This window comes from Zonotrichia leucophrys, chromosome 4, assembly GCF_028769735.1.
Source record: "Zonotrichia leucophrys gambelii isolate GWCS_2022_RI chromosome 4, RI_Zleu_2.0, whole genome shotgun sequence".
NCBI classification, from domain to species: Eukaryota; Metazoa; Chordata; class Aves; order Passeriformes; family Passerellidae; genus Zonotrichia; species Zonotrichia leucophrys.
This window is the reverse complement of record NC_088173.1, coordinates 17,347,879-17,419,967: the sequence shown is the minus strand read 5'-3', so window position 1 is coordinate 17,419,967 and position 72,089 is coordinate 17,347,879. Positions and strand designations below refer to the sequence as shown.

The following is a 72,089-nucleotide window of genomic DNA, read 5'->3' as shown; positions in this document are numbered from 1 at the left end:
TAACCTGAATCTTAGAGTTGTCTTGGGAAATAAAAAAGTTGGAGTCTCACAGAAAAAATTATCTTTGTCTCATTTTTGTTCCTCTTTTATTAAATTGTGCTACTGTTAAAAAGCTTTAAAGTAAATACCTAGCTGTTAAAATTATTGCTGAACCTGAAGATGTTTTACACTGTTATTGATTTTATTATTCAAATTTGAATTTTATGGGTTTCTTATATTGCAATAAATTTGTGTTTTCTCTTGTAGCCTTTCTGTAGGGATTCATACTTATTTGTTTCAAGCACTATCTAGAAACTCTTGAGAGTAATTTAAATTGCCAATTGCTTAAGGAGTGGATCTCTCTTGTGGTATCATAAGGGAGGATATTTTTTTGAAAGGTGAGTTTATACAATGAGAATCCTTAATTTCTCAACCATGTAGATAGAAATCCTGAGGGACCTTAAAGATCATCTAGATCCAGCCCATCTGCCATGGACAGGGGCACTTTCCACTAGACCAGGATGCTCTAAGCCCCATCCAGCCTGACATTTCAGGGATGGGGCATCCACAGCTTCTCTGGGAAACTTGTGCCAGTGTCTCACCACCCTCAGAGTGAAGAATTTCTCCCTAATATCTAGTCTAAAGCTTCCCTATTTTGAATTTGAAGCCGTTCCACCTTGTCCTGTTACTACGTGCCCTGGCAGAAAGTCCCTCTCCATCTCTCCTGCAGGCCCCCTGGAGGTATTGGAATGCTCAAAGGTCTGCTCAGAGCCTCTTCTTCTCCAGGCTGACCAGCCCTAACTCTCTCAGCCTGTCTCCATAGCAGAGGTGCTCCAGTCCACTGAGCAGCCTTGTCTTCTCCACTGTACTTGCTCCATCAGGGCCATGTCCTTGTTTTGGGATCCCAGCATTCTAGGTGTGGTGTCACCATACCAGAGCAGAGGGACACAATCCCCTCACTCAGTTCTTTTGATGCAGCCCACGGTGTGCTTGGTTTTTGGGTGGCAAGTGCACATGTCTGGGTCATGTTGAGCTTCTTGCCAACCAGAGAAAGCAATGTGTGATCAGGAAAGGTCTTGGCAAGCAGTTTATCAGCACTATTCAGGCAGTCTAACCCAGCACCATGTCTGTAGAGCATTTAAGTTAATTTTCCTTCTAATTAAGTAAACCTGAAGTATATCAGTGAAGGTTTACTTTCCTGGAATTGAAACATAGAACATAATGTAAGTGACTGAGTTGCTCACTAATTGAAGCAATCAGTCAAGATAATGAGGGAGGATTTTCTAGTGAGTGGTAGTGGTGGTTGGGAGGGGGTGGGGGAGACATTCAGAAATTCCTTGAAAGTAGAAACATAATTAGTGGGTACGGACTCAGAAGGATTTGTGTTAGGTTTGGCAGTGAAGAAGTTGTGCACTCTGGACTCAGGAATGATATTTAAAAAGGTTGTTGCTTATGTTTATTGTACAAATATGTTTTATTCTCTCACAAATCAGGTTTTTCTGATATATGACAATTACTACAGAAAAACTACTGACTTAAAATGGAAGAGTAACGGCAATTCTAATTTAAATTGAATTGTTACTTAAGGGTGGAAATTTTTCTTGCTTGCTGTAGTTCTTACAAGTAAGTATGTGATCTGGATGGTGTTCAGCACTCATTAATCATGTTTGCATACCCATTTTACAGCTGGATTTTCAAATCTGGTATTAAAGTTCATTTAACATGCCTTCCAGAAAGTAAATATGTCAGTAAGTTTTGCTTGGTTTTACATACTCATTCTTCAGGTAGGTCAACTTGGTACAAATCTGTACTGCATTCAAACTTTGCTCAGAGTTGGTCAAGACTAGTTTCATTTCAGATTATGGAGCAATTCAGGAACACCTGGAGCTAAGATTTATGTCTTTACCCAAATTTTGAAAGTACTGTGTTTTTATAGCTCTTTAGAGGAAAGGCAGGAACTGCATTAACACTTGTTAGAGGAACAGTTAATGCAATGCTGACTAGAAGTTAACCCCCTCAAATATTAATGTTAAAATGTCAAAAAAAAGGGGGGGGGAGAGGTAATAAGTTTAAATATTTGTTCTTGTGAAATTACCTATTCTCCTTTAGTTAAGAAGTAGTCAAGTTTTAAAACTTTTGTGAGACATTATAGGAATGTGAAGAAGGTTTGCTTCTTTATTTGCTGCTGATCTGGTATGAAAAGCAAGGACCTCAAGTCCCCATAGAAGTTATTTCACTGGAATAAGTACGTGAATATTTTAAAGCCTAAGAGGTTATGTACACCAGTCACAGACTTTGAAACTGATGTATTTCTCAATTGAAATATCTCATTGAAAATTACCCTTTGGATAGCTTTTTCTTGTACCGGGGAGATTCAGACCCAGTATGTTAGAAATCTGGATTTCAAGCTGCAAGGATTTGAAAACATCTAGCTTTGAGTGCTTCTGTATAGCAATGCTATATAATTTAGAAAAATTGTGTCTTCATAATGTTGTACACATATTTAAATCCTTTCTCAGAGCTGATGAAAATTACACTGTCTAGCCTCAGGTCCCATAATCTACACTGTGTAATTCCCTTACTAAAGTAGAGAGTAGAAGGCCTCGAGTTATAGAAGTTCTGGCAGGTTGCAGCACTCCAGCCTGCTTTTATAAACTGTTAAATAGTGAAATGATACCATCTTTTGCTTTCTTTAGAAAATTTCAATCAGCTGGAATTGTTGTTCATCACTGACAGCACTCCATTCAGTATCATTTCACTTGACTCAGGGTGATAAATCATACTCTGCAATTTCTCTCAAGAATATAAAACCATTCCAACACTACATCTGTTAAGAATATAATGCTTGTCTTTCTATGAAGCAGAATGTAGATTTAATCACCACAGCATCATTTAGAGGTATCCATTCATGGATTTGGATATTTTGACTAAGCAAGATGTGTTACTTTCTGAATAAGAAACAGATATGTCTTGGGATAATCTCTGCTATTCAGGATCTTTTCTCTATGAAAAGAGATTTTTGAGATATACTTGTTTAAAATACCTTCAGGAACTTGAAAGCAACAAGTGTTTCCAGTGTTTCTGCAGCTGTGTGAAATGTTTTGCACCTCAAAATGAAGGTGATGAGTTATGGTTACACAAAAGGAGCAAGCAAATTCTATTAAAACAGTCAGCAAAATTTGCTTTTGTAACTTCCTTGGAAATGATAAAAATTTTCATGTTAAAAATTGCCACAAAATAAATGAAAAATTATGTATTTGAATTTTCATTTATTTTTATGACAGTACTGTGATACATTATTTTTGTCCGCCTGAATAAATATGTTCTGGGGAAAACCAAATTTTTTCAGGTATTAGAGTGACCTGACAAAAGTTGACAGATCTTATCTGAACATTCTTTTCTTGCCTAAACCCTCATGACTCATACATTATCTTGTCTCCTCAACCTGTATTCTTTCTGCCCCCCTATCCCAGTTTGTGCCCTGGACAGGTTTTACTCCTGTGCAGCCAATGTGACCCTATGGTGGTTGCAGTCTGCATGCTTTGATTTGGGTTAGACCCAATCTGTCCAAATAGGCTGAATACCTGTCAGTAGTTTGAACGCTTTAGCTCCCCCATATCCAGCAGCTGGCGAACTGTTGTTTTTGTTAAATATGATCAATTTAAATTTAATCAGAGGTATCTGTAATTTTACCAAATAATTGACAAAAAAAAAATCTAGTTTCACTTGAAAACTTTTGCATTAGCTGCATGCTAGCACTTCTGCTAGCATGCAGTTAGTGCAAAATTATTTTGATTGTATACATTATAATGTTGCAATTGTTTGTACTTTTAATTTTACACTGACTGTAGTTTGAACAAAATGGTGATCAACTTAAATAAGCATGCCTAAGAAAAAAACTGTCTCTCAAGAGCCACCAGAATTCAAAATAAATATTAAAATACAAATTCATATAATCTGGAGTTTGATAAACTTGAACATCTCTTTTTGTGCAGATCTAACCAGTGCTGAGAAGCTTTTCACTTGGTCATTATCCAAAACCACCAGCTCATTTACACATATTCCCTTGGGGATTGGTCTGATAGATGTCCTTGGAGCCCTTACCGCACTGATCAAGCAAGACTGGTGGCAGGATTACATGAGGGAAAGGCTGTGGATATTGTCTACCTGGACTTCAACAAAGCCTTTGACTGTCTTCCACAGCATTCTGCAGGGAAAAACTTGGCATCCCACAAATGCACAGTTCACTGAGTTAAAAACTGGCTGGATGGTCAGGAGGAGAGTGGTGGTGAAAGGGGCTACATCCAGTTTTCAGGCAGTCACTAGTGGTGTCCTCCCACGAGGCCTGGCCTGTTTGGTATCTCTCTGGATGAGGGGATTGGGTGACTCTGATTTCTGAGGGAATATTGATCTGCCAGGGGGCAGGCAGGTTATTCAGCAGGATCTGAACAGACTGGGTCATGGGCCAAGGCCAATTGTCTGAAGCTGAGCAAGGCCAAGTGCCAGGTTTTGCCCTTGGGTCACAATGACCCCATGCAGCACTTCAGGCTGGGACAGACTGGCTGGGAAACTGCCCAGAGGAAAAGAACCTGGAAGTGCTGGTTGATAGCATCTGAACATGAGTCAGCTCATGTTCAATGGCATCCTGGCCTGTATCAGCAATAGTGTGGCCAGCAAGACCTGGGTAGGGATTGTCCCTCTGAGCTGGGGAGGTCTGGTGAGGCTGCACCTCGCATACTGTGTCCAGTTCTGAGCCCCTCACAACACAAGGGACATTGAGGGGCTGGAGTGAGTCCAGAGAAGGGCAGTGGAGCTGGTCAAGGGTCTGCAGGACAAGCCTTGTAAGGAGTGGCTGAAGGAGTTGGTGTTGTTTAGCCTGGAGAAAAGGAAGCTTGGGGGAGACCTTACTGCTCTCTACGACTCCCTGAAAAGAGGGTAGCCAAGTAGGGGTTGGCCTCTTCTCCCAAGGAAAAAGTGACAGGCCAAGGGGAAATGACCTCAAACTGCATAAACAGAGGTTAACTTGAGGCATCAGAAGGAATTTCTTCATGGAAAAGGTTGTTAGGTGTTGGAACACTTACCAGCACCAGGGGGGTGGTGAGTGTTCAGGTAACTAGATGTGGCACTTAGTGCTCAGGTCTAGGTGACAAGGTGGTGATTGGTGAAAGGTTAAACTTGGTGATCCTGGAGGTGGTTTGCAACTTAAATGGTTCTGATCCTGTGACTTACCTTTTGTGTTATGGCTTAGGACATGCTGCAGTTTTCTCAGCGGTGGGAATAGAAATATGTGTTCTCTACTTTTAGGAATTGTCTTAACCACTTGTCCATAGAACAGTTCTTATGAGAAATGTGATTTGGTGGTTTTTCTTCCTGCTTCACAAAATTTTTCACTTCTCAGTGCATTACATGTGCAGCTATAAGGTAAGCAGTCTTGGGAAAAGCAAATGGAATGTAAACTGTCTCTCTGAGAGCTTCCTGATGACTAGACCAGAATTTCATAGATTTTTTTGTCATTGTGGCCCAGACAATTTCCTCTGGATTACTTTATAGATGTCATCACCACATGTGTTTTAAGAAAAAAATATCTTCCTTCCAATAATAAGCAAGTACTTGCTACTTAGTGTTTTCTTCTGTGATCACAAATGGAGAGAGGCATTTGGAAGTACAACACCTAAGCACAAAATATTTTTTTTTTTTGTGAGAGTTTTCTATTATTGGTTTATTTCAGGGAGCAGCTTAAAGGAAGCAAGGAATGGCTGAGGTCAGGGAGGAAATGCATGGGAACATCTTAAACTGGCTTTACTGTCTGAAGACAAGACAATAAATCATGTAACTACACTCTAATACAGATGTTTGTATTCCTTTGAGGGAGGAGCTGGTCAAGTGCTTAAGTAGTTCTGCAGCACCTCTAAACATTTTAGATGTGAAATAACTATTTATTGGACTGTGGAGTGCTTCACAGTCCCTATCAGAATTATGTACTCTCAGCAGTAAAAAAAAGAGTCATTTTTATTTAATACCTTTGCATGTAGTCCCAAAGGTAAAGCTGCATATTTTCACAACCAGAAATTAAGGTAATAAAATGTAGGTAATATAGATAAAAAAACCCCAAACAAACAAACAAACAACCTCTACAAAACCCAAGTTACATATAACCCAAGAGATAAGTACGTTGGATACAGTCTGTGGGTTACTTCTTTCTTTTTTTTTCCCCTCCAAGAACAGTTTTAAAACAAAAGCATAAATTTGTCACCCTTGGCCAAAGAGTTCGTATTCAGGGAAGACATTTTGTGGGGAATGAGCTCTTCTCCCTGCCACCATGCACTGGGATCTCAAATGCTTTTCTTACTTGGGACCTCTGTCAACGCATAAATACAGAGGAAAACAGGCAAGATTAGCAATAGAGTTGTAAATAATTGCTTAAATGAGATGGGAAAATGGGGAAAATTACTTAAGGAATATCATTTTATGATAGATAGTTGCAGGTGATATGTATATTTGCTGTTCTTCTTGAGAAGTCCTTGCCAAGAGAGATTATATGCATCAACTACTTTCCCTGATTTAATTTAAAGTGTTTTACTAATTTTGTCTCCATTCAGATGGCACAAACAATTAAAATGAAGTTGCCTTCATTTGCAAAGATCACACTTTGTTCTGCTTTTCTCTGAACTGTTTCATGTTTTCTTTATAATGTCTTATTTTTTTTCAGTTGTCTTTTGAACACATGCTCACCTGCTTTGGAGGATCCAAAGCTGCTAATAAAAACACCTCATAATATATAGCAGATGCAGAAGTGAATATAAGTGGAAACAGTTGAATAAGGGGAGCAGACCCAGAGCTGTCATCAAGCTCTTCATACTCACTAGATTTTTTTTCACCTGCTCATGCAGTGCTCGCTCAAGGCCTGTTGGCAGTGACTCTATGTTTAATCTCTCACCATTTTCCCCCCTCCACCTCACAGGCTTTTTCTGAAAGTTTGTGAGTATATTAAATTCATCTTTAAATCCTGCTAAATGTGCTAAACAATGTAAAGTGGTTGCCATTAAAAAGACAAATATATGTGCTGCCAATATTTTAACTAGGACCTCCTTCTAAAATCTGTCCTTGGAGACTTTCTGGAATCCTTCCAGCTTTAGAGAAACTGGTGTGGAAGGGTGTATGTCAGCTTGGTGAGGAGACTATTGGAGGGCTAGGACATCTTTTCACTGTTTTTCTTTATAAACAAAATGCATTTTGGGAAGAAATATGGAAACGCCATTTGACAACATTTTTTGCAGTACTTTGAGCCTGTGGCCTAGTCATTGTAGACATACAAGACCTATTGAAAATACCACAGTTCCATGTGTAAAATTGAGAGCAAAAGAAAATTTATCTGCCTTCAAAATGTTTTTGAAAGCAATTGAAGTTTGCTGTTCTCTATCCACATGTGAAAGATGTGTTTACAAAATTGTTTTCTAGGTGTGTGAAAAAGTTTTGGGCAAGATATCTTTAAACAAGATGCTGAGAGTCTTTGATTTGTATACAAAATTCAGTACTCCAGAAATTGTAATTTCATGTGCATTCCTTTTCTTCCAGGAGTATTTTCAGATTCCACACCAGGCTTTGTTTTCTTATGTTTTTTATGGATTAAAAAAAAAAAAAAGAAAGAAGAGGCTATTAAAACAAGCTTAGAATCAAGTAACTGATATGTAATAATACAGTCAGTCACATTTTTTATTGTGAACCTTATCTCCATTTGTTGGTCCTAGTAATGTGGTTGTACAGGAAACTTATGGAAGAAGGACCTTCTTGGTTGCACACCAGAATAATTTTCTTGTGTTAAACCAGAACACTTAAAAGGTTGTCAATTTGATTTCATTTAAGTTCTGCTTATGTTTCCTGTGGTACTTGGCAGTACAATGCTGGAATGTGAAATAAACTACAGGGACAAATATATTTTAGAGGGTGTGTGATCTGACTATCTCTGTTGGTAGTACAGAGAACACATCCCCAGTTCCCTACCAGAGAGTACAGAGAAAAATAGTTTTGGCCTCCTTCCCTTTCTCTCTTCTCTTTCCATTATCCCATGTGAAATGAAATGCAGTGCTCCTAACAAAAATTTATAGCTTTTTCCCCCCCCTAAATAAAACAATAGCATTTCTGCAATTGATTGGTGCATGTTCAAAGGAGTTTTGTGCTTTGTGGTGTTTAATGATTTGATCTATCTGCGTTCAATATGACTGTTTGATTTTCTTTCTAGAACTGAGCTACAGGGTCTTCTGTGTTCTGTTCCACAGACCTCTTGAAATCGCACATCTCTCTCTGTTTTGCAGTCTAGTGTCCCTCTCCTGTTCAGAGGCAGAGCAGGACAGCTGTGAAAGTCAGTTTGTCATTTTGTGTTGTACTGTGCACTTCACGTCCCCCTGCTCAGTATATGCCTTTAAATATAAAGGTTCAAATGAGTTCTGCTATAGAAAGACCTGTCTCTGTTTGTTCACAGATATTTGTACTGGGCATGCAGACAAATTATAAGTGGAACTTTATTCTCTTTGTTTGCAGCCTCTTTAGGTCTGTGTGGTTGATAGTTTTAAGTATGCATAGAAATGAGCACACACTAAAACATATGGACCCAAGTGCTGACCTCAGTTACATCACTGTAAATCTGGACAGGAACAGTTATCATTTGGTTTTATGCTGGTGCTATTAAGATAAAGAAAGGGAGTGATTTATTAGTGATGAAGGGAGTTTTTATAGCTGTCTCAGCCTTGCACAAGTTTATAGGGATGTTTAAGTACCAATACCCACAGATTTAACTCCTTCTTTTATTATGTGTAAAAAACTCTAAGACAGGTCATTCCTTGCATAGTAAGTGAATGGTATGTAAGGGTATATTAATTAAAAGTCCTGTTATTTGAGCAAATTACTTGTTGGATTTTCTTTAAAGTTTCAGAGGTCTTGTACAATCCTTAATTCAACTAGTTTATTTTTTATGCAATATTTTTGTCTGATTTGTATCACTATTGCATGAGCGAGCATATCCTTGGCTCAAAAGAGGACCATTAGCAAGACAGTGAATGTTTGTAATTTCTTTCAGGGATATGGACACATAAATGTGTTTTGACACATTTTCTGGACACCTCAAAAAATTTTAACCAACATTCAAAAGGGAGGGAGGCATAAGAAAAACTTTTTACAGGGGTATTGATTGTGGTTCAGAATTATTACTGCTGCTTGGTCTCTTCTTGTCTTTTCATTCACTGCTCTCTGTATTTTTTCAGGCTGTACTGTAAGGAAGAGAGATAAACAGATAAATAAATTTGCATATGTAGAAAGAATAAAGAATAATATATTTGAAGAATAAACACAAAAGTTTATTATATTAACACTTTATCAGTGTTAATATAATAAACTTTTTTCATGGTTATTTTAAATATTCAATGAGCACAAAATACTGTGATCTTATGTCTTTTGAATGGTGTCTAAATAAATTAACATTGTAGGATATAGTTAATTATATTATTGATTAATGTTTTGAACATTTTAAGCATTTTTTAATGTGCAAAAATGAAACTTTTTGTGAGAAAACTGCCAATAAAATAATTTTAATTTAGAAGTCACAGAAAAGGCGGGAATGCCTTCTATTAAAAGTCCTGGTACTTCAGCACTGAAGTCTGTGCTGATATTGTCTTGTTCACTAATCACTGACTCTGGATAAACTCTACAATTTCTCCTTAAAAGGGCACCACAGTCATTTAACATTTAAGACAATTGGAAGGCTCAAGATATGTTTATCAACCTCATCAGAAAAAAAGTCAACTTTTAGGAGGAATGCTTAAAAAATAAATCTTTTAAAGAAGGTTTCTGGGTTTTGCATTCTGAAAAACTGTTCAATGTCCAAGAGTATAGCACTGAAGATATTGAATGTATAATTTTTCCATTAATATAAGCAACATGTAGGAATTTTCCTGAGATACATATATGAATAAATGCAAAATCAAGACCTTAAAACAGCCCAGAAATGCTTAGCTCTCGATGTCTACAGCTTTTCAGAGCAGGCACTACTTTCACTTACCTGAAAGTGGTTTTTATCTTGACATGCATATATAAAACTTTTATGAGTTCTCAAAAATCTGTGAGAAATTATGCAAGTATACTCTGGGGGAAAGGGGCACAAAATCCCCTAAAGGTGGATGTTTAAATAATACAGAGAAATTGTGAACTAACATCAAATCCTTATTGAACAGCTCGTGGAGATGTGGTCCTTTCAAACACACTGAGTTGAGAGCTCTAAAATATTAAAGTGATTTCTGATGTTCAGCTTTAAGGCAATAAAAATAGATCTTCAAATATTTATGTATGAATACTGAGCTTATACAATAATAATGGCCATCAGGAGGATGCTGCAGATTTGCAGACCTACCATTTTCTGTGCTGGTATGTTACACATATGTTTCTTACTTACTTATATAGTGCCAAGTCCTGTGTTTGAAGTGGAAATTATTTGGTGATTTTTTAATGTACAATATTAAAGCATGCTATACATTGGTCAAGACAAAGACAGAGAGAACTGGCATGTTAAGGTGCAGAAAGTATATTTGGTCTTAGACCAAATGTACAGATATACATTCATGGGTATACATGGTTTCAAAAGATTGGATGTATCTATTAATTAATTAATTATTTTCATGCTTGTTATCATTTATTGAAATTGAATAAACAGGTGGGTTCAGAATTTCTCCAATTTCTACCTGGATTTATTGTATCTTCACTTGAAACTCACCCATAATCTACTTCCACCTCACTTTACTCTCTTGTGCCAAAAATCCCAGGCTGTTTTGGTTATTGACCTATCTTGGACAACAGTACATTCTCCAAAGTGTCTCTGAAAATATAACTTCATGCTATGCAATATTCACATATTATTAATTGAATAATATTTCTTTAAACAAGCAAACCTATTGCATAAAACCTTCCTTTGATTTTGTTATTGTTTCTCACAACTGGATCTGCTGCAGGGGGGATGATGAGGATTTCTGACTTGGTGGATTTCAGAATGTGGTGCTGCAGCTACCTTTGTAGAAGAGCCTGAGGACAGAGGAGGGAAGAAGACCAGGATGTGTACAGACTAATTCACATCCTTAGATAAGTAACTATTTAGAGTTATTTCTTATAATAAAAATATTTAAGCAGCTTTACAGTTTTAAAAAACTTTAATATAGTACTTGTCTTTGGAAGCAGAAATTTTACCTTTCCGTTTGGTTTCAAAGCACATCAACTTCTCAATTTTAACAGACATGCAAATTTAACAGGCAGGCCAACTTAATAGGCTATGCTGAAGATATCTTATATTTGGAGGATAAAACCGGCATATTTTTATAGAGTTGTGCTTGTTGCTAATACAAGCTCCAGCTCAGCTTAGCAGGTGTAAAAGAAATTAATTAATTGAAGTTCCCTATTGAACCAGCCACTGTGGATAGAGAACTACTTGGGTGTTTCTTGAGTTTAGTTTTTGGTTTTTTAAATATGTATTTGAAATAAAAAACTGCTGGATTTTTGTGATTGGGATTTTCATCTCTCTCCAGGCATGTGGTCCTCCTATATGTCATAAGGATGATTCTAACTTTAATTATACATTCAATTCTGACTGTAAAAGCCTTGACAGTCAGAAAATTTGTTGTTTTTCTCATTCTGAACTCTACCACACTGAGGTGGGCAGAAGTTTATTAAGATTTTAAGATCTCTTTATCACTGTAAATATAATAAAATACTATGTCATAGCCACTAATTGTTATGCTACATACTTGAACTCTCTCTTTACTGACATAGATCTCTTTTCTCTTTAAGTAGTAAATATTATTTCTGATCTGGGTAGGCCTATAAATGACTCTCTTATGCTTCATCATAACTAAGAAGGGTCTTATTGGTTGTTGCAGTTTTCCCTCAAGTAAAACATCTTCCATGTCTCCCACCCCACTTTGGGCAGTAATCTTCTCTGCCCCATACAGGATGGACAAAAGTTGGCTTGTTTATGTTTTGGAGGCAAACAGGACTAAAATTGTCTCTTTTGTGGCATTCAGGATCTTAGAGTTCAATAGTCTTCCCGCTGAGGACAATGGAGGAACATTCTCTTAATAAAATGCTATATAATCTGCATGAGCCCAAGAATGCCAATATATTTTTTATGGCTGCTTGGGGAATATAATGTACACCAAGACATATTCGTAGTGGCCCATGGAAATGTGGTAGAGAGGGATAAGGGAGCATATTTAGGAAGATTGCTTGAAGATTGAGAAGGTCCAGATAAAAATGTGGAAGACTGGAATACATGTTTTTTTAAATATATCAAACTCACAGCCCAAAAAAAGGGCATCAAAGCACATTTGCAAAACTTCAGACTTGATCCCAGCTGTAGTTTTGCTGCAGTTAGTGTTCATGATGAACAGTTTTGTATCCTGTGTTAAGGTATTTTGCTTTTTTTAAACTTTTATGGGTGATCCCTTCAAGATCAGCAATCTCAATATAAAAAAAATAATGCAAATAAAAATTAAGCAAGTTGTTCTTTGTAGAGAACATAGATATAACACCATTTGGAACTGATTAATGTTTATTTACCACCCCAAGTGAGAAATACATGCCTTGTGGTTCTTACAGCCTACAGTGGAATGGAAGTGGGTTTTAACCTGTAAAGGGTGATGAAGTGCTTCCTTCATGTTTGCAGGGGAGCTGTTCCCACTCTGACCATGAATTCCGCTCAGTGACAGCTCCTCCAAGGTGAGAAATGTTGTACAGGTGTTGTTGGGGGCATTATTTGAGATGCTGAGCAGGTGCTCTTTAAATTGTAGGTGAGAGGATGTGTTTGAAAGGGGGATTTTACAAATATGGTTCTGGAAAATGAAAACATTCCATTTGGTCACAGCTGCATTCACTGTACTATGACTTTTTTTCTCTCTGAGTTGCTGGTTTTATCTGAGCTGATCTTTGAAGCACTAATTTGGTGCAGAATCTATCTCATCATTTTCATGTCACATAGAAAAAAATTGTTAAAGTTAAACCGATACTTTCCTATTTAAAAAACAAAAATGTTTAGCTGTCTGATAGGTAAGAGCAGCGTACTTAAAAATTTCCTTTTGAGGGGGTGTTTTATCCAGGAGAGCTAATCAATGGAAAATGGATACTTTCCACAAGATGGCAGTGTAGGTGCATTTTTTTAACTTTCCTGAGTTAAATAGTTCTGAAAAACCCCAGAGAGGATTAGTGGTAAGTTAGCCATTTATGACTACAAAATAATTACTAAATGTTGTATTAGTGTAGTTTTTAGTCATGTGTCAGATTCTGGGGGATACAGAATTTCAGTAACTTCCACTACTGCTGGGTTTTAATATAATTTATTTAGAATACATTTAACTTTTTTCTTGCTGTTGGTTTTGTGGTTAGAAGACATGACCACTCCAAGCAATGAGAATATTATAGTTTGAAAACCTCTGATAAAGTTGAATCTTGTAAGCTGGAGAGTTAATGCTACTTTTTGGCTGAATTTCATTCACCAAACCTTTGAAAACAGACTTCTGTGTATTATTGTGTAGTCAGAATTTCTGCATAGAGACCCGTGGTCCTTTCCTTGGATACCCATTTATCTGTGTGAGAATTTTTAAAGGCCTCATAATGCATTCAGTCCTCTACTTGTTATTAACTGCTGTCTATGTAACAAGCTTAAAAGCAAGGTAGGATGCTCTTAAATTACAGAAATTGTGATTTGAAACTCTTCCTTGCATGTTACTTGGGGTTTTATCTTCTTTTTTTTTTTTTCTACATGCATGGAGTTAACTTGGTGGTATCCTTCTCTATTTAGTATAATGAAATTTTTTCGCTCCTAAGTGCTCCAGCTGGCTTTTGCACACAGTGCTTGAGCACTTGCTGTTAAGTGGTCTGATTTGTAAAATGTAAGTTATTTAATTTTCTGGAATTTAATTAAAATAAGCTCCCTCCACCTGTTTCCCCAAGTACTTGAAAAAGCTGGAAAAGAATAAAGGCCAGACCATGGTCAGTGTTCCTTGTCCAAATAGGGTATTAAGAGTGTATTGAATTTCTATTGTACAATTTCTTTTGATTTAATTTTGTAAAATTATCATTGAAGTAATAGAAGTAATAGAAAGTTTCTTGGATTTTTGTTTTTTGAGGAATGAATTGCATTCAAACCAGATTCAAACCAGATGATTGCTACACAATGCAATCTGACAGTGTAACAAACTCAATTGTGTTTTAAAATCCCATTAATTTGCTGTTAAGCTGGTTTGCTCCAAGTTGAGGTAGCAATAATGAAAACCCAGAATGTGAAGACTTAGGCTTCCTACAAGTTCTTTTGATTACAGCCATGGGAAAGTGTTAAAAATGGAGGGGTTCCTCAGTAAGAAGGAACCATCTTTCATCACCATGTAAAATGTAACAGTATTTATCTCTGCTGAATACCTTGTCGTGTTGTGGCTGTGCACAAAATCTATTCTACAGTCTTGGAGGCCTAACAAGTTTATCTTTGTCCTTTTGGCATATTTCTTATCTGGCTGGCACAATCAAATCTATGTGGGTTTCAGGGAAGTGTTGAGGCTTTTAGTGCTTTACACAGGTATGTTACTGATTAGCAATACAGCTGGTTTGTGCATTATATGTCTCCACAACTGTAGTGAGGATGAAAAGAACAACTTGACAGCATATGGAAAATAGAATAAACTTGATTAATCCCAACAACCAGTGATTTTGTGAAAAAATGTTTATTATTTAGTGGCCAGTAGGATTTGTGTTGTGTTACCTAGGTTATCATACAGTTTCAACATATTTCTTCCATTTATATCAGCTTCTGATGTTCAGGAATTTCACTAGTTGACTGACAATTATTGTACTGAAAAGTATTTGGTAATATGTTTGTCAGTGAAGTCATGGAAATTTACTGTACAGGTTAACTACTGGTGTTTGTTTAATAGATTTCAGTACCTTGTTGAGGTCTCAGTCACTGCCCTGAGGAATTTACAATTGAAGATACGCAGAGATAAGAAACCCACATTGAGTTTACTTGGTGAAAATTGTTAGCCAAAGCAAACATGACACATCAAGCATGAGAGGTAGCATATACCTTGCATTCCAGCGTTAGTGAGCCAGTGAAAAAAAATCAAATTTATAAATTAAATACAGGAAAAATTAAAACTGGATTAAGACCGGAGGAATACTGTGGAAAATGAGGTAGCTTTCATGCCCAGTGAAAGCCTTGAAAGGAGCAGATTTTTATATTCAAAAATGATATAAAAGTTGGAGACAGGATTATTTATTATTCAGAGCAAACTGTTTACATAAAGAAATGGCCAGAAAGGGTTGAGCATCAGTATTGTGTATAAAAGTCAGAATGAGAGAATTAATGTTTAATACTAGGAGATTTTTATTTGTTCCTCAGCACTTTGATGAAAGAGCTGATATGAACTTTGTGTGGGAAATTACTTTTTTTGAGTGCCTTCAGAACAGACATTTTTCCTGAAAGCAATTTGTCTCATTTAGCTTATTGGGTCAATGAGGCCCAGTCCTGGAGCTGAGTCACAAAGTGTGCCAATTTCTTGGCAAGCTCAATGCCAGCCTGCTTGATTCTCAGTTTTCTCTATTTCAGAACACACTACTTCATCACATCAGTGTCAGTACTTCACAGAGCATTCAAGTGCAAGTCCTGCATAGTTATGTGCGCTAAAATAGGCCACTGAATTTTAATCAGACTTAAAGCTGTCCTTTCATATCTCTTCCAACAGTGATAGTGATGTATTTTATCACTTACAGAGAATTACTGCACATAAATTGAATGTCTTGTCAGTAAAACCATTGTTATCTATGTAAAAAAAAAATGGTTACAGGTCCATTGTCAATGTCACCTCAATTCTTGCTCAGTTTGACTGAACAGATTTATATTGGCCTTGTGCAGTTAGGTGGAAAAGATAAATAAAACACAAGAAATGTGTTTTATTTTGAAATGTAAAGATTAGTAAGGCAGATAAATTGAGTAAATCCAGATTTACCTCATTCATCTTCAAATGTTCTCATTTGTTCAGATGACAAAAGCTTCATCAGCAAGGGGGAAAAATGTGAAGGGAAAAGCTATGTGCTCTAAGGAAAGAATCTTTTCAGTCTCAAGAGCTTGTAAAAGGAATTTTGGATTACAAAACCCAGACAAGTAACTCCAGGAGCTTTGATGACATGAACTTCAAAGGGCAAAAGCAAACTGCTTTTAAACACTGGAAAACAGAAGGAAGAGCCATCAGAATAGTTTAAAAAAAAGTAGGCACTGGAACAAAATGATAAGAAGGAAGGCTTAGAGAGCCTTTTGAAAAAAGGGACATTGTGTATGGGGTAGAGGAAAGATACATCACTCTCTACAATTACCTGAAGGAAGGTTGTAGCCAGGTGGGGGTCAGTCTCGTCTCCTGGGTAACAAGATACAGAACAAGAGGAAATGGCCTCAGGTTGTACCAGGGGAGATTTAGATTGGATGTGAAGGAAATTTCCTAGCCAAAAAGCATTGGAGCAGGCTGCCCAGGGAAATGGTTGAGTCCTCATCCCCAGAAGTACTTAAAAGAGATGTAGATGTGGTGCTTGGGGTCTTGGCTTAGTGGTGGACTTGGAAGCACTGGGTTAAGGATTGGAATAGATGCTCTTAAAGGTGTTTTCCAACCTAAATGTTTCCAGGACTATTGAGTGATCCAGAGCATAAGAGAATATGCATATGGTCCTTGCACAGAACAGGACATCAGAATTGATAAAGGTAATTTCTTGGTATAAAATAAAGTCTGCTTTTCACCGTGAGAGGGCAGAAGGATAGTTACTAGAAATTAGGCTCATCCTCTACAATAGCTGTGTTTGTGCATATTGAATGTATATAATGCAGGCAAACCATCACATCTGGTAATCATACGATGTTAAATTCAGTAGCAAATTTTTGGCTTTTCATGTACTAAGGGAGATAGGAGAAGCAGTGAAAAGTATCTGATTTTTTTTTTCCAGAATTAGGAATAAGTTATTTTCTTACTTTTTCTTATCTTTCCAGCTCCATGTCCAATAGAATAGAATTATGTTATTTTATTTAATTATTTTTCATATCCAGGTCACTTCAATTAGAATAATGCTTCCAAGGGGTTTGTGCATTGCAGTCTAAACAAGCTCAGGAGTATGTTTTAATTCAGATGGCTTCCCCAGCTTGTGGATTGATGGACCCATGTATTATTCTCTTTTCAGTTTCCTGGTGGCAAAATTTAGCATGAGGAACAGGAACTGTAAATGTCACTTGAATTATAAAAAAACCAAACCAAAACAAAGAAAAAATCCAACACAAAAAATATCAGCAAACCCAAGAAACCATCTCTGCAGGAGTGGGATGCTAGTTTAGAGCAGAGGCAGTAGACCATTTAATCATTAGAGCTGGGTAGGAATTGTGGCTGTATTATCTGTGCCATGGGTATTTGGTACCTGTTGAGAGTGCTGTACTTTGATGGGAGTCACAGCAGGAGATTGTAACCTGAAGCTAAAGAGTCCATTAAGGGATCATGCTACTGCAGTTTTTGCTTCTGTGGTTCCTGAAATCCTAAGCAAAGGGGTGTTTAACTAATAGGTCCAAGGAATAGTACCTTTTATTTTATGTGTTTCTAGTATGGTAGTTCTGGAGTTGTAAAGACTCCTGTGGAGCCCTGAGAATCCCGACTTGTTCTGGATCTTATTATAAGCACCTCTCATATATGTAGGGTAGGCTCATAGCATCATTTTTTATTACCAGGTATGCACACAGTTACAATATGTCCTTCAAAATTCTGGAGAAAGAGGAATGATGAAAATGATCTCTAAAGGTCACAGGGCATTTCCCTGTGTTTGTCTTAAAGAAAGAGAAAAAATGAGGAAGCTCCTGGCTGATGATGTCCTGCTTGCAAGTGAATGATTTCCTTCTCTGTTTCCTTAAAACTTTGTAGGGCTCTTATTTTCTAATTCAATCTCAATCATTCAACAGCAATACATTGTTGAGAGCTATCAAGTGTCATATGTGGTTGTTAATCCTTTAACAAATATCTTTCATATTTCATATTTTTTTTTCCATTTTCCTGTACATCCTGGCATCATACTGTGTTCATTAGCAATATGCCCTTTGGGATGAATCACACATGTTATGGCACTAGTAATAGGGACTGGAGTATCTCACTGCACTCCTCACAATAATATTAACAATAATAATAACAATAATAATAATAATAGTGAGTATGAGTCAGTGCAGGAGTGGCTAAGATTAACTCAGAGTTTCAGGGAGCCAAGAGATGATTCATCTTTTGAAATAAAGAGAAGCTGCTAATAAACATTAATAGACATTTTCAGTTTTGTTTGCAGCATAGCAGCACTCACTGTAGATACTGAGGAAGCAACTTGAGGAACTGAGAATGTCATACTAGCAGCAGTTTTATAATCAATGACTTATGCATGTTGATTTGTCACTGCTGTGGATATTGGCACTGTCTACTGTCAAGATACAGCAAACAACCTCACTGGTTTTGCTACTGCAGCAGATTTTTTTCACAGCCCTTACTGCTGATCTTTTGCACTTGAGATTTGGTATTTCCTCAAATTTCTGAATGCTAAGTGGATAACAACAGCTACATTAATTTATAGTATTTAAAGTGGCAAATGACTCAGATAACACGAAAGTCACTCTGATGTAGATTCACTGGACAGTAGAATGAATTTGTTCTCCACAGAGTGGATGTGTTTGCTCTTTCATCTCTGCCAAATAATTTTAATTGGGACCTCATGCTACTCTGCCTTCTGTGACAGTCACTCTGAACCCCCTGCTTGCTTGTTGTGACAGTCACTCTTGATCCCCCTTCTTCCCTGAAGCCGTCTTCACAATAAAATTCTGAACTGTACCCAACTATTGACCGTGTGCTCCCAGCTCATGGAGAGCTCGCTGCCTTCAGGTGAAAAACAGTGTGATGCTTTCTTTTCACAGCTGTCAGGCAATGTCTCTGACTTGCTGGTGTGGGCACTTGCAAGAGGGCATTTATGTTTTCTAGTCCCTGCATGTGTTTGGACTGGTTTTGTCTGGTCAAAGGAAAGACACAGGTTGGAGTCAGACTCAAGAGTATCACTTGAGAGTGATAAACTCCCATTGGTATCCAGCGTGATCGGGAGTTTTCTGCCCTCGGGAATTCTGTTCCTCCCAATGCATTGCTCAGAGTGCAAGCTAGTCTGATGTGTCACAAACTGTCATCTTTTCCTGTTATATTTAATGAATGCACAAGTCCTGGTGTTGTTGTCTGTGCAGTGCCTCAGACCTTGGTGGCCACTAATAACTTATCTTTATTTTAGAAACAGAAACAGGAGAGAAAACACAGATGATACTTTTACCGGCCATGCTTGTTTATGTCCTAGATTTTTTGAAAATTATTTATTCTTTTTTTTTAGTATCAGGCATTTAAGGTGGCCCACACCTACTGCACAAAAAAAGATATGACAGTCACTTTCCTTAACAAAAATTCACTTCTGTCATTTGGGTGCCTGTAAAATTTATCTTCAATATATTCTCTTAAGCTACGGTTTTGGCAATTTTTTTAATCAAGAGGAAAAAAGCCCTATAATTTTCATTCCAATTCCTCTTCTGCGTTATTGGTTTCTCACTGACCTTGTACCTCCATTGAGATTACCATTCACACACAAAAATGTCCAACACTTTTCTCAGTTTTCCTATTTGTCTTCTTGAGCAGAATTCTCCTGTAATCTCCTCCTGAAAATACTCAGAAATAATTTTGCAATTTGTCATCTCTTTCAGTGCTCAAATATCTCAAATTCAACATGTGCACTGTAAAATGTTCATTAGTTCTCTCAAAAAAAGAGATTGTCTTGAAATCTTGAGACAGCTGTTTGTGTTGTGTCTGTATGTGCCTGCTTTCATATGAAAAATTAAGTAAAAATTACTATAAAGTGCACTCCTGCCTTTAGAATTTGATGTTTTACTTTCTTTAAGTGAAAAATGTTGAATAGATAGTGATTTCAGAGACCACCTCTGTGCCTGCTCTTAATTTTTGTTTTCCCTTTTCAATGCTTATAGCAACCTTATTTGTAAATGGATTTGAGCTGGCTCTTGCACATTTGGCCCATATACTGTTAAAAATTTTTGTATGTTGTGATTACTTCTTTGTTGATATCTGTGAGTGTACTGGTTTTGGCTGGGATAGAGTTAATGTTCTTCACAGTAGCTTGCATAGTGCTATGCTTAGTATTTGTGACCAAAACAATGCTGATAACCCAGGACTGTTTTTGTTATTGCTGAGCAGCACTCACGCAGAGTCAAGGTCTTTCCTATTTCTGTCCTGATGAACTTGAGAGTATTGTACTGCACGTGAAGAGTTTATTGATCTGCCCTTCTTACCCATTCAAAAGTGGGTACTCCTTGGCTTCAATGAATAATCTGTTTGCATGGAAAATATTCAGACAGTATTTGAATAGCTGCCAGAAGATAACACAGTGGAATTATCTGTAAGACAGATGGAATTAAGAGCATGTAAATATTTTTTTTAAAAGAAATATAAAACAATGCTTTTGTGATCAGTGGAATGATTACTACCTTTTTGTTGTTCTGCAGGTTTTACTAAATCAATAGTTTTTTCCAGTCTAACAACTCTTCAGAAAAGAGTTGTATTGTTGTAATAACATGCAATATTAGTGAATTTCTATCCACCACAGGCACTAGGAATCCTTCTACCTTGGAAGATGAACTACTTTGAACAAGTACTTTATTTTTTATTTCTCACACTATCTAGTTATTACATGTTACTTCAGTGGCGTTCAAGCAGATTAACTTTCTTTCCTTTCACATTGGAATGCACACACGTCACACTTCTATTTTTCTCAGGTAGAACTGGCAAGTGTTATATAAATCAGATACTTCCTAAAACTTTATGTTACTCAAGGAAGCTATGCAGTTTTCCCAGGTTGAGGCATCTTTCTCCATACCTTCTTACAAAAGAACTCAACTCTACTTAATTAGCATTGACGTGATATCCACTGACGATTGTACAGCGTGTTCAGAGATCTTTGTGTTGCAATGTGGTATTTCTTTTCATTGTGAGATGACTCTGCACTACTGGCCTCCATCATAACAAATTAAAGTTTAACCCATTCATGTTCTGGAAATAACGGGGTTTGCCAGGTACCACTACTTCTGTGTAGGAGTAGAAACCTTCCTTGGTGGAAAAGTTGCATCTTGAATAATTTCATGGGAAAAACTGTAACCATTTTAGGATTTCTGGATAAATAGTTCTCAGACAATAATTAACAACATCTATATACACACAACAAAGTTCACATTGTTGAACATGGAGTGAAAAATAAGGGGAAAGGAGAACAGGTGAGAGAAATGAGAATCCATTTTTTTGTGCTGAAGGTATATCAGATTCCTAGTAAGGTAGGGAAAGGATCAGAAAATTACAAGACAATTTAATACTGAGCTCTCAGACAGATGGAGTCTATTGTGTTTTTTTTCTACTCTACATGGTAGATTAATGCCTCCCAATTAAATGTGCATTTCAGAGTAGGAACATTCCTGTGGCCTTGTGAAAGCCAGACTTGAGGTGATTCATAGAAAGACTGTCCTTTGTGGGAATCCTGAATTAATCAAAATACTTACAGAGAAAATAATGTAGATATCCAGCGCCCTGTAAGACTGAACAGTGCTGCTCAAATTCTTTTTATATGGTCTATTTTTATTCATCTAGTTCTGCATAAAATGATACTGCGGTGTGAAAGGGACGTAAACGTGATGTTCCCCCTCCTTCTGTTGTGAAATAAGTCTTCAAAGTGCTGTTAGTTTGGAAATTTTAAGTACATTGTCAGTTACTAATTATTTATTAAACAGAAGAGTTGGCAGTGTCAGTTATTTTGGAAGTTTGCATTGCTCTGCTGGTTCCCAGAGTAACTCACACTAACTGTGAGAAATTTTCCTTCACTTTTAGAGCACTTGCTGGCCTCTTTCTTTCCTATCTTTGTTTTTTTGACACTCAGCTGTGACATGGCCTGCATCTCTGTCCTGATGCTATTAGTTCAGATGCAACAATGAGGAATTATATAGTATAATCCACTGAGCTGGGATCCAGTACAACAGAATGGAGTCTGTAAAATAAAATTCAGATTTGAATATATGAAATCTTCTTGAGAGTGAAATCTATGAAGAAAGGGACATTTGGTAGGAGTTGTGGAAATCCTAACACAGTAGATTTTTGTAGAGCAAACAATCTTGTCTCGAAAGTCCTGTCTGTGTGGAGATATGCTGGATGATTTAACCCAGCAGGGTCTGTCTAGGCTTTTTATGGAATGCCATAGAAGGACTGGGTGCAAAAGATAAGGAGAAAATTTAATTTTGAAGTCCTATATTATTGTTCTAATCATCTGATATGAAAATACCCAGCAACAAGAAGAACATAAACTGGTATTAAGGCGAACGGCTAAATTAAAACTGTCTCCAAAGTTTAATCTAAATCCTTCTACTAGATTGCTTATTTCTCACTCAACACAAGAACACTTTTTCACTGTAACTTTTCCTAACATTTATTGAAAACTATGATTTTTTTACCAGAAATTTTATTCACGTGATATCAGATATTGACGAATAATATTTTTGAAGATTTTGATGGAGAAAGTTACATGAAAAAAGATGGAGAGTGGAGAAAGTTATCATGTTATTATAAAACTTATTTAAACTTATTTAATGCTTAATTTTCTTTTCAATTTTCCCAGTGGAAATACTCAGCATTCACATTGAAAAAGCTCCTTTTCCAATTTTCTTTTTCAAATCAAATTTGAGATTACTTTGAAGAAGTCATGACTTCTTACAGGTGAAAAGAGTATTAGGGCTGTGGAAAAAAAAATTGAAATTGTTTTTTTGGTTGGTTTCACATAATGCCATAAAAATTATATACATTTTTGGAAGGTCTCCATGACTTCCAAATTGTGTTGCCTAATGCTGGGAAGCAGCACCAGGTTCACTAATAAAGTAGAGAGTGTGAGGGAATCTACTTTGATATTGCTAGTACATTTCCATAGAAAGTTGTGTAATAATATCTAATAAATTCTGAATTTTTATGATGGCCAAACACATTGCATAATTTGGACATCACTGATCCATCTTGAGGGTGGTTGTAGAGTACAAACCCGGTACAATTTGTTTCTGTATGCTGCCACTGGCAATCCTGCACTTGAAGTGTGTCTTCTGCCTGGGAAAAGAACGGTCTTCTAACGTTAGGCAATGAAATTGAGTAAGAGATGGGATCTTGTGATGTGATGGAGAAATGAGATGTTCTCTTGCAAATACACTAGGAGGTCAAGAATTTTCATGTAACATCAAAGCCAAAGGACTAAAGAACAGGCTGCTGCTTTGTAGAGGTAACAAGACTATTTGTATTTTTCTACAGTTGTTTTGAAGTTAGTTATCTTGTAGACATGAACCAACTTCAGAGGGTGGGAACAGCTGTCCCTGTTGATAGGGATATCTTGTTACCGTTGCCTGCTTTCTTCTGACTGTGATAGTGACTGCTATGAGAAACAGGATATGGAAGTTTGACAATTCCTGTGTACTCTCATACATCCACTGTTTACATAAATCACAGGGAAATACTTTCACTCTGCCTTGCTTGTAGTTTTAATGGAGAAAAGATCCAAAGAGACTAAATGAAGAGCCTGTGTGCCAGAAAAGTGCTTCATTAAACATGCAGGAGAGGCTGCATGCATTTCAGATGTGTAACTTTTCTATTAATTTTTTCTTTCCTCACCCTGTAGGAGGATGGAACACAAAAACTTTGCTGTCTCAATTTCAGTGATTTCATAAGAATTTTGACCCCTGTTTTTCTGTTTAAAAAAATCCAAGCAAAGTAAAATAGCTGCTGAATATTCCCACTAATGTACTCTGTCCAACTGTAGTCAGTTTTGATGCTTATGATCTGCCTTGTTTACAGTGACTGAAATGCATAGATTTTCTGAGTTCATTGGATTTGTCTCAGTATAAATTTATTACCCTGTATTGCATTGCATTTTTTTTTTTTTTAATGTGGAAGTGTTTAAGGAAAAAGAACAAGATTAGAGTAACTACTATACAGAGTGTTCCCAAAAAGCCCAGCAAACAAAAGGAAGCCAAGATTGCGACAGATAAGGAATGTCATTACGAACATAGCCCAGGGCTATTCTGACTTGTGGCCATAAATGCAGGAAGTAATTTTCCTCCTGGATCCTTTTTAAATATAGGAACAAAACAAAAGTCTGATGACTGCAGGTACAGTGCGTGGGAGATACTGAAAGGTCACATAAATATCTAGGTAATAAGATGAAGGTGCATCTATATGAACTTGTAACTTCTAACTGCTAAATTTTTTAGGATGTTGCCACCAATCCACCAGTGTCTGTGATGAAATTACATAACTTTTTAATAGTACTTCCCTTCTTAATAGTCAAATAATGTGGTAGGATGCCCCTGTTATGCTCTGAAGAGTATGTTCACAAAATTGCTTAGAAAAGTCTTCAGTTCTGTTTCCATCATGTCAACCACAAGAACTACATGCAGAAGCTTTAGGCATTTTAATAATTAACTGGAGAACTGTCAGGATTGATTAAAAATCCCAGAAAAACAACATGTATATGAAAAAAATTAACCCTGCTGAGATAATAAATGAAAGAAAAAAGGATTCCACAACACTACCTTCTTCTTTAGTACAGATCAAATAGTGCATATGTTTCTCTCTACATGCACACTTCATATGTTTATGAGGTTTTTTCCCTATGATTAATAAGTAATTGCCAGTTTTTATTTACAGCAAAACCCACAGTACTCTCATTGCTTTCTTATGAGCATTTGTTGACATTTATGTTTGTATATTATATGCATGCTCTTTAATCTCTCCATAAATATGTTCTTTAGAAGGACCTTTTTGGTGCCAAAATTTAGTTGCAAATCTTGCTATTGTGTTTTTGACTCAACTGCATTTTTCAATTTTATTTCACAGTTCATTCTTGCAAATAAAAATTTGCATAATGTTCAGCAAAAATATATAGTTTATTGTTTGTCTGGACATCTCATTTTCCAGTAGCATATTTCCTGCAGTTCACTGATTTTCCCTGATTTAAAAAAAAATTCTGTAAACATTTTTCCCTTGCTATTTATTATGCATTTTAAATTAATTATTTCCCACATCTCTGTTAGTTGGAAATAATTAATAACTAAACCCTGAGGGCAAACCAATTGCTTTCTCTTTAGATTCTGACAAGCATCTTCCAAAACAAACATGAGTGAAATTCTGGTGACATAAACAGTTTACACATTACAGGAATTCACCTGTAAAATTCAATCAGAAAATTGAAGTTCTTAGAGTATGAAATGACACTTAAGAGCGAAATAACCTTCTGTCTATCTGGGTAGGGGGTTGATGTTGGTGGTAATCTTGTGGGTGTTTTTATTTCTCAGAGTTTTCTAAAAAGTGCTATTTTGCTTTCCTCCACTAATTAAATGCTTGCTAGGTGCAAAGAGCAGCACTGGTTTCTATAAAAAGGACAGTTAAAGTGGTTAAAGAGCTACCCAGAAGTTTTTTAAAACATTCCATAGTGCCCATATGAATTTGTCCGTACAAAATACTATCTCCTTTCAAGAAAATTGTAAAAGCTCACAGACTTCTTGAAGGTGGGGCTTCATCTTTAATGTCTTCCTGTTTCAAGTGCTCCACTGAAAATTATAGTAATTCATTTCTGCACAGTCAAGCATAGAAACTAGAGTATGCCTCATTCATGTGAGAATAGGTACTGATAGTAAAACATAACAGCAGTGCGGAATGTGATTACAAGACTGGGATTTCTCCAATGTATTTAATTTTGCTTAAATTTCTCTCTGGATCCCCAACAAAATTATGAATATTAAAAAGAAAAATTATGAAGTAATTAGCATTCCAGAAATCATACAGCAGACTCTGGGGGAAAGCATGCAAGCAAATTAAGTAATGCATATTTCATTTCATCAGGGATTAGAAATTGTGTTGATCAGTATATAAACAAAAGAAGGCAGGTAGTTTTTAACTTTAAGTGAAGAAAAATGTTTAAATTTAATCAGTTGAATTTAAAAATAAAATTAATATGGTTCATTCACTTCAGAGTTTGACTTGGCCATCCTTCTGGGTCCCTTCCAACTCAGATGATTTTGTGGTTTGATGCACATTAGAAGGATGGAAAGTTGGCTTCAGTGGCTCTAACTCTAGGCTGCTTTTCCTAGAAGAGGCTCACCTACATAACCCATATTCAGCAAAACACTCTGTTTCTGAAAAAGGGGTTCTTGGTGTTTTCTTGTTAGAGAGGGAGTTTTGGTTTTGTTTTGATATTAGTGATGTAAGCGTTTAGGGGCTGTGTCAAAACATGAGCTGAATAAGAGATGAAACCAGAAAAACATTGTGTAATATTTCTATCGTAACTTCTGGTGTTATTTGGAATGTCAGTGTTATTTATTTTGACCTCCATTTTTCACTCTGTTTTCTAGTTAGATTTTTAAGTCCTTTGCCAGTCCCAGACAGAAGCTGCTGGTACTAACTTCTGCAGGTTCCTTTTCTTCAGTAGGGGCATTTTGAGAAACAGTTTAGGGTCAATGTCAGTGGTTTGATAGACCCGAGGACAGAGCAAAAGGCTCCAACAAGTTCCTGGATGAAAGAGGCCCTTGAGTGTGATGTAGTAAAAAATAGGAGAAGGAAAGGGGCTGCCTGCTCCTGTAAACACAAACCATTTTTCATGTTCTAGTTCAGCCTTTGGCTGAGAAGAACTTGTTGGTAGAAGACAACGAGAGGACAGTCTGCCACTGCCTAAAGACCACATAGTACTTAATCAGTTTTTCCTGGTTTTCCATACACACTCTAAGAAGGTAACTTCTGCCAATCTTATAACAGGAAGTTAGGATTTATAATGAATGCAATTTTTCTGAAGCAAAGATTTTTTACTCAAACTAGGGCTGCTGATTTTGCAATGTACTGTTTCTTCTGAGAATAAATTTCACATGGAAATGTCCCAGAAAGGAATTCACAAGGCATTTTACTGGCAATGTTTCTCTCCATATTTTCTTTTTAGTTGGTTCACAGATCTTTCACATTCTTTTGTAGCATTGGCTGGTGCAAGATTTCTAGTGAGAGAGAGGGGACATGCTTATTTGTTAAAAAATGGTTTTGTAGTGTACCAGAAATTGTAATTTTTTTGGAAATTAGTGATACACGGAATCCTCTGATGCAGAACATTCAGTTGCAGAGAAATTAAAGATTTTTTTTTATAACAAACTAGTAACAGACAGCTAAAAGGCAGAGAAAAAGCCCTGAAGCTAAAGGAGAAAAAATTTTAAATGTACAATTTAATCCCTCAAAATTTTGGCAGCCATAAATCAGCAAATGTCATGTATGCTTTGGAAATGAAATATTTAGTTAATCCAATAGGCTTTTCTCCTCAGGCTAACTGTATGAAAGAAAAGCAGAACATGCAAGCCTGGTCATGTACTCAGAAACATCTTTCTGCGAGATCAGGATGTGGGTTTGCTAGTCATCCTTGTGCCTCCACCATCCACACCACTGCTGATGTCAGTGTTCCCCAGTGGTATGAACTGGCTCAGCCTTCTGAAAGTTGTCACACATGTTGTGAGGTACAAGGACTCTTGGATTACTGTGGCACTTTGCCAGCAGCTGGCTTGTTTAGAGGAACACCTCCTCGAGGAAGGCTGTAACAGGACCGAAATGGGACGAGCATCTGGCAGTCAAGGACAGGGGCAGCGTGGGTATGGGCAGGTTCTTGATTCCACTCTCTCTTCCCTTTTAACCTGTCATCCTAAATTTCAATACCACCTGTGTATTTAAGCATGTCCTCCAAAGGTGTGGCTTTTCTATAAGCTCACTTTTGTTGCTGTCTTCTTTGTTTTACACGAGAAACAGAGGGTGGTATATTTTGTTGCATTTTTTCTCATGGAGCCTATGTAGTAAAAGTGATTATCTGTGAGCAGCAAAAAGCCCCAAATGAACATGCACACATATTGCTGTATCTAATGTTTCTTTTTGAAAAAACTTAGGAATTACAGGTGCTAGATGTCACGTGTTTATTGCTACATATTGCCACAAATGATAACAGAAACATGGTAATTCAGCCTTTTTATGAAGCTTCATTCATAGTAATGCAATGTGACCTTCAAAACCTGTCTGGCTACTTCAAGAATTTACAAGAGAGTAGGCAAGGTATGGAGTGCTGTTGCATAGATATTTTTAAATATAAATAGAAATAAAGTGTCTTTCAACTCTTTACCCAATCAGTTTCTTTCCTTCTAAAATGTATTATACTTTGAAGCCTGATCTGTTTGCAATGCAGTATGATATCTGTATGAAAACTAGTGTTCATGAAAAAAATAGAAATTGTATTCGAGTATCAGTTACTAGTTAAAAAATAAAATTGCTACCCCTGCACAATAGGGTAGCCACAGCACTTAGTTGTGCAGGGTCAAAGTGAGTTTCAGTTCCAAAGAGGTCATGGATTCTTGAGAAAAAACAATATGAATTCAGGCCAATAATAATAGAAATGCTTTCTATGGTGAAACAGCACACATTACCATTGAAGTAGAAGTATTTTGGCCTGAGCTCCCTACCTGCAAAGGAAAATAATGTTAGTGATTGCATCTAATGCTCCTAGGCTGAAACCGATTAAAAAAAAAATCAGGGCTGTGCCTATCACTGACAATAAAATTAGCATATGAAGTGGTTCTGGGTTTCCCCGTAGTGCTAAAAAAATGTTAAAAGCCTTTTCAACATGATGCTAGCACAGAAATCAATATTTTCTTAGAAATCACAGGGAAATCAGAGGTATGAAAATATTTTATTAATTTAGAATTTGGTGTTTTTGTGTGAGGAATCACTCCTTAATAAAGTAATCTCATTTAATTTCTTCACGGAAAGGATTGTTTAGCACTGGAATAGGCTGCCCAGGAATGTGGTGGAGTCACCATCTCTGGAAGTGTTCCAAATACATATGGGCATGGCATCTGAGGACGTGGCTTAATGGTGAATATGGTGGTGTAGCTGGGTTGACAGTTCGACTTGGTGATCTTAATAGACTTTTCCAACCTTAATGATTTTATGAGTCTATAATTTGCCTTCCATTTTGAAAATTGTCTTCTTTTGTAAAGAAAAAAGTGCTATATCTCCATAAATCCTGCAGCAGTGATCTGCTTATCCTCTGAGGGTAAGTTCCTTCTTAACCTTTCAGTCCATTTTGTCTGCTTGCTTTCCAAGCTTGGGAATAAGGCTTTTGGATATGATTTGCAAGCAGTATAATTAGGACCATCTGGGGATGCATTTCTTTCAGAGTCCAGATCATCTGAACAATTCGTGCTGGTACATAGGCCTAGAAAGGGGTTGAGGAAAGCAGGTACAGTAAAATCCACAAACCTCCTTCTGGGAAGAACTGATGTTGATTCAGATTCAGATTATTCATTATAATATGCATTCAGATTATTCTATTCCATCCCTGTCTGTCGTGTCTAGATTTTCCTTAATGTAGCAGCATATCATGGCCTAGGAAGCCCTTTGATACTGTGGATACCTCCTCTCCACAGCCATTTCCAGGCCAATACAGGAAAAACCCCTCCTTTTCTCAGGCTAGACTCAATGTGTTATTTTAGTTGACCAAGGATAACTCAGAAAAAATGAATAACATTGTATGTGGTGCCCTCGTGCTGCTACAGCACCGAGTTTTTCTACCAGAAACAGAATTTTCCTTTCTTTCATCAGGATGTGCACATGGAAGTAGAACCTCTGCTGTTTTAGGCAGAGGCTGACCTCACAAATGGTTTCAGGTTTCTGTGTACTTTTTTCCTTCCCATTACACTACAGTTAGCAGTATTATCTATTAATTTTATCAAGGTAAAATCCTGCAGCCCATTCTTCTGTGTATAATTTCTAAATCTCTGGATCTGGTCATGAAAAGCAGAACTAGGCAGCCACACTCAGTGATTACAAGAGAAATCAAAACATGGGGAAAAAAAAAGGATAAAACTTGATTTCTCTTTAGGAAGGAAATTCCTAGCCATACACTGTCACTGTACAGTGGATATTTATGCCATTGCTTGTCACAATTTGACATGAATTATTTGTAGACAGATCAGAGTTCAGACTGGTTGTGGGGTGTGGTGGTGATCTGAAAATTAGCAGTCCCCAGAAGCAGCACAGTATAGCCCATGTAGAGGGTATTAAAAAAGCTATGTGCAGAACCACAGAACAGGCTAGGTTGGAAGGGATAAAACCATCTGGTCTGACCTTTAATTGGAAATAGAGCATAGATGAGATTATCAAATACTCTAGAACATCAGAGAGCTCTTTTTCCCAGAAGATATGCCCCTAGGAAGGCTTTCTTGCAGCTTGTATGGATTTTTGCCTGTCTCCTTATGCTCTATTCCCTTGACTGATACTGGTTTTTGTTCCCTCATTAGAATTTTGACGCTTCACCCTTCAGGCTGTGGACTAATCTACAGCCAGTGAGTGACAAATTTCTTTTCTTGTTCTTCTCTGTTTAGTCATCTGATGAATGTGTTATGCCAGAATTCAAGTGAAACTTACCCAGTACCAGTCTGATCCTAAAGTTCAGGACACAGGGGAAACTGTGTCCTCTAAGGTGATCTCAGGCTCTACAGACTCTCTTCCTTGACGAAATCCTTTACTTCACCTTCTCATCCTTGAAAATCAGACACCCTACCTCAAAATGTAAAAAGATGAAGTTTTAGGTGTGGAAAGGTCAAATATGAAAAATAGTGTAATTTCATTTCAGCCTGGCACTAACAGAATATGAAATTAAAAACAATGTTTTACTTGATAAGGAAGAACTTACTGCATGTAGAGAGGCCCCAGTCCTCAACTATCAAATGTTCTATCTGAAACCACATCATTTAGAACAGGAAACCCAGAAAAATATGTTTCCTCCAGATCATATTGACGTAATGGTGTATATAAGGTAATTAATATTCTGGATTTCAAACTGGCCTAATGGAATCCTCCAAGACAAAATGATATGAGAAAGCAAACAAAACATTTCCTCTCTTTTCCAGAGAAAGATAAATAGGAATAGCTAAGCAAGTCCTGACAAGCTTTAAAATCTGATATGAAGTTCAATTGTATAATACCACCTAAACAGGACGCCAGATTTGTTGAAAGTTGGTTGTTCCACTAAATAAACCTTATTTAGGAGCAAAAAACTAACAGTTGGTGACCAGGAACTTTTTCAATCCAGAGCTAAAATGTGGTGTATCAGACTAAGAAGTTTAAAAAGCCTAACCATTTTCTAGATGTTAGAGCGAGCAAAACAAATCACTTCTTGAAGTGTTTACTGTTTGAGCCATTTAGTTAGGAAACAACTCTCAGAGGCATAAAAACTGCATGAAAATAGCAGAACAGATCTCTGAATGGTGGAGACCGATTGTTTTGGTATTGCATCCAACTTAAGCTCAAAGAGCAAACAGATGTTCTTGAAGTTTATTGCCCTTTGCACTGTCTTTTCCCTAATTTGATTAAGTAGATGGAGAGAAAGAGAGAACGTGATTTCTCTCTCCACGGAGGGCTGGTTATCGATATGCAGCCGGCTGAAGTCAGTGGTTCTTGTGACAAACTGATTAAATTTGCTCTTCTGGTACATCTCCCAGCTTCTGCTAAAAGGTACACTGTCCTCATGGATTTTACATCTGTTCTTTTAATCAAAAGTCTGATGTAAGGCAAGAAGTTAGTGTTTTACCAGCTTCAAGTTCTTGCCTTTTCTCTGACTGCCAAATTAGAAAGGGTGGTGCAGGATGTAAAAAAATACACTGATCTCCACTGGATTTAATGAATACAGTTTTAAAACTAATTTTATACAAATTTATCACTCTATTTATTTTTTTGATATGTGAGTGGAGTTATGTATCCAGTAAGAGATATGCAAACCCCTCAAAAGCTGCCAAAGAATACAAGTTATACAAGCGGGCATGTCACAGGCTGACTTGGTGACTCATGTCTTGGCAGCTGCCCTATAAACAAAGCTACTGAATTGCTTGAATCTGTCAAATCATAAAAACTTCTACGCTGCTCACTTTCAAAGATATGCTGTAAAGAATTACTAGAGAGTGAAAATTTGATCAAAATGCATTAATTACTAATGATTTGAAAAATTAGACTAGGCTTTAGAAATTCAATTAGAGCAGTTATATTTCAGTCTCTGAGTTTTAATCAGATATGAATGCATATTAAATCTAAACCAAAGATTTGGAAATCAAAATGTATTCTCTTAGTAATTTCCTTTTATGCTTTGGGAGTCAGCCAAACAGCAATGCCAGAGCTTCTGATCATCTGAAAAATTTTTGAATATCAGGTAAATATTGAGGATCCTGTAGTCATAGTTGCTTTAAAGATGATTCAAGTCCTGCTTGTATACTCTGGGCACTTTAAATATTCAAAAACTTCTGAAATGCAAGGAGAAAAAAAGTAAAGTAAAGAATTAGAAACCAGTAACTATGACTCTGCAGGCCAGATCTTTCCTCAAATTTATAGTACTAGAGAGACATCCAGGTTCCAAGATAGGGGTAGCCATGCTGCTCATTAGCAGTTTGCCGGTTTCTAGAAGTGTAAAATGTATTTATACCCCACAATTCAAGAGCAAGGAGTGTTAAGCATTAACAGTTGTTGAGGATAACTTTGTTGGGTTGCAAGCCCCCTTTAGAAAATCCCAGCACCGAAAATTTAGAATGATTACTATACTATAATGCTACAGTCTTTATTGGTAGATCTGCCCTAATCTGCACCTGTGACTGTAAAGTCTCATCTTTCTTTCTCTTTTCAATTTTTCTGGAATGCTGGTTTTTTGACTTTCAGAATTGAGGACTCAATTGCCTCTGCCTGGAGGGGAGTGAAAAGTATTTGTGGTCAATTTGCCTAGACATTAACATTTTATTTAGAAATTGAGTGAGAAGTCAGTTTGTGCATATTTTCAACTACTCTTAGTAAATATTCACAGTTTGTCCTATGCTCTGGAGCAGCATTTGCTGTTAGATAGTTTCTAAGTCCATGTTAATTAATTTCTTCTGCATTTTCTCCAGAATTGTGCAGCTCAGAAGCTGTACCCCAATACATACGGAGATGAATTTTAGTTTTCTGGGATAGGCCAAAATGACTCTTAAATAATTTTTTTTCTTGAATATCAAGAAATTAAGGGACACTGGAAGCAAAGAGCTAACAAACTAAGATAGCTAATGCAGTTCACTTTTATCCAGAAGGTGGAGAACAATGCCATGGAGGAGGGAGGTCTTGGAGAGAGGCAGAAAATTCCATCTTGTTTCTTTGGGGGATTCTTGCACAGTTTTCACCTTCCCTGACTACAAGGGCTGTCCAAAATTCTCAGTCATCACAGAAAGACTTGGCAAAGAAGGAAGACTCCATCAGGATCAATTTGCAGTTAATGCAGTGAATGCCTCAGTGCTATATGCTGTGCCATTATTTTTTGTCTAGCACAGACTTGAAGACAGGTTCAGCTGACTTGTAGGCTGGTTCAGGCTCACTGAAGTTGATGACATCTTAGCATTTCCCTGAAGCTTAGAATGCAAATCCTGCTTTAAATACAGATGTTTCCCCAGCATGACAAACGTTTCAGCGCTGAAGTGTCATTTAACTTGAGAACAAAAGTGCTTTGTTATAAATGCAGCACCAAGGCTTGAAATTTACAGAAACGAAACACATGTAGTTTATTTTAAATGATTATGATTGCTTTTCAAGCTGTTGCTAATTGAAGAGGCCAAAACCAATGTCTAATAAGGCTTTAGTCTTCATTTCTGTTACACAGACTCCACAGATCTTTGTTGGCACCCTGGAGAATATTAATTTATGCTACAAATGTGTTTTCAGGGCCAAATGCTTTAAGAAACTCTCGTTGGAAATGAAATTTGAATTTCATTCCAATGTGTAGAGTGAGTACTGAATAGTTTTTTTTCCTTAAGCTGTTTAAATACTTTTTTTCCCAGCAGTGTGGTACAATGCCAAATTGAGTGAAAAATAGTGGCCAATAGGAAACTTACTATCCATACTAATATTTATACAGGCTCTGTGTTGTTCATAGGAATGAACCTTACTCTTTCAGCCACAGAGTTTGCACCATGTACATGTCATAGACAAATATCTGTACTGCAAGATATAGCTATTTATCTCCAGTTCAGCTAAGCGGCATAAGCTTTGTGCTTTATGGAAATACTTTGTTCTATGTTTGTGCTTTTTTCTTGGCTTTTTTTTTTAATGTTTGACATATTAGACATAATGGGGAATGACAAGGAATAAGGAGACTACTCAGGTGATATATTTGATGATTTTTCAAGTAACACGGTCCCAGAGGTTGGCCCAGTGACCATATTTTTGATTTTGGTCACAGTGTAGGACAGCTGTTCTTTTTAAGCAGAGCCCACTGTTGTATTCAGTTCCCAGTTCTGTTCAATAAATGAAATGGCATTGTATGTTCTTTTATGCCTTTTTTGAGTTTTGGGATTATTGTTTCATTTTGTTTGCTGCTTCTGCATGTAAAAATTAGCAATGCTAGCAGCATAAAAAAAAAGAAGGAAAACTCATATGAAAAAATGTAAATTTGCCCTGTCACAAGGGTGGTCTAACTGGTCTTAAATATCTTTTCCAACCTAAATGATTCTACAATTCTAAAGACTCTGTCTTGAAATATTTGGGAAATGTCCCATGTATAACATCACAAACCATCCAGTGACTGTGATTATCTATGATACTATATGAAATAATATGCAAGAAATTATAATAGATAAGAACATATCCATGCCTCAGCAGGTGGCTGTTGAGGGATCCATAATATGTCAAAGGTTATACATCAGCTAATGTATGATTGTTTAAATTAAAGAGCAAATCTAATTTTGGTATATTTCAGGAACTGAGAATAAAAATGAAACTGAAAACTCAATTAGGGTTAAACATTTTCAATATAATGTAACTTCTACAGATTTAACCTTATTTCACGATCTTAAGACATCAAATCTGGGAGATAAAATCACTGTGAAACAATGCTTCCCAGCTTTTGTAGAAGTTGCTATAAAGGACATGCAGAGATGATGAGTATTCCTCTAAAAAAAAAGATTTCTACTGTATGTGTAGATTGTGAGTGCGGAATTGTGATTGTCCTATTGTGATATATGTGAAGATATATGTGTATATATATATATATATATATATACACACACATATATATATACATATCTATATATATATATATATATATAGATAGGTAGATAGATACGTAAAAAAATGCTAACTGCATTTTCCCTGGTCTTGCATTAATATGTACCAAGTACAGTAACTCTCTTAAATCAAAACAACAGCAATAGTTTTGGTGTCAGCTAATTTGTAAGCATTGCTGAGGGCAGTGTATTTAAACAGATTTACAATTGCAGAGAAGGATAAACAACTCCATAAAGGAATGCTGTATCTGTTTGAAGTGAAATAGCCAGAGGGATTTTGTACAAGGAAGCTCTTTGATTTTTGTAAGAACGGTTCCAGAATAAGTAGTAGAGAATTCAATATTCTCTGCCCATCTCTGGGTCTTTCTTGAGAACTGCACTGTTTGTGCATGTATGACATTAACTGCTTGTAGTGTTAATTGCTGAAATAATGCTTCAAGGTCAAATGCTGTACAAGATTCGGAGGCATTAGTAATTTAAAATATGTAAATTTAAATAGCTAGATGAGCTAAAAAACAACTATTTTTTCTGAAGAGTTTTACATTCCTGTATTCCAAAAATCTCTTTATTTCCTCTTCACTTCTGTGGGTTGTTTGCAGCTGTGGGAAAGTGTACTGAAAGTTATCTATGTGTGCTTTTTTTTTTCTGTAAGCAAGCAGAAGTGTGCTTATTCTCATGTCGTACAGTGAAGAGTTCAAAGCTGTCTGACTGAGAGCTTGATTTCTTATTCTTCTTTCTGTCCTTTCTCAAGATCGTGGCTGCTGGGGAAAGATTCCATTGCAAAGAGAAAAAAATCTGCTGAGATATCTTGAGCCACTTCTTTGATGTGGAGCATCATGTGAACTAATAATCTGGCTTTACAATTTCTCTGAAATCAGTGAAATGAACAATGTCTTAAGTGAATATGTTCTTGGAGGTTGCTGAAGAAGCACAGCTGTTTTGGTGTAGCTGCAGTGTGGTTCACTTCTGAAATGCTCTTGTTTAAGGTAGTCCAATGCAAAGAAGAGAATGCAATGAGGAGAAGGAATTGGCAGAATCAGGGTGACAAATAAGAGGTTAGGTAGATCTTTTGTGTTCTGCTTGGATGTCACTACCATAAATCTCTGCTTGATGAGGCTAAATCTAGAGCCTTCAGCCATTCAGAATTCCAGGACCAGACGTCAGGCTCGTCACTAGATGATCATCCTCTCCTGTGCAGCCTCTCTTCTGTGCGAAAGGAGGAGGAATAGAACCCTCTGATCAAAGTGAAAGCTAAAAAAGTGCAATTCTTGTAGCAAGAAATTAATTCCACCTCTGCAGTAGTAATAATCTCTGTAAAGTTTGCCCAGCAGATACCAGCAGTGAATTAATACAGAACTGGTGAAAAATAAAAGGACCTGAATATATAACTGTTTCAAATACTTCATTGCTGAATGATGGCTTGAAATAGTTCAATTTTTTATCATTATGATTAATTTTTACTGTGAAGATCCTGATTTTATCCTCTAAACCCCTGAGAGAATGTCTGTTAGACTGTCTTTATACAAATCAGAAAACATCCAAATTTAAAATTGGGCCACAGTGCATGGCCTTTCACTTAAACAGTGGGGTTTAAGTTGCTTATTTTAAAGATGTTCCAGGTTTAGCATCTTTGCACCTTATTTTACCTCATCTGATCTCTTCCTATTTACCTTCCCTATCAGAGTAAGAGCATTATGCTTGTTTACTGCTCCTTTCTGTTTTAATTTTAAATGTGACCTGACATTAAGCTGTTCCTTTATGTACTGGAGGGAAAAAATAAAATCAAAGTCATATGGTATTATCTTTCACTTTCATTGCACCATCTGGATTCCTGGAGCTGGAGCTGAAAACTGTCAGCATCTCTTGATGCAAAGCAAATAGACTTAGCTAAAAGGGAAGTTCAAGCTGGAGAATCATCCTGTCAAAAGTTCAGAGCAGTTCAACACTGGAGGAAGGAAATCATCATCTGCCAGAAGAGGTCATAGCTTTAGGTACCTAATGCTTTCCTTTAAAGATTAGTCTCATATTCACGATTTCTGTGGAAATCAGGTTTTGGTTCTATTGAAATTTATTTTTGGTCTACTGTTTGCAAAGCTTGTGTTCCAGACAAGAGGAAAAGGTCTAGTCTTTCATATCTGGACTTCCTTAATTTCAGAAAATTACAAGAAGGAGATTTTACTCCATGGTTCACGTCGTCAATAACAAAATCGAAAGCCATATGATTTTATGGCACTCATAATACAAGTTAATTCTAGGTCATTCTGAACTCTACAGAATGCAATGAACAATCCACATAATTATGTAGATTATATACTTCTTAAATGCCTTGAATTACGGCATTAAATAATCAAAATAAACTAACACTGTCATGTAACAAAGCATTTGAAATGCCTTGTGATTTTGGCTTTTCTGAAGAATCATAAGCATTAAAAAAAAGATGGAGTTCAGTAGTAATATTTATTCTTTACCCCTAAGAAAAATCCTACTTGAAACTCTAAGGACACACTGAAATATAAACTTGTGTCACATGGGGTTGAGTGTTCATTCCAAATTGTGATAATTATATCAGTCTAGAATATTACTTGTTATTTTATGTTCTTGGCAATTAGTGTATCTCATTTAAAATATTTATTTTTCCTTTTGGCTGAGTTTCTCTATAACACTGGAACAGTTGTCTTAAAAATGATTGTCTCTTGGGCAAAATAAATTAAGTCTTGGAATTATGTCAAGACTTTTAAATGAAGATGAAGTTTCAAAACAGTCTTTGTGCAAAAAATGAAACTCACTTTCCCCCTTCAACTCATCTTTCTACCTACTGCTTCTCTGGTGTTTTTCTCTTTACATCAAACATATGCTCTCTTTCTTTCTGACTGGAAGTCTTCCAAGGTTTGGGGGGAAGTCCTACAGGAAACCCTTCCAAAACATATGTAGAACTTGTTCTTCCTGTGCAGATAAAATCCCCAGATGTTTTTAAATTCAAACTATCTGAAACTGGAAAGCTGTAATTGGTTTGGGGCACTTTTTAATTAAAACACAGAATTATGATGGTTATTTTTCACATTATGATTTGCATCAAGGATTTTGCTTCACTGTACATATTTCTTCCAGCAGGTTCCAGATTTATCTTAGTTTAAATGTTTATTTGATTGTGAGGCTTCCTTATCAGATTATCAGAAGGAAATCAGTGCAGTATATGCATTTCAGGAAGTTTTTTGTATGGTTTTGATTTGAAAACATCTGTCTTTTGAGTTACAAAATTAATCTCAAAGAAACGACCTGTACATGTAAGATACAATTTAAATTCTTTCCCAGATATAGGCTTAGATTTTTCTGGTGTCCTGAAGTCTAATTGCATGCTTTATGAATCTAACTTTTTCTTGTGTGACTATTGATATACCACATAAATGGAATCTTAGAATTATGCCGATTAATAGATTATAATTTTATAGAAGTGCAATATCACAAGTTACTTGAGCAATAATTAAAATCATTAGCTATAATTAACTTCACATTTCTTTTTGGTTTTCTTCCCTCAGGGAGCCTACATTGGACTCCTGGCCTTTTATTACTAGCATTATTAAATTATTTGTTCTTTGATTGATTCCCTGGGAAGTCAACCCACCCTGTTAAGCAGAAATTTCTTTGGGGATAGCAAGGAGCAGAGAGCATCAAAAGCAACCAAGCCAGCAAAGTACTGTCCATGAGATTCCTACCATTATTTGAAGCATGCTGCTAAGAGAAGCTGCTGAGTTACTGTCCTAGTGTGGAGTTTGGTGGTTTCATGTATTGCCTGTACAATTGTTATTATTAAATAATGATAATAATTATTTCCATAGTCTCTAGACTAAGTTGAAATCCTGCTTAACAAGGAGACACACAGGGGTAGATGATTATCAGCTTTAGGACCTAACTAACACTTGCTGACTTCAAGTTTTCATCACATTTTTTACACTATCCTGCCACATTTTGGGAAGTGCTCTGGTTTTATTGGGACAAACATAGAAATGAATACTAGCAAATCAGAGGGTAATTTTTAATCCAGAGGCATCTACAGATGCTGTCAGGGATGCCAAAGGTGTGGCTAGAATCCTGTGTGCATTCAAAAAGGGCTTTAAAAATAATGTTAACATATCCAAAAATGCAGGCACTGGGAGAAGGATGAGTAATTCAAAGTATGTGTTTCCTTTTCTTCTCCCTGAACAGACTTTTTATTCCCTGACTTCCACAGAAGGTAAGTACTACTGTTTCCACTCTCCCAGTAACAAAAATCAGTGGAATTAAAGTCAGTACTCCTAAGAAGGGTAAATATTAACTTTCCATCTTTTCCAGGAGCTATTAAATCTTATGCTATGAGTCTTATTAAATTACTGTGCAAAATATTATTTTTGTTAGGCATGTAACCCATGAAGTATGAAGTTTTTTTGCATAAATATATCTGAGGATTACCCTGGATTCAGAAGGTCCGGTACTGCTCAGGAGGTAGGAAGCTCAATTTTTATTTTCATTGCTACTATATGACATGCTATGTCTGAGAATATGTACTGTGAAATCAAAAGGCACATGTATAAAACATGACAAAAACCAGATTATTCAGGATTGAAATGAGATTATACTCAATGAAGGCAAGAAATTAAAGGTTTAGAAAATAAGATTTAATAGGCAAGCAAACATTTCAATCAATGCCAAAATATTCCTCTTTGTATATACAGAGTGAGAAAATTCACATATATATATATATATATCTATAAAAGAAAATAAAAATATTTCTGAAATATTTTATAAATATCTAAAATCAAAGAAGTTTAAAATCTGTACTTCCTTTTATGATATACAACGAATTAAGTTGCACATATTTAACATTTCATAAGAGAAAGTTAATTCTTAGCTCCCTATGGGTACATTTGTGATTTGGATTCCTGAACTGAATTCCTGTTCTGAAGAATTCAAGATGCAAATAAGTAGGCACGACAGTGAAAATAATAACAAAGTAAGTCAGATCAACTAAACTATGCTTGGAGTATGTAGATCAGAACAACCAGAATGAAAAAGAAGAGGCCCCTACTACTAAAAAATAATTTAAAAAACCCCTCAGAGCAGTATGTTTATTCTACTAAATAAATACTGTTAATAGTGCTTACAGAATCAGAATAGTGTGGTAACATCTTCCCACAACAGATTTTCTCATCTATCTCTTTGTTATTAGGATGCAAATGTTTGAACACTGTCACTGATCTAGAAACAACACCAATCTTTTTTCCCCTGAAATTACTCTTTTAAAAAAATTTTCTATTTAAGAAAAGCCAAAAGCAATTAGCCCAAAACAATTATTCATCTCTTTGATGATGTAAAAGGTGTTTGGCCATATTGGTGAAAATGAATTCCTTGGGATGCTGTAATCTTCATAACTTCTCCATTTAGAGTATCATCTTCAATTATTGTTATCAATCCTTCAGCAATTATTGATGGGCTGAAAAAAAAAAAGTTATTTCACAGTTATGATATAATAGAACATGTAAATCTCAATGTAAATCTATATATCTGAAAGTTAAAAAATTGGTATTTGAACAAATTTATTTTGAGGAATAGCAGAGGTGGTATGAGTGTTTCAGGAGAGATATGTATTCTCCTCAATCAGGACATACATCTAAAGTGGCTACTTTACAAATCATCATTTGTTTGCTCTAGTTTCTGATAAATGCCTGTGGACATCCATCTGCCACTGGGCTTCCTATCAAACTTTTCTCTGTCAGGGAAATGGACAGAAGTAATCCTCACACAATCCTCTGCAGCTCTTTGCTGTTGATTTATCCTGCTTCTGTAGCAGAGCTGACATAAAAATTAGCATAAAGGTTAATTTCACATGCAGTTTGCTGTGATCAATAGGTGCAAAATATTTTACATAAAGAAAATTATGGGTGAAACAACACAGTCATACAATTTCCTTTGTGCAGAAGCATCTTGCAAGCTAATTGTAAGAAGCTAAGAAAGTGTTAAAAAATATGACTATGCTTGCCATGTTCTCACAGTCTGTCCAAGCTGTCTGCTTTTGGCCTTTGCTGGCAAGACTGCAATGGGCCAGGTAACTCTTTGATCTGATCCATTGTGGCTGCTGTTGTGCTCTGAATCAGTTTTGTCAGTTCATGGTCTGATTTCTGTCTTGGTTCACTTGACAATTTTGTGAAAATTCTGTGCAAATTATATACCCCATATCTCACAACAAGTTTGATTAAACAAATTCATGAGGGAACACCAAAGGCTATTAAAAACTAAAAGAATGATATTAAAATTGCTAATTTGATTTGGACTTTTCTGGGAAATGGGAATGCATAAAGGGATATATCACTGTGCAAATGGTGCTCTTAAAATAGGCTTAGATCTCTGCCATTTTTTTTTCTTTCTATACAGATAACCCATTTGATAGTCTTTTATCTGAGGCAGTATTTCCATTTTGTTTAATTTTGCTGAAAGTGTGTCCTTGTTCTTCATCAACGAAGTGCAAAACCCCCATTGTATCTGACTTGACTTACTCCATCACGCCATAGAACTGCATCATATTTTTTATCTCATCCTTGTATGAATAGTATTGTCCCATATTCTCTTCTTTATCTATTGACTGAAGAATTGGTGTGTTGACAAATCCTGGACAAATTGTGTTCAGTCTCACACCGTAGTTTTCCATGTTAGCAGCTAACTAGAAAAGAGAAAGAGGTAGCAGGCATTTGTCATCAACATTTTCAGGCAGTATTGTGTAAGCAAATTTTCAAAGAATGAGATTTACCACAAAGTACTTTTCAGCCGTGCTAGGTAAGGAGATTGTGTTACTACTGATTGTTTTAACAACTAAGTTTGAAGCACATTTTCTCTAGTAATCATACTAGATTACTGGGAAAAAAATGCATTTCTTTTGTCAGGAGAATAATTTTATGAGAAATCAGAACTCTTCCCATGAAGCTGTTTTTTTTCCTAATACTTTTTGTTCTTAGTGCTCTTTAGCATGTCATTGACAATGTTCTAGGGTGATGATATAACTCTTCTGAGCAAAAACAAGAAAGGTTTTCCCAAATGTATGCTCTGGATCTTATAGGAGCTTTTTTATTAAAAAGAAACTCTGAAAGAAATAAAATAATCTTTAAGATACTGTATTAAGATACCTTCCTCACATCAAAAGAAATACAGTATGTTCTCTATCCCTACAATGGTAATGCTAAACCTTTCTACTTGCTCTGTTGTCCCTGCCAAGGTATGAATCTATCACTGAGCATCTCCACTGGAAAGTCCCTGTGAACTGATATTTTTCAGGAAGCAGCTCAGGAACACGATGCAAGAAAGAAGCACAAGTTGTTCTGGGAGAGGTAGGACCCCTTGTTTGTGGTTCTGCCAAAGTGTGCATGTAGCAAAGAAGTCTGATCAACATCCAGGTAGGAGTTGAATGAACTGGATGAGCTGGATGATCTGGATGAGCTTTCTTAGCAGTAGCACAGAACTGATAAATTAGACATGATATATCCAAGAATAACCATAACTGTTAATCACTGTGTTCTATTTCTTTTAACATTTAATGGACTCCTTTCAGGTATAATCTAAGTCACATGTCATTTTCATAGCAGGGTAGCCTGCTCTTTTGGGGAGACAAGAAACTGAAGCCCTAGGTGTAAGGCATCAGACCTGCCCAACATCAGCCTTTCCTGGTAAATACTATAGTTCACTATGTTTATTCTTTTTTCCCTCAGCATTCTCATGTTCCTTAAAGACAGCATTTCCTCTAATTTACTTTTGAGCTTAGATGTGACATTTATATTTCTAATCAGAAAACAAAAATGGGAAACTAGGTTTCATGTTCTTGATTTGTTAATATATTATATGCAACACTTATCCAGACTATTCTCTTTATGTTAATCTGAAAAAGGAGCTATTTATGTGGGGATGGGTGCATAAAATAGATGGATAAAGTGTAATTGATGTAATTAAATTGATAGTGCAATTTCAGGTGTTTAATTCTGAAAATAAGACTGGAAGTCTTATGTGAGCAGATTATCTTTAACATTAATCTATTAAAGGGTAAATGTATTTTCTCCCTCCAAGTTGCTTTATTACACTGCTTGTTCAATCTAACTTACACTGCTTGTTCAATCTAACTAGAAAGTTTTGGAGTTAGAGGCTGAAACTTATAATATGGTCATCTTACATGCCCCACCCTGAATGTGTCATTTTTCATTTTCAGAGTATTGAGAGTCAGTAAGAATAAATAATGATGTGTTCAAGTAACATTTTTACACTTCAGTGACTATTTATCATAAAAAAAGTCATTGACCTGACTTAGAAACAAGGAAACCGAAATGACTGGGACAGGGCTCTGAAAAAATATTTTTAAAACTTGGATCAGAATTTTGCTTTTGGACTCCTCTCACTGTCCTTAAATTACTCTGCAACACCTTTCTTCCATGTTCTCCAAACCTCAAGCTGGTCATAAACACACAGATGCCATACTTAGTCCATCTTTGGATTCCCTTTGTGAAAGGAGGGAACCTCCACTGCTTCACACACTTTGTTTTCTTTCCTAAAATTAATTCCAGTTGTATGGCTATAGAGGAGGAACATGAAAAATGTAAGCATGTTCCCCAGGAGCTGCTGACACCCTTTTGGGAAATGCATACTTACTGCTAAGGACCGTGTGAATCCAATGACACCGTGCTTTGTAGCACAGTACACAGGCTGGAAGGCAGCAGGCATGAGTCCTTTAAAATAAAAAGGTAGCTGAATGAAGATGTGGCATATTCCTATTTTATTATTATCTTAAACACATGTATAGGTCTACAGTGTAAAAAACATATGTCAGAGATGCAATAAAATGGATTAGCAGGCATTTGTAAATTATATTCCATAATCTGGGATAGGCTAAGAAAAAAATAGATGAATAAAACCGTGCAGGCAAGAAAAGAGTAATAAAGAATCATAACTTTTAAAAGGAAAAGTTGCATCCATGAACTATGACTTAAAATATAAGACACAATCTGGAAGAAAACACTTAAGAATGAGATTTTTGAAGCATCTATGAATCAAGTATTTAAAGTATTCAAAGTATACTGAGGAGCAAAGTCTTTTAGGTGGGCTTTGATATATAACGTGTGAACAGGATACCTGCAGTCATTCACAGTGTGTTCAAGGAGGAAGTGTGGCAATAGGAGAAGCAAAATAAAAATTTTATGCTAATACTGTAAACCTTTATGGTCTGAGTGGGAGAGCAAAACATTTTTATTTGTTGTAGAGAAAGAAAAGAGAACAGAGGTTTTGGAAGAAAACTAAGAATTCTGGTAAGACTGAGTAGATGGCAAGAAGCTAGTCAAGAAGAAATGACAGACCATGAGCACATATTCATTTCTGCCTATTATGCCAGTAATCTCTAATACACAATGAAAGCTGAACTGGACCAAATAGATGCTGTGGTTCCACCTAAAAATTAGGCTCTTATGAATAGCAAACTTCAGCCTGTCTGAAAGCCAGAGGATAAAATGTTTTCCTGAATGTGGTATTGTAAAACAGGATAGTAATTTTAATGCCTTAATGTCTGATTCTAATGGAAATAATCCAAATTAATTTTTTTTTTCTTTCATACTTCAGATCTTAAGGTGATACTTTCAAGAAGGGGTGTGACTTACCTCAGTGGAGATGAAGAATTCACTCTCTAGCTCTGAGTATGGATTTGGCAGAAAAATTACATGTGCCAGACTTGCATGGGCTCTTAACGCTGGGATCTGTTTTGTCTGACGGAAAGAACTTTATAAGACAGCCCAAAGCTCTAATTACCAACCTGACAGCTTTAAGGTTTTATCTTGATTTAAATGCTACCTTGATGATCCTGTGAAAGCAGCACAGTTCAATACTGGGAAATGAAGAACTTAACCTATTGTCTGGTTGTTCCTTAGCTTGGACTAATGTGTTATGCTTCTGCTTAGGAACTCACTTTATGAAATGGCTTTTGTACTGTCTCCTGTGGGTTGTGATCACAAAAAATGCTTAATATTCTTCCGTTTGTTGACTTTCGATGAACCATTCCTCAGATTATTGGAAACATTGGAATATTGGCACATTAGAAATAATAAAATACTTTTTTTGAAAAAAACCCCAAATCCCAAGTACTTTTACGTGCTTCAAATAAAGGAAATTCTAATCAGACTGCAGCAAACAGAAATAAAACAGACAAAGTCTACTGGGAAACACAGAGGAAGAATTTAGAAGTAATTTTATTTTTATTTTTTAACCACTGTAAGAAAGATTACCTTTTACTTGAGAGGGAAGAGAAACAAAGTCAAGAAATAAACAAAGGAAGGGAACAGCTCACAATAATGAGGTGGAATAAGGTTCAAAGACTTTATTAAATGCCAAAGACAGCAGGAATAACTAGGCAGGAAGAGAGGAACTAGTAGCATTTTTGGGGTTCTCTCCTAATTGAAATTAATATCTTTGCTGAAGTGGAGAACCAAGAAAAAAAACCTCACTTTTGGATAAAGCATCTAAGATAGTTTTAACATTCCTCACATAAAACAATAACAGTCCTGTGTCGCTTTTGTTTCTGAGTTCAGTACTCAGAACCCCAGTAAGGGCTTTCCAGCTCTGAGCCACTTCCCCATCCCAGGAAGAGCTGGGCCTCTCTTGGTGGTGTGTCCCAGGAACCCTCCTAAAGTATTTTATGATGAGCCACTGTGTCACACTGAGTCTGCTCTGCCCACATATTTATTCAACCAGTGAGCAGAGATGAGTTCCTAACATATTAGGGCATTCATTTGTTAGAAAATCTGGATTCTATTTGCTGCTGCCATGAATATTTAATTATCTCATGCACAGCAGAATGGCAGTGAAACAGACTAGAGACAATTATGCACAAAATAATGGGGAGAAGAAGAGGAGGGTGTTCAAATGGATGGTGATGGGTCAGTGTACTTCTGGAAAGTCATACATTTGGGTTTTAATCTCTCCTAGATGGGGAGGAGAGGGGTGCTGCTATGGCTAGATTTTTCTCTCTCTAGATGTTGCTGCATGGTGAATTGAAAATGACTTTGTGATGACTCAAGATGCTCTTTGGTTTAACAAAACAAGTTCAAGCAGACCAAGAATAATCCTATGCTCCAATGCTAACTGCTCTGTTCTATTTTTCTCAGCTGCTGGCAGACTGAGAGAGACAGTTCTTGCCCTTGCTTATATTCTACTTTCCTTTTAGGTGTCAAGATCACTCTACCATTGAAGATATGGTGTCAGGTGTCTCAGTACAACTCCTTATTTGTCATGATCAAGTTTCAAAAACCACATCCTGAGAAATTAATACTGGAGGTGCAGAATTCTATCAATAAGCTTGATTTGCAGCAGTAGGCTTTGCTGAAACCAGTGTTTCCTTTCATTCCACTTTGATGAAATGAAAGAACTTTGATAAAAACAGAATTAAGCATCTTTCCCCTGTTATGCTCTCCCATTGAACATGTTGCCCTCAGAGATTTGAGTAAGTTTCTTCCTTTGAATAAGATTTATTAGCCTTTTTAGTTCTAAGCTGGACTTTGGACTTTCTGGTTTCCTCCCTGCATGCCCCCATGCTATCATAATAGTCTTCCTGAGTGCCAAAACAAAGGTGCAACAGAAATCCTAGCAAAAAATTCTAAGCTGTGCCATTCTATGATTTTTTTTTTTTTGATAGTGAAGTCTGAAGGGAATAGCTTCTAATTCTTGTTAACATCATTCTGGCAGATTCTGCTGAGCATTTTACTTTTCAAAAAAGGGAGGGACCAGAAGCTCTGTCATGATGCTGAAGGCCTCAGTTGTACAGCCACTGACATTTCTGCTCCTATGTATCCCTGTGACAGAGTCCTTGCTTGGTGTTGTAACCATTTCTTGTCATACATAGAGGATCTGGTCCTAAAAAAGCTTGTTTGCTGTGACGGGTACTTTAAGTATTTCCTGCTGCTGAAGCTTTCAAGAAAGGGAAGGCAAAGCACCTGTTTGAGGAAACTGAATGTTTGAAGTTGAGTGCAATCCAATTGATATGGCTGTGCAGCAATGAGGTATCCAGATTCACTACACATTGAACAGCCTCTCACAAAAGTAGCATGATGCTACGCTAAAAAATTGTAACATTTTTTAAGCCCTCTGTAAATCTCTGACTTTTTTTTTTGTCTGCTAAAATACAGACAGATACAAATTCATTTTCACAGAAAACCTTCTTCAGAATACAAAAGACATCAAAACAAAAGTGTGTGCCATACTTGAATTCCTTTTACCCTTTCGCAAAAAGGGTACAGGTACCAGCCACCACAAGGTAAAAGACCATGTTAAGTTTAATAACTTAAACAGCCTCTTGAGTTAAATTTAGTTTTTTTATGCTTTCTCTGCTGCTTTTAACTATTCCATTAAATGCAATTAAAGTGTGGCTTACTACAGAAGAAATTTTAGAACATTTTATTACTTGAATTTGAAATTAGGTCTATTCCAATTCAATGATGCAAAAACCTTCAATCATTGAAATTGTTTTTTATGGAGCCAAATTTGAAGTAAAACACATTTCTCATTATCTCAGTTTAGCAGAATTACTTCTGAATTACTTCTTGATACAAATGCACAAATCTAATAAAATTAAATTTTGTAGCTTTGAGACATAGTTGAGTGCCTGCTGCATGTGATCACATATTTCTGTCCCTCTTTTAAGTCCTGTCTGGGGTCAAGACTAAAGAAAGGAAGACTCATTACTGGATAGACAGGCTTTGGCTTTGATCCAGCTGAATTAAAACTTTTAAGCATCCACTTCATAGAAATAATATTGGTAGTACCATGGGTGTTTGATTCTGTCCCTAGTCCAAATCACTGGCAAAATTCTCATGGTGATATAATGATTAATATTAATGTAGATAATTAATGTGCAAAGGAACATTATTGAATTTCACATAAGCACCATGTACAACTCTTCTTGTTGTTCAAAAAGATATAGGAAGATTTGCTGTCTGTATCTTACAGAGAACTTGGACAGTGGGGATCAAAACTGCTCAGTTTAATGATCAACAGAAGCTAGCTCTGAGAAAACACTTGAAGGGGATGTTAAGCAAGCCAATGGAAGTTTGTCTTTCATGTATGGAATAAACTGCAGGACTTAAACCTTCATACTGAAAAGGAGAGTTACAATCACAAAGCACAAACAGTAATAAGTAAATAAGCAATAAAAATTAGTATATGTTAGCTTTTAAAGTGTGTTTTTCCTTGCGACCTTGGAAACAATTGTTAAACACAAGCCATGTAAAACCAAACAAAGCAGAGAAAGTGTTGTTTGTCTTAACAAAGAGAACAGCCAAGTGTTTAGGTCTTAAACCCAAAGTAATTTTGTGTTCATTTGAGACCAGTTAGAAAAGGAATCAAATCACTTGCTAGCCCTACCCTTTCTTAAGCACTGCTTTGGGCATTGGTGTCTCTGTGAACATGTTTAATATTTTACTTGCACTGCAACAGCAGTTTCCTTCAGGTTAATTTGGACCCAATACAATGTCCATTTCAGCCTATAGAGATAAACTTACTGGTATCACTAGGCAATGTGTCAGGCAGTGTGAAAAATGCTGACTTAAAGGTCTTTTAATAAGAGCCCCTCACCCTCTGGACATACGTTCATGTGTTAAGTCAGATCCTCAAGATCCATATGCATTATGTCAGTAGGGTGAACTGGACTTTTTATCACAAAAGCTAAGGTCTACAGGAGAACTTAAACTACTCAGAACATCCACACCTGTGCACAATCAGATCACTATAGCTGGTGCTATCTTAACTGGCTTTTCATTGGTAAAACACATAGGAAATATCCTGGAATGAAATGGCTACAATTTGGTAATCCGCATAGACACAAAAAACCCCTCTGACAATCTGAGTGTCAGACAGCACAGGTATTATTTTTCACAGGCAGTCTGACAGTAGAAAGAGAGAGCAACTTCTCCAAACAAAAAAAGAGAGAATGCAAGTACTACCTCACAAAATTTTTGAGGAGGGTTGTCAAGTGACTTCATTCTCCATGTACAGTTTCCCCTTCAGCTGTTCTTTTTTGCTGGGAGCCCAGTCATTGAAACATTGAGTATATCTACAGGAAATGGTGCAGGATTCTGCCTCACAATAGGACAGCATTTACAGAACCAACTGATGTAGGGTCCATAGAACTCTATTTTTATACCAATAAATTGAAATACAGTTATAGAATAGGTAAGTAGTGAGCAAAGAAAGTGCTTGTTTAAGCTTGGTGAAATATGAGTGTTAATTTTATGACTTTTCAAGTACAGGTAGATCACAGCTGAAAGGACTTGGAACACAGAGTGGGTGTGTGAAAACTTTAATAAACTAGGTACAGTCTAGCCTTAGAGGTTCCTACATTTGTGTTCCTCTGGAGCTGAATGGAGGAATTTACATCAGGCTCAAGGTTTTAAATGCAAGACTGACAGTTTAGGAAAATTACTGATTTTTTTTCTGTTGAATTGGGTTTAAAAAAAGCAAATGGAATTTGTGGTTGTTTGATATTCCTGCTATTGCTACAATGAAAACCAGTTCAAAATATTTCTAAACAGAAAAGGGCCATAAAAAGAAGAAAAAGTAAGACTGATCAGTATGATTCATTTACTTAAGAAGAAAAGAGCAGAAATTTTTTATGCAGAAAATTTTCTCACCTGCCAAGGATGACATATTAATGATCACTCCTCCATCACCTCCATTTCCTTTTTTCATGTATTCTATGCCAAGGTAGGTTCCTCTGATCACAGATGTCTGGTATAAAGATGAAGGAATTATTGAAGATACTCAAAGATTATTTGAAACTATTCAAAATATTTTACTGAATTATTGATGTTATTCAAAATATCTATTGTGCTTCTACAAACTGGAAAATATCTATTGTGCTTCTACAAACTTGCTTTTATTGTGGTGCTTAGAACCTGTATTGCTTTACCAGTGACCTTACTTACACTTTGAAGTTTTTAAAGTATAAATAAGAGACACAGAGACACTCCACAGTATTGCAACTCAATAACTTCAGCAGCACAATTTCAATAGATAGAAGTAATAGCAGTTTACTTATTTCTCTCAATAAGATGTAAATAAACAAAGTCAAAATATTGAAATGTGAAATAGGAGCTGTGAAGGAAATGAAACAAAGAGTAAGTAAATAATTTAACGAAGAAACACATACCTTAACTAAAAATATAAGTGGCAGATGAACTGATCTAAATCCCATTGTTTTTGTTGAGATAGCCTGTTCTATATTATTAAAAAATGCACTGACTGTATCAGAAGATAACACTAACACTCTAAACTACATTAGGCTCAAGTCAAAAGAAATTCACACTTTTTAGGATAAAGTACCATGATATAGTTCTGGTCCCAAGATATTAAAAATGTGTATTGTTTTCTGACTAAAGTTAAAGGAGTTTCACCATTCCTCTCACATGAAAGCCCACACAGGCAAATACAGCGAAGGTAAAAAGGGTATGCTAAGAGAAGTGAGACGTTGTTAGCGTAATCTTAGCTGTGATTTTTACAAACATTTATTTTTTTTAAAAACAGAACTTCAAGGAAAAAATTTTCCGAGACCTGAATGTATCATTTTGATTCCTTAAAATCTGTTTTTGAACCCTACTGCAGTCAGAAATTCTGCTGAGATTCCTCTCACTGAGCTTCAGACTTTTAAACTGAGACGTCCAAAGACACACCAAGCCTTGGGTCACCAGCCTGCTGGGGAAATCATGAGAGGGTTTCTCCCAGAAAGTCACTTTACCTGAGAGTGAAATGAATAGTAAGAAAAAGGCAGGAGACATGGTTCCTGGTGGAAAACAATAACTTTAGAGAAATGTAAATTTCTCTAAATTTACTGCATTAGTGATGAGTTCCGCAACTATTTACCAAATTTCTCCTTAAAATGGACAAATACACTGAGACACACTTTTAGTCTTTTGGAAATATCATTTCAGCTTTTAAATGAGAACTTCATTTGTAATTTATGATTGTTTAGTGCTATTTATTGACCCAAATAAATTAAGGTGTCCAAAAGGTGAAGTGTGCATGATTATTTAAATATTTTTGACCAGAGAAGGTCTGCAGAATATTGGAGACAGAAATTTCCCTTAAGAAAACTAGAGTAAAGAATCTGTATTTGGCTAAAACCTAAGAGATAGTGACTGGAAAAACTGGGGGGAAGAAAGAGAAAAGCTTTTAAAATCAGAATGTTAACTATTTTTCTGTCACTATCTAAATTCCCAAAGCAAAATTGGAATTATCTGGAGATTATATTTCATTTTCATTAGCTGATATTTTTAGACACGAATGTTACAAAATATAAAGTAGTACTTCTAATTCATTTTCAGTTATCCTTCATGCTTTTCTGGTTTTAATAGGAATCAGATTTGGAAGAGTGCATGTCCTACTTTATTAATATCACTGGTTTATTTTTTAATTAACATGAGGCTGACCATTGACAGAGTTACAACAACTTGAGACCTCATTACCAAGTTTGCTTTGGAATCTTGATAATTAATCATTTTTTGTCATTTTCTATAGTTTCAGCGCTTAATGAGATATTTTTCTATAATATATTTTCAGAATATCTGTTTCCTGGAATAGTGTAAAACTTCACAAAATATGAATATTTCAAAATTCTGAAATAATAGTTTAAATTTTTCTTAAAGAAAAAAATCCTTTTTTTTTTCCTGGAAAGTCTTGTTTAAGCAATCATTTTTAAAGAATTATTTTGATTAATTTAAAAAGGATGCTGTTGAATAAATTCTTTAACAGAAATTTTCCAAAGAATTGTCTTCAATACCTTGTTGCATACCAGATTAAATCAGATTTCTTTTACACGTCCTGGAAAGTAAGAGAGTCCTTATAAAGGTTGACCTAGTGCTGTTTAATTGTCACATATAAATTTGATTTATTTAAACCAAGATTGTTAATGTACAGTAGTGTTGCTATAAGATATACTTATTCTGAACATAAACTTATTGGCACCTCAACCAAAATTAGATTTGGAATTAAGAGTGGAGTGTGTTTTTTCTAATATATATATATATATATATATATATGTATGTATGAGAGGCTGTACAGAAGATATTTGAGGAAGAAAGGGGTTAATGATGTCTTTGGAGTGCAGGTGCAGGTCCTGTCATGCCCTGGAGCAGTGGCTCAGCCTGCTGAGCAGAAAAGGAGAATTCCACTTAAGATGATTAGAGAAAATAAATCAGTTGAAGAATGAAGTAGCTTGGGGCTCCTTGAAGGCTTTTCAATTCCTTCTAATTCAGAGATAATAGAGCTAGATGAGTCCTTGGCCAAACCACAATCATAAACCAAGAGAAAAGTGGGTAGCTTGGCTATCCACAGCTTGGCTATACTGTACTTTTCTTTTTCTCCCTCTGGAATCCATTAAGTTAGTACTTCTTCACAAGGCTGGAGGCATGTTCTCCTTTACACAAAGGCATTGTGAGAGGTGGTCTTCAAGTGAAATGCAGACTTCCACCTGGATATTGCCCCTTTCACCAGCTATAGCCTTGTACTCCTTACCTGTGATCCTTGCAAAAACCTCACTGAGTGTAGCTGATCTTGGGTCAAATGACTATTTATGATGTTTGGGCTGATAAAATACAGAATTATTTTGCAGGTAAACTCTGAAGCACGTACCCAGCATGAGAAGAACCTGCCAGCACTCTCAGCAGATGGCACTTTTATTGTGTGATGGATTTCCCATTCCCTTGAAAGAATCTACCTCTGTCCAATCCTCTCAAAATTTATGTTTTCTGAATGCAGTTTTATGGTTTCAGGTTATGATGAAAATATCTGTCATTTCCTTTCAATTAAATGAAAGAAACTAAAAATATTTTCAGACTGCAGTTCCCCAATCATACGTTTAAGCCTAATAATTCAATCACAGGTACTTAACCAATAATAATTTATATATTATCTATTAAATAAAAATTCTGGGAAAGTTAAATTTAAAATTACCTAATAAAAAAACTGTCTGACCCAGCTTAAGAGGAAAATATGCTGAGAGACTTTGTACAAGAAGGCATTTTAGAGCTAAATATTTATGATTCCTTTGCTTACAACTGCATTTAACTCAAGGGATATTTTTCATAAATATGTCAAGAACAAAGAGTATCAAAGCAGTCAGCTTTGTAACTAAATATAAGTAAATCAAAAATTGATACAGCTGACTCTTAATTATTTTTCTTTTTTTTTTTTTTTTTAAATCCTGGCTATGGAAAACTAGTATCCTTGAAGTCAGAAAATAATCTAAATTACTGTTCTTCTAGATGTTGAAAAGCATATCTCAGCAACACTGCTGTTTATTCTCTTACCAAAATACAGTGTTTTACTACAGCGCATCATGAGGACAGGCCATTAAGGTGGGCTGGAGGTCTGAGCATGCTCTCAAGGGAGGCAATTTTACTCTTCAACTGCCAGCAGAAAATTTAGGATTCTTTTAAATAAAGTCAAAGTGGCGAGTGTGGGAATATGTAATAGCATTATGTTACATAAATTACAGATTTAAATTAGAGGAGATCAGACGTGCTTGAATATCATACAGTAATAAACCCAATATGGTATCTGACATCATGGTAAACATTGCAAAATAATTGTGCAAATACTCAAAATATTTGCAGTTGCTTTTGAAAATAAGGTGTCTGTAATCAGTAACTTATTTAATGATTTCTTAAATAGCAATTTAGTTGCCAGTGTCAAAATCAGAACTAAAACTTACAAAATCTTTGATTCTTCAAATTTCTATGTGTCCTTTGGCTGTATAGATTTTATTCTATCATTCTAAAAAAATAATCATATATTGAAATTCTGATTCTAATTAGGCTCAGCGTCTTCAGTAGAGTGCTAAATAATTTTTTCCACCTTTAGGAACCAATGTCAGCCAATGTGTACAATGTTTTTGTATTCCAACATTATATCTGTCAGTTTTTATACTTTGTGTTTCATTTTAGATTTATCTGTTAAAAAAAAAAAAAGATTTTTTTTGGTGATGGTGCCCAGGACATCATTAATCATCATCATTTTCAAGTGACAATTGCTTTGAAAGTAACTGAGTACACAGTGCTTTTTTTCCTACTGTTTCAGGACAGCTGTTCCAACTGACATAGTTTCTCACACCTATTTAATAAAGTTTTGCTTGCCACCACTTGTCAGATACATCTGGTGCTTCATGCTGAGAAAATACATCAGCATCTTCTGTGCTGAAGATGAGCACTATATTGATATCAAGATGATATGGTAATATGAAATCCTTTGAGAAAACAAAATAGTAATCAGTCACAACATTTTATGTAGGCTCCTGAACTAAGATATTTCAGTGCTTGGGGTACTGAATAAAAATGAAAGAGCCACTAACTTGTGGTTTCATAACGCAGGCTGGCACAGAACTGGAATTTGACCCAAGATAATTTGCCTTTCATAGAGTGAGGTTGTAAATCAATGACTATCTATAAGGAAACATTTAAAAGTACTTTGTGAACTGTGTAAGATGAGCTTCAAAATTCTGAAACTAAAAGTGCTGCTTGTGATATCCATGGAAAATTTTAGCATTTTGATGTTGGAAAGGAAGGGGGGACTAATTTTTTTTAGTAGATTTTCTAGGATATGGACAAGTTGGAGCAAGCATGCAAGTTCCTTGGCATTCCTATGCATAGGTTAGTTTGATTGCTATATGAAATTAAATTTTAAGCTCTTGAGTATGAATTTCCAACTCAAACTGTGGAAAACAAGAAGTCTAGAGAGGAAGAGGCAGAAAGGAGAAAGGAATACACAGCAGGATTAGATTATTTGCTACAAATGAATAGCTCTTTTACAAGGTGGGAATGAAACACTATGCTTTAGCTTTTCATGGTGCAGATTCCTTTACTCCACTCCCTCCATTCCATACACCTCCACATTCCTGAAGGACATAGGAATAGTATTCCATTTTGATAACTGGTCTTATGTTCTTAGTTTGAAACCTTTGCTTTTCATTATACTTCAACACTGGTTACTGTAAACATACATTAAAACCATAAGCTAAAAAATCATTGACTTCCTGTGCTATTAAGGTAAGTAACTATGTCCTTCCTAGAACAATATAAACAGCAAAAATAATTATACCTAGAGGCTTCTTTATGTACTTAGAGGATTGATTCTTGTGCTACTAATGTCAAGGTGTTAGTTTTAATTTTTGGCCACATCTCCCCTTAGTCTTCTGACATCAAATTATGCTGAAGAATAGGCAAATAAGCCATTGAAGTTGTCAGCAAACCAGCCACCTATGCCATTTCATCTACTACAGATAGCACTGCTTGTTTTGGTTTGTTTCTGTTGCTGGCACTGAGAAATGATGCTTGCCTTTGTCACTGGTGTGGGACCTAGTGGTTATTTCCAGCTGCTTAATCCAGCTATGTGTCCAGGTTACATCACTTTGGGATGGAAGTTCAGCCCTTCTCTTTTCTCCTGGTATGCTGGGAAAGGCCAGCAAGGTGTATGATGGGCCAGAAGAAGGTTGCAGCATACTCCCATTTATAGCTGGCACAGTGGAACAGCCTTGTGATGATCATGATGCTGTGGTCACAAAAATAAATTCAATGAAGCACTTCTGATGTTTGTTTAGTTACCCCTCTGTCAAAGGGTAACAAACATCACTTGGCCTTCTGAGAAACAGGTCCTTACTGATAAGCAAACAATGAATTTGCAAGGTTTGCTAGTTTCTGGAACATGTATTTCACCATGAGCCATATTGAACAGAGTCACGCATAAATATACAGTGGTGCATATCTTCTCTGTAGTTCCAATCTAAGTATTTTGATGTTGGTAGACTTCATTCTAGTAAAGGACTTTTCTAAATTCATGGAAATTTGTTACTTCTGTCACTTATGGAAATAAATCATGCAAACTCATGAAAAATGTAAAAACTTAGAATTGTTGCATATCTCTACATTTTGCCAAGTAATGTGAGACTGTCATGCATGTGAAAAAACTTCATGTGTGCATTTGAATTCTGGACTTCTACTTACTTCTGGACAACATTTAAATAATTGAATCCCATATGATTGGGGTGTTTTAATGTGCTCAGGTTCTGGCCTGAAATTTAAAGTTTTGCCAGAATGTGTTAAAACTGCAACATTATTACATAAACAGAAGATAGTTGTGATTTTGCTTTCAATTTTTTCATATTTTCACTTGGGGAATTGGTTTAAGTATATATACAAAATAAACTTTTTGTCATAACAAAACAGTAAGGTGGTCAAAATGACACATAAAGCACTTCTAAACTTTTGAGTCAGGTAATATTTAAAATGTAAGCATAGGTGATACTAGTACTGCTACATTTAACTGTATACTGCAACCTATATAAGTTTTCAGAAACCTCTGACATGAGCATAAAAAGAAATTCTGTGTGTAATTTGGGGGATTGTCTTTACTATAAAACGTGCTAAGCACATTGGTAATGACAAAAGACACTGTAATTATAGTGGACACTCTAATTACAGTGGTTCCAGAAAGCCACATCAAAACAAGATGAAATTATTGAAGCTTCTTAGAACACTCAGTTGTGTTTAAACAGCATACATGTTCAAGGCTCGTAAAGATGTGGGTCCTTTTCTTGCTTTAGGGATTTGAAGAATAAAAAAAAGTCAGATTATAAAATTTCTGGATCCCTTAGGTAAAAATTTTATGAATGCAATAAAGACTGTCATGATGGAGGTAGGACCCTCAATAAGAATTTATGTGTTATACACTCTTATGCTATTCTGTACACAAATCTCTGTGTGTGACAGACTGCTGAAACTACACTGGTAATAGCTATTTAAAATTGAACTCTTGTATGGTTGCCAAGCTCATTTTTTTATGTGCCATATTAACAAGAGTGTATCCTTGTATGTTTCACTGGTTGAAGCTTCTGATGATCAAACTGATATCAATCAAGTAAACACTCCGAGATTTGGAATTTTGAGGTGAGGAATAGATGGCATTGCTGGACTACTTAGGTAAAAAAAAATAGATGTATTAATAAAATAATGAAAGGTGGATGTTTAGCACAAAATGTAGCAAAATGGTGGAAAGCATTGCAATAGAAATATCATTTTAGTAGTCACTACTCCTTCCTACACCCCTTCCCTGGCTTTATCAAGTTGTCTTTTCTTGCTCTCAGGAAACTGTAATGGACAACAGTAAGAATTGCATTTTACTCTTTTTTCCTTCCAAATTAAGTCCCACTCTTTGAACCTTCTTCTTCATGCTTTCTCAAGCAGTACTATCAGAGAACTTCCTTACACTCCTATAAAAATGTTCCTGAAGACCAACCGGTTCTGTGAACTGTTTTAGCCATAAAGAACACACCCCAGATGTGTTTGTTCTGATTTATCTTGCTCTGTATTGCTCTACTTTTGTACTTTGTACTTTAAACTGGGGCAGGGAATATTTGTTATATCAATATATAAATGAAATCACTAAGACAACGACTGGCATGAAGATTTTTTTTCCCCTTCGAAAATAAAAAAATATGTGCATGATGTGTATCACACATATGGTGGCTATAGAAGCTGTTTCTGTTCTTAGAAATAAAGTAAAGAATACTTAAACTATCCTACAAGAGGGAAATGAAGACATTTTAAAAGAATGTATTTCATATATATTTTGCTCCTTTCTACAAGAAACAGAAAAATATTTTATAGAACTAACCCATAGAAGATATTACATGCCTCAGCTATTTTTTTGTTATAATTAAAAAAACCAGAAAGTACAGTAACTAGATAGAAATGCTTACGGAGGTAAGTTGACTCGGTGTTAGACAGGGAAAGAATAATCAAATCAATAGGAGAATGGAGGTATTTGGATCTTAGAGTAGCTTTGATTTAACCCATATAACTGTAATTCTACTGTGTTTGAACATTTTAGATGTTCTTTCAGTCACCACCATGTATTCATGAATTTTTTCAACATTCAACTCTGTATTAGGTCATTAGGACATTTATGGTGAACTTGCATATATAATAATGTATAAACTTCATAATATTCCCTTAGGAAAAAAAATAGGGGACTAATTTGATAGTTAAGCATGCAGGTTTCTAAAACTTGGATTGCAGATGTTCTGCTACTTGAGACCTCTTATGGTCTGCTTCTGCTCAATTACTTATAAAAAGAAAAAAGGAAAATAGAATCATAGAATTGTTTAGATTGGAAAAGAATCTTAAAAATCATCAAATATAACTCAGCCCAGCACTGCCAAATCCACCACTAAACCATGACCCCAAGTACCACATCTATAGGCCTTTTAAATACCTGCAGGGATGGTGAGTCAGCCACTTTCCTGTGCAGCCTGTTCCAGTGCTTGAAAACCCTTTTGGTGAAGAAATCGCTCCTCATATCCAATCTAAAGCTTCCCCAGCCCTTCTGACCATTTTCTCTTGTCCTATCACTTCTAACCTGGAAGAGGAGGCTGTCCCCTACCTCCTTACAACCCTCCATTCAGATGATTGTAGAGGGTAAGAAGGCTCCTGTGAGCCTCCTTTTCTCCAGGCTAAACAACCTCATCTTCCTCAGCTGCTCCTCATAAGACTCTTCTCTGCTTTGTTGCCCTTTTCTGGGCACAATCCAGCACCTGAGTGTCTTACTTGTAGCGAGGGGCCCAAACTGAATGTGGGATTTGAGGTGCAGTCTCACCAGTGCCGACTAGAGAGAGTCAGGACTGTGGCCCTGCTCCTGCTGGCCACACTATTGCTGACCAGACCAGGGTGCCATTGGCCTCCCTGACCACCGGGGCACGGCTGGCTCACATTCAGCTGCTGCAGACCAGCACCTGCAGGCCCTTTCCCAGCGGGCATCTTCTCAGCCACTCTGCCCCAAGCCTGTGCGACGCATGGGGTTGTTGTGACCAAAGTGCAGGACTCAGCACTTCACCTTATTGCAGCTCAGACAATTGGCCTTGGCCCATCAGTCCAGCCTGTTCACATCTACAGAGCCTTTACAGAGCCTTCTGATCCCTCAGCAGATCAACCCCCCACCCAGCTTGGTGTCTCTGCAATGCAGTACGAGGAGGTTCTCAACACTGTTTGTTTGAAGCCCTTGACATCAAAAAATTATTAAGACATCACTCTAAGTGAGGATATTTACCTTGACAGCAAGTATCACAGTCAAACATATTTCTCACATGGCCTTCAGTATTTCCAGTGATGACTAATTATCTGTACTTGCAAATTTGACAGGTGGATGGCTACCTACATTAACTTATATCCTGCGTTAAAACCAGGCACAAAAGTAAAAATAAATAAGTAATCTAGAATACAGTCTTCTTTTACACTCAAGGGATCGTGCTAAGAGATACTAAGATGCTCCCTATCACTGAGGATGAAAAACTACTGTTACTTCACAATATTAAGTTTCCTAATGTTTAAATTTTTGGAACATTTTAGAAATTAAATAAAGAGAAAGAAATATATGTACTTAAATCTTGATGAATATGTAAGGGATAGATACAAAGAAACTCAAGAGAAAGGTGTTATGAAACTTAATTTTTTTTCCATGTACCAATTTTCTCATTAATTTTTCTGTACCTTCTCTCAAATACAGCTTGTGCTATTTGTCCTGGAGTTGTTTTGTTCATTTGTTTTTTTGGAGACATTAGAATTCCAAGATGGGTATCTTTGTCCTTGAAATTTTTGACAAAAACTCACCTAATTTTCATAATCTGAGCTTTCTTGTTGCACAATAAATTTCAAATGAGAAAACTCCAAATTTTACTCTTCAAAGCTTCCTTTTGCTACTTTCTTTGCAGTAAGTACGATCATGGGGTGACTTGTTGAATCATCATTGAATTAGGACTTTACAGATGGTAAACTACAAGACAAATTTCATTAACCTAGAAATTCTGTTAATGCTAGAAAGGTCATTCCTTGGAGCTGAGATGTCCCTAGAGGTGTACTTGAAATTAAAAACTCTTCAGCTGAGAAAAAACCCACAGATATTGTGGTTTCATCTGATGAGATACCAAATAATATCAAAGAAGTGGTAACCGTTTGAAAATTAAATTTTCCAGGCTTGTTGAATGTACTGGATTTTAGGGAGTAAGTGCCCTTAAGTAGTGTGCTCCTACAAGTGATGATGGTGAAATGGCCTGTGTTAAAACTCAGATTTTATGCTGGCATGGTTGGTGAGGAAAGTGTGGAGGCCTTGGCTGAACAAATTTACTTGTAGTATCAACAAATGGCAACTCTAATGAAGGCCAGCTAAGCCTTGCAAGTAACTAAAATGTTCTAAAACATTCATATAAACAGACTGGCCTACTGTAGATGCAGGTCTACTGCCTTGAATAGTCAATTCTTACACCTATCTGGGAATCAATTGGATTTTCTAGAAAGGGAATGTTTGGTGATAGATAATGCAAGCACCTCTACACAGTGCTGTATATCTTGGTTAGACAATTTTAGGGATCCACCACACACTCAGTTATGTGGTGATTGTTTCAATAGCTGTACTTACCAATCCAATAATTAATGTTCTGTCATCTGGCAAAATCTGTACAAGCCACAGGCTGTTAACTGTATTCCAACATTAAATACTGAAATACGGACAGGAGAAAAGAGATAATTGGAGCTTACCAAGTTAACTTGTATAGTGCTTTCCCAGTCCTTCTCATTGTTCACTCCAGCATTATTAACCACAATGTCCAGCCTTCCAAAATGTTCAATTACTTTTTTGAAAGCACCTATAGTAAGACCCAAGAGTGACAATTCTTAGAACTTTGGAAAGTAATATATAAAAATACAATGCATGCATAAAAATGAATGGTTTATTAGCCTACCAAAATGTCTTCATTATTTTCTTGAACATTAAATGAGCAACATACAATTAAATACTTTATCTAACATGCACTAACATTAGATAAATTTAGGGAAAGTCGATTAAGATAACATCGTTGCCTTTTCATTCAGTTTGGTAGTGTGATAACAGGAGCTGTAAGTTCTTAGCACTTATACATTTGTAATAGGTAGGATGTTTGGCATCCCAATTATATACATTAAGCATTTATGGTTTGATTTGTAGCAGTTTGGTATAGCTAGTAAAGTCAAGATTTGACACTGTCTATTTTGAATGAAAAGCAAAAGAATCAAGTGTCCAGAAAAATTTTCTTAATTCAGTCCAAATTTAACCTAAGAACACAGTTTTTATTTAATGAATAACTGACATGAATATTTCAACTACAAATAATTAATCACAATTTTTGTTTAGATGTATCTATTTATGGTTAAGTTGGTATATATCCTACTTGTCAGGTAACTTTAATAATCTATTCTCAAATTGAAATCTTCCCTTTTTTCCGAGGAGAAAAATAGTGACTTGTCTTCCAAAGAATTTCAAAATGAGAACTGGGAAACTTCCACAGTGACACTGTGTTTTCCCAGGTGACAGTGTTAGAACTGAGATAAAAGATGTGTATAGAAAAACATGATGATGTCATAATGAGGAGCAAGCTTCTCAAGCCTGGCTCTGCTTTGACAAGATGGATGAGATGACTTCCAGATGTTCATTCCAAACTAAGATGTTCCAGGACTGACGATATTTTCTGACATGTATATATATAATTGCTTGTTTTCCCCTCCAAATATTGTTCCTCATCACAAAATATTTACTATTATGTAAACCAAGACACCACCTCCCCAATATTATTTTTAAAAACATTGTTTGGTATTTGACTCAAAATCAACAGTATTTCAGGTATACAAAAATTGCGCTTGGTAGGCCTTGATGAAATTACTTCAGTGAAAGGTGATCCCAGGAGCATCTTCCTTCTCTGGTCCTTAGTGCTTGGCCCCTCATGTCAATCAGTGCACAGCATCAGCTTGAAGACATCTACCTTTTCCTGCAGCAGTTGCAGGCATTTACAAAGCTTTTCCTGCACCAGCCTTTTCTTTGCCTCAACGCTTCAGGTCCATCATAATCATCATCTTGTGATCAAAACAAGAGCTGGGCAGCTGATGGAACAGGTTTTATTTGTCCAGCTGCCTTTATTGTACGGATCTTTCTAATATGCTTATTCTATACTAGAACATTGTAATATTAATAAATCTTCTGGTTTGGCCTCTCTCCCTTTTTTTCTTTTGTTAGTTGCCAATTCATTCTCTGATTTCTCAACTCTTCAGTCACTTATCTTTCCAATTCTGCATCATCAAGGGCTGAAATGAAAACCTTTAACTTTATTAAAAGCAGAAGTGAGTATTTAACTTATTTTGAATGAGTAAAATAAATACAATTTGGTTCCTTATTTATCTTTCAAATTTTGGAAACTGGCTAATTCCCTTTTAAGCCCTCTCTAAATAACATCTTATCTAAGAAAGGTGTTTCTGAAGATTCTGTTAAGAATTATAATCTTCAAAAACCACCATGGATAATAGTTATTTTGCCAATGATTTTTAAATTAAACTTACACAGACTTGACTAATTGTAGTTTTCTATTTTACATTTTGAGAAAAGACCAAATGTTTTTGCATATCTGTGTTTGGAATATTTCTGGTAAAAGTTTATCTGAATACAGTAATCCCATCTATCACCTACCCACAAAAGGAAGAATTTTCTTGTAAATTCTTAGTGAAGTTGTCACCTACACATCAGTATAAGCTGATTTATTCTTCCCTCTTAAAACGTAGACTAGTTCTGTGTTTGCATTGCACATTAATTAGTGCTTATGGAATTATAAAAAATTAAAAGCAGATGTTTGTTTGAAATATTGAGTGGGGAAGGAAAAATTAGGAGAAGGATTCATTTTAAAGGAAAGGTAAGAAAAACAATGCAAAGTCAGCACAAACACCAATTATATGTGAGCTTCTTAAGTGTCCCTGGAAGGCAATAGTAAGTATGGTGATTTTTCAAAAGTGGGATGAGATAGGGGGGATTAGGTGAAAGAACCAGCAGAGAAAAAAGTTCAGGCAAGACTTGAAAGTAGATTAAGCAGATGATTTCTTGCCCATAAGCCTCTTGTACTTAGAAATATTAGTTCTAGTACTGGGATTTTCTTCCTACTGTTAGGAAGGGCTAGAGTTAAAAAAAAAAAAGGAACTTCATTCACGCACATGACCTTTAACATAAAGTACAGGACTTGATTCCTCTGATGAAACCTTTAAAACCTTTAAACCCTAAATGTGAAATTAATCTAAATTTGTGAAGTAGTAGCTTACAATTGCAAGTGGAAAAATATGAAAATAAAACAACACCAAAACCAGGTCAGAATTCCCAAAGGATTGTGAGACACGATTGCAAATTTAGAGTAAGAAACCTGCAGCAGGATTAATGCAATGATCAGAGAGGCTTTAGCAGCAGCAGCCGCCTGTTCTTGCTTTTTTCTTTGCAGGAGCCACTTCCAATTTCATTCTGATTACTTTTTTCCTACTAACTTGGTTCCAAAAACTCGCTTGCTGACCTGTCCTACTCACTCCAGCTCCCGGTTCACACCCTGTTGGTCCTGCACTCGCCTGGCACTAAAGAAAGGAGGAGGTGTGGGAGACAAGGCACACTGAGTAACACCCACACAGCAGCACATGTTATTCCTACCCCTAGGATGCTTTTTCTTGCTCCTTACTCCTCCCACTTGGAGAAAAAGTCAATCATCAACCTAGCTGATAAAAACTTTGCTGATTACAGCAGATCCCAGATTTAAAGTACAGCATCTTTCTTACAAATAGGCAATGTAAAACTATACAATTAGGAATAATCATGCTCTCTTGTAACAGTGGACAGTACAGCTGAATTCTGGAATAGCAACGATGTTTTCTGAAACGGCTATGCTCAATGGTCACTGTTGAGAAAGTGACCAGTGAAGTGTAATGAACGAAAAGAGACCAAAACTGTTCACATCTAGTATGGCAGAAATGAATCTGGGGAAAGGGCACTGTCAAAAGAGATGTCAAAATCTGAATCTGAGTCACTACCTATGAATGTACCATTTAATAATGAAACTTTGATGAAGTGATGTGCCTGTTATGAAATATTGTGAAGGTACATCAATGTTATATGATACTCAGTGGGGAACACTGTTTATCCACTAAGTGAAAACAGAGATGCAAATCATTCATGAGGGAGCTGCTTCCATTCCGTGCATCTGCAAAATGTGTGTGAAACGTTATCACCCTATAGTTAACCCCATGATGAAGTAGCGTGCCAGTTTTTGCCAGCTCTTCTTTCAGCTGTGGCAGCACACAATGAAAGTAAATGCACTGCATGTAAAGAGCACGGCAACCCAGCACAGAATTTATTACTCCTGTGACGAGGGAATGCAGCTTGGAATCTGTACTGAAACCTCATAAAAAGCAAGTCTGAGCTTTAAAGTTTATATATATTACTCATAAAATAGCAATTATCTTCTGCAGAGCCTTTCATGCAAAAATATCACCCACAATACTCAATGGAATTAACTTCTTTGGCTTTGTTGTGCCAAGGAACAAAGGCAAATTATGGTAGTAATGCTGGTAGCAATATTTCCCATCTGCAGGTTCAGGAACAAATCGTTTTTGGGTCAGTGCCAGCCGCGATCGGGAGCAGGCTGTCCCGCAGAGCTCCCTCTCCGCGGAGCGCTTACGGGGCTGCAGCCCGGGCGCGGCGCTCACCTCCTACCTTTCAGCTGCTCCTGGTCCGTCACGTCGCACTGGATGAACAGCGTCCTCTGCGCTTCGAACTGCTCGTCCAGGGCCGCCTTGCTCTCCTGTCCGGCCTCGGAGTTGCGGTCCAGCAGGGCTACCTAAGCGGGGCGGGAAGAAAATGAGCGGCTGGCGGGAGGGCGGATGGACGCACGGACGGACAGGTCGCCCGCCGAGCCGAGCCCCGGGGGCTGCCACCACCCCCCGCCGCGGGTGCCGGCTGCAGGCAGAGGCGAGGGAAAGGGAGGACGCGCTTCCCGGGGCTTACCTTAGCGCCCTTGCCCAGCAGCGCCTGGACGAAGGCGCGGCCGATGCCCTGCGCCCCGCCGGTGACCAGAGCCACCTTCCCATTGACGTGCATGGCCGCCGCGCTCCTGCCGCCCGCTCCGCGCCCGCCGAGCCCCAGCAGCCCAGCGCGGTGTCACCTGCCCGGTTTCCTTTCTCCCTCCTTCGTGCCCTCCCTCCTGCCCTCCCTCCTGCCCTCCCCCTGCTGCCGCCGCCGCTGCAGCCGCTCATTCCCCCCCACTCCCCACTCGTGCGACCGAGAGCCTCCCGGAGCTGCCTGGGCGGGGGGAAGCAGGGGCGGAGCGGGTCATTAAATCCTCCTGAGTGTCTGCATGAACTCTGGAGAGCGAGAGCCAGAGGGAAGATCAGCTTCATCCCCTCTTCCCAACCCCAAGCTTTCCGGGGAGGACAGGCTCGCAGTGACCCCCGGACAAAGGGTCCCAGGGCAGCTACAGCTCCGCTCGGTGGAGAGGGGGTTCGTGTGTGCGTGTGTGTAAATCGCGTGAGAAGCTGTTCCAAGCTTTGATAAGGGCTGTTGGCAGCTCCTGAGGCTGTGTAAGTTTTGGTTGGCCCAAGTCGCATGAGGAATTGGGTGAGGACAGCCTCCAAAACAAAACAAAACAAAAAAATGGGCCACTCGTTCTCACTTCAGAACAACTTACCAGCTTTCTCACTCTCATTCCCCTAGTAGGCAGAATCTACTTGCCTGAAAAAGCAACCATTTATTGTTGCAGATATTAGACATATTAAGATAAGTGGTTTTGTGAAATTTTCAGGTCTGTGGTTAATATACCTTAGAACAGGTTTAACTGTTTTTATAGCTTATAAGCCAAATTCTGTCTGCTATATTAATGTGAACTGTATGCAATTAAAATTCCTCAATACAAATTCATATGAGCGTACAGTAGAAGTAAGAGCACGCTTAATCATATGAAAACTGAAATAAATGCTCTTGTTCATTAGCTTGTTACAAGATTCACAAATGTTATCCCATAGCAAATCCAATATTGTGGAGTGTTGTGTAGGCAGGAAAAATTCTTTGTTTCAGTCCTGAGCTATATAAACATGTACATCATGCAAGTGTGCATGTATCTCAACCCACACACTTTTATGTTCTCTGTTTTCTTTTGCCTGGTGTATCAGGTTTAAATGTTTTACTTGTGCTTTCAAGGCCCTAAACTACTCTGACTCAGACTGCATCTCTATCATTAATGTCTTGTAATTTCTTCTTGTTCCTCAGTAACAATGTTCCTATTTTGCCCTCTCTTTTATCCCTCTTCTGTTTTCTACTAGTCTGCCTTTATCTACTGAATTCCCTTCTTTTGTATCACCTAGAAGAAAGACATTACATCACCCAGCAAACTGTTACAGAACCATTAAGGTAACTTTGTTACCTAATTGAATAAATCGAATAACACAAGATCTCGTTATTATAACCTTTGTCCTAAAAATGCGAACTAATATAATCCAGCTGCTAGAATGGATCACAGCCATCAAATTTTCCTAAAGATCATGATTCACCATACTTCAGAAGAGCAGTCAAAGGTGGCCTCTGGGATAAGTGATTTGTTCACATATGATACCTGTGTTTCTGGGGAAGACTACAATTTACTTTGGAGCTGTGAAAATTATGCCACCCAAAGTGCCATGCCTAATGAGCTCTGTCCCAACCAGATGAGCCAGCTTCCCTAATTTGTTGGGACACAAGCACAGGTTAAAGTCACATCATGAGAGCAGTATTACCACATAGGGATCTAACAAGAGCATTACAATGGAGTCTTTCACCTGCAATTTAACCCTGATACCCACCTTGCCCTCCTTCCCCTTCCCTCCCTCTCCTATGGCAATGATCAACATCTGTCTTGGTCTTTATTTCCGCAATGTATTTTTTTAAAAGAGCTATGCAAAGGAAAAGATCAATAAACCCCTCTGTATTCCAAACAGCTGTAGTTGGAATGACCTTTGGCAACAGTTTTCTAAATTGTTGATAATTTGGCATGAATGTTAAGAACAATCTGGACTCTTTAGAAATGCTGGAATGCTTTAAGATCTGAGTGCACACACAGTTTCCATAAAAAAAAAAAAGCTTATAATTCTGTGTCCAGAGATCTGCTTGATTGAATACAATCCTGGGTGTCACAGATTGAAATTGTTTAGAAGCATTCTGATAAACTAAGCCAGAGTCTCTAACCTGGTTTTGTTGGCTGAACAAACTCTTGCCATTATTCCATTAAAAAATCCAAATGATACATCTTCCAAGATGGCAGAAAAAGTATCCACACTGATACCTATAACCTTGGAGAAATATGTTTGATATAAGAGACAATGTTCCTAACTAGAACAGGATGTACCAATCCTCTGCAGGATGGAAGTAATAGAAGGATGGCTCTGTGATTTGCCTCTGGAGCCAGCAGAGATCACTTGGCTGTAAGGGATATGTGTGCTTTGCTCTTTCAAACTGCACTGGATTTTTTGCCAACTCACTACAGGTACTCCTAAGAAATTTGCTGCCGCATAGTCCTTTACCATCACAAGTTTTTAATTTGACCAACTGCATAAAAGATAAACTCTTGCCCATAGGAAGAAGCTTCTTGTAGACATCTGTTAGAAATCCTGAGTTAGCATCTCAGTCCTCTTGGTGAAACTTGGGGGGTAGGGAGTAGTAATGAAATATTTTTCTCTTCTATTCATAAATTGACAGTTTTTGAACCTTTCCTTCAATTTTAAAGAAAAGTTTCATAGAAGCATGAGGACGTCCATTGTCAATTTTTTAATGGCCTACCTTTTCAAATAAGCCAACCTTAAGAAAAAAAGTACTCAATCTCACATAAAAAGCTGAAAGAGCTGTCACATCAGGCAGCAGCATACCATAAATGATCTGTTTTCATAAATGGCTAATTTGCAGAAGACTGAGTATATGCCGTGGGTACCTTATTCTGTGTATACTGGTACACTTATTTAAGCTGATATGCTGATTTAAGAAAATGTGAGACAGTTAATAATGGTGCATGAGTCAAGAGTCAAACCAAATTTTATCATAGTTGTGATTCTTTTCACCAAAGTGAAATTTACACTAATGCTTGCCCTAAGGAGTTTTTGTGTAATACATTAACTAGACTCGAAAGTATCACAAAAAACTATTATCTTAAATCACAGGCATGAAAAGATACTAAATGAGTACACAAATATTTTATTTTAGTGCTTTGAGAGAAAGGTAATTCCATGCATTTTCTGTTCAAAGTTAAAAAAAAAATAATACTACTAAATAATGTCTTGCATGCTGCTGAGGTCAAATCTTTCACACAAACTCCTGCACAAGGGTGCAATGTTGAATGTTTATTAACCTCTGCATATTGTTTGTGTACAGAATGTAATTTCATTTATTGTTTTCTAGTAAACTTCTTGGCTAGCAATAAGGTTTTTTTTTTTGCTTTCCTTTTATCTCTGTGGCTCCTCTTCCATTTCTCTCCATTTACTAAGTCCATGGCTTCTACTGCACTGTTCCTCATAGGCCACAGTGGCATCAAAGTGAAGGAGCTCCAGGTTGTTTATATCTATTTTTGTAGAGAAGACAGAAATATGACCTCTCAGACATATGTTACCCTGTTAATTCATTTTTTGTTACCATGTTCTCATTCTCTGCAAGGTGTTGTAAATACCAAGTAAGTGGTGTCACATGGGGAATGAATTATCAGGCAGTGTGAGTAGCAGGGCATACAAACACAGCTAATCAGCATGTGTGCTTTAGTATGCAGCTCAGTGCATTTCCCCAGCTTTTACTAAGAAGAACAGGTGGAATACAAAACTAGAGAAATGCCACAAATGTCCAGCTTTGCATGGGGCAATTAAAGACAAATTTCAGGCCACATACTTTATGTGTTGTGTGTTTTTGCATTAACAAGAAATTTACAGTGAGTATGAATGAGTTTTCCATGTCCAAGAGGCTTATTCATAATGCAATTTATGTATTTTCTCCCTGCATGTATTATGTTGAAAGGCATAAATTGCTGCATAAGAAGAGGAGCTTATGCAGCTATGCTACATATCAGATATTACACCTAGCTGTGTATACAAGAGAGTTCACGACATAGACTGACTGCCAGAAATATCTAACTAACTAACTCAGAGGGCAAGAAAATGAATGAATAACAGGCTCAGAGGCTTGCCAAAATGCATTTTTAGGGGACGACATCATATCATGGTAGTGAGTGGCTAGATTATTTTGTTCACTTAGGACAACAGCAGAACATGTACAAAAATGTAATGTACTTGGGCCAAATCAGAGAAAACCGGGTACATCAGAGTACAAGAAAATAATTGTCAAAAATACTTTTTTCATAGTGCTTGTACTATATGTTGAACATGTCATGACTTTCATGGTGAGATTTGGAGTAAGACACTAAAACAAATAGTTCTGTTGTTGTCTGTCTTTTCAAAAATAGCAGGCAGTGTAGGAAAAGCAATAATGTGTTTTTTTGAAAATAAAAGCAATTGAGGTTATTAGTATTGTCATAATAGAAATATGCGTTGATGAAAATAAAAATTTTTGTTAGCTTAAAGGGGACCATACGGTGAAAACTAGATCACTTTGCTTTATAAAGTAGAAAAGAGAAGTCACTGGAGATGATAAAAAAGAGATAGAGAAACTTGTACAGTGCAATTTCCTGATTCTTGAGAATGTCTAAAAAGTATACATTTTTGTGGAAAGATATGTCAGAATGTGTGGGAGGATGTGACAATAAATGAGATACAGAGAGATGATGACTGGTTTTTAGAATGCCTTTAATTGACTTTAGAGAAGGAAGGTTGAGATTCCTGTCATTTTGGAAACATCTACTACTACTGAGAGAATAGTTTTGAAGTTAAGAAAATAATGTAGTACCAAATATCTTGAGAAGAGGTGAAGAAAATAGCTGCCTAGGAAGATAAGGACAAAAGATTTAGAAATCCTCTCCTGAGTACCTATTCAGAGAGGCTTTCTAGCTCTCCAACATGCCTTTCCTGGATCAAATTACTTCTTCTATGCTCAGCATTAATTCAGTCTGTATCTCAGGCATCATAGTGATAAATATTCCAATCCATTGTCCTGCATATAGGTCATATAACTGAGGAACACTTAGCTACTTGTGCTTCCCCTTAGATACTTAATTCTGTTAAAAAAAAATAAAAAAGGTTAAAGTAATTAAGGGAACACAAGGTTCAAGAAGGATAGAAGCATTCTTAATAAAATCATTTTAAAAAAGTTACTAGATAAGTGAATTTGGGGTTAATCCCATGCTTGAAAATAAATAACATATTTTAAAACAATATAGTCTGCTGGAAGAATGACAAGATGAGCATGAGGCCTTGCTATGAAGGTAGTTCTGCAAGGTGTTAAAACTTCTCAAGGCTTGAGACAAGCTCTAAGTGAATAAGGAAAGATTCAGTGTTAAAGCATGCCCTGCCCTTTCTCTATCTGATATAATTATAGGAGAACCTCTCAAACCCTGTATTTGGCACTGTCTTTAAACACCACAGCAGTAAGGTAGCTGGCAGCAAAACCAAAACAAAAATATGTGAACTCCTCCCATGCCTCTTGCAAGTTGGCAACACACTGTATGCAGGAGTGACTGTCTTCCCTATTAATTTGATTATCAACCCATCAAACACTGCAAATATCTATATGTTTGCAAAGAAAATATTGTAGGCTTATAATCAAATTTTAAAGGGCTTCCTAAAAAGCTAGCATGAGCAATTAAAGTCACATTAGCTACCCAGTACAGTAACTTGAGTTTCTTAGAACTGTGTAATTCTAGTGCAAGTGACTTGTTGTCTATTTATTTAAGGGATTAAAACCACAGAGTTAAATGGATTTTGATATTTGTTTAAATAATGGAGTCTTATTAATTATTTTATTTGATAGATACTACTAATGTGCTTTCTTTGAGTACTATCCAGTTGAGAAGAAACATTATTTTGATTATGTCTTAATCTTTGAAAATAAGAACAAAAAACCCCAAAACCAAAAAAACCAAAACCTAAAAAACAACAACAAAAACACACACACAAAAACCCCAAAAAAACAAAAAAGAGAGAAACCCCAAAAAATCTTCATTCCACATTCCAAATCTGAGAATAAGGAATTAGCAGGGAAGCGTGAAAAGAATCAATCCTCTTATTCTGCTCTCGAGTTTTATGTATGCTCTCATGGCGATAGATGGTCTGATTATCTTTCTAGTGTTTTGGCTCCCTCCATTTTTCTATACATCTAGTCTTTGTTGAGGTGCATCACTTTGTGGATGCCCTGTTTTAAGAAAAAAAGAAGTTCTTTTTTGAGTTGGAGCAGATTATTTTGTGCTGCAGAGTGATTGTGAGATGTATGTTTTAGGGAACATTTGGTACTACTGAAAGAAAAGGTTTGGAGTAAAGAAAATAATATGCAAAAACTTAAGTGCTAGATAAAACTTGTAGTATGCTATAGATTAACAACTGGTCAGAATAATGATGTAATCACTTCCAGAAATAACAAGAAAAAGGGAACCAAAAGTGAAAGAAAAGGCATGAAAGAGGAAGTAGAAAACTGATGAGTGATGTAGTTTCCAGAAATTATCACATTAAATGAAATTAAGAAATGAGTCAAAAATCTCAAATGTCAGCACCATGGCACTTTTTCTTATAGAAAGTTTATTCTTTTAAAATAAAGAATGCCATATGCAAAAGAAGTTGTTATTGGATTAATTCCATCCTGAGGTAAACCAGGCAGAATCTGGCAGCAAAGATAGTTTAACCTTATTTCATTTTGTATATGCACATAGAAAAATTGTTTGAAAGATTGTCCCATATGTCTTTGAACTGGAGAAAATTAAAAAAATATTTACAGGAAGTATTTGATTTTTCTCATGCACGTATCTATCTATCTCAAATTATCT

The 72,089-nt window shown here is 36.6% G+C and overlaps 1 protein-coding gene across 1 annotated transcript; it reads right to left on the bottom strand.

The window, feature by feature from the left end:
• Nucleotides 1-40,128: 40,128 nt before the first annotated feature.
• On the bottom strand, nucleotides 40,129-65,348 carry HPGD (15-hydroxyprostaglandin dehydrogenase). The gene is made up of 7 exons (XM_064712236.1): nucleotides 65,165-65,348; nucleotides 64,874-64,997; nucleotides 60,868-60,974; nucleotides 49,924-50,020; nucleotides 43,910-43,986; nucleotides 41,779-41,942; nucleotides 40,129-40,718 (listed from the first exon to the last, which is right to left on the bottom strand). The coding sequence occupies exons 1-7, from the start codon at nucleotides 65,255-65,257 to the stop codon at nucleotides 40,580-40,582; spliced, it is 801 nt and encodes a 266-aa protein (XP_064568306.1). The 5' UTR covers nucleotides 65,258-65,348; the 3' UTR covers nucleotides 40,129-40,579.
• Nucleotides 65,349-72,089: the final 6,741 nt, after the last annotated feature.

Excerpts from the sequence above, each read along its gene's own strand:
- HPGD (XM_064712236.1), bottom strand. The coding sequence starts at position 65,257 with ATGCACGTCAATGGGAAGGTGGCTCTGGTCACCGGCGGGGCGCAGGGC. Across the intron at positions 60,975-64,873 it reads GGACCAGGAGCAGCTGAAAG|GTGCTTTCAAAAAAGTAATT; the intron begins GTAGGAGGTGAG and ends GTCTTACTATAG. Across the intron at positions 40,719-41,778 it reads CAGTTCTATGGCGTGATGGA|CCCATCAATAATTGCTGAAG; the intron begins GTAAGTCAAGTC and ends TTTTTTTTTCAG.